Genomic DNA, 72,089 nt, shown 5'->3' on the forward strand with positions numbered 1-72,089 from the left:
CCTTCACATCAGGCCAACAAGAGGGAAGCCCCAGCCAAGCAGGTGGGAAAGACTGAGACACAACCTCCCCACACACTTCTCTCTGCCGTGCAGCAGCCCAAACCGGGAGTGAACTCAAACCCGGAGCTACTCCCTGAGGAGCCAGACACTGCTGAGTCAGTTAAGGAAATTGCCTGAGTAAGTTTGGCAAGGGTTACATTTCGTTGCCCGGCTGCCCCCACCCCCACCCCACCATCCTCACACAAAGGTGCACATCAGCCTGTTGAAGCCACTGAGAAGTTTTGGGTGAGGGAAATTCTTTTTCTTTTTTTTGGACTCAAAGCGTTTGTCAAGTTGATCGCTTAACCTGGGTTGTGGGCACACTAGCGTTCATTTTATAGCTCTCTATAACATTTTGTATATTTTGTATGTTTGATAAGTAACAACAAAGCTTTCAAGGGGTGAAGTTCGTTAGTTTTTGACATATAAAAAGCTGTACATATTTAATGTATAAACTCAATGAGTTTGGAGATAAATATACACCCATGAAATCACCACCACCATCAAGGCCACAGATACATCCACCACAACCCAAAGAGAAATCCATTTGATAAAGTTTAATCCCGTGCTTCCTTGAGTGGAAACCTACCTGAGATCTCTTTTATTTGGCTGTTTAATCATAATTCTGAACATTGGACTACAGTTTGTGAGATGCTGTGGCAAACATTTGATGTGAATAAACAAACTGGGTACTCCTGAAGACAGGGTGCCACCCGGTCGCCCACCCAAACCACTAAGAGTGAACCTGGCTGGAGCTGAGGGCTCCTGGTCCCAGAACAGGGTGACTAATGGATAGGCAGATCATCCTCCCTCCCTGGACGCCCAACTGGCTCAGGTCAGAGATGCCCATCCAGGAGCCCATGCTCATAGTCCAGGCAGGAAAATCATCACTCGCTCCACGGATGCCCAAGAAAGCAGCCACCCGGAGGAGGGCATGGGAGAGCAGCAAGAAGTCCAAGGCACAGGGACACCTCCGGACGGGAGATAACTTAAGGAAAAAACCTCCCGAGAGGAGGAGAGAGCCTCCTGCAGGAGTTGAGCACCCTGGCTGTAGACACACGCACATGTGCGTTTCAGCCCAGCTCCAGGTGGGACCTTGGCTCATCACCAAATTCACCCAGCCACAGTGTCCTCAGCTGGAACACGGAGGTACAAACAGCTGCACGTCCTTGGTTGTTGTGAGGACTCAAGGAGATAAGGTGCAAACAACGCCTGACAAGTAGGAAGCACTCCCAGAAGGGTTCCAGGAGTATGATTACAGGGCATTGACTGTCAAGCTAAGAACTCTGGCATCTTTCCTAGAGGAATATTTCTGCCTTCAACACATATATTGAGGACCAGGCTCTGAAATAGGCGTGGGGACCACAGAGATGAATTAGATCCCATCCCTTCTCGTAGGACACTCCCACTTTGCCAGGGGAGCAGACCCATGAGGATGTAACCACACTTGGAGTGATGTGCTAGTGATGTTGAAAAATAAAGAAGCAGAGGTGGACATAGGGAATCAGTAGGACTTCTCCAAGACGACAGAGAGAAAGCAAGCCACCCAGACGGGCCCCAAATAAAAGCATAAAGATGGCAAAGTTCAGAACAGAGGCCAAAGGCAACAGCCGGGGCATCAAGGGAGAAGAGGACCCTAAGCCTCCACCATCCTCTCCTCATGATCAGAGCTGAGATGTGAGTCAGGATCAGCCCCTGCGAATGCTTGAAAGAGGGCCTGGCTCTGGCTTTCACCTCACCAGCTTCATGAAGCCGCGTAGAGGACGGAGCTTCATCTCTGCAAACTCCTTCTAGCTACTGAACACCCCTTCTGCCATAGCGGGACCCCTCTATGCTCTGAGCTGCCCCAACCCCACTTTGTTATTCTGGGAGGCTCCACCCACCCTGCCCCCCCACCTCCTTAAACCTCACCATGGCTCTTTGCTCCTGGCTCGGCACCGGGTCCAAGACATCCAGGCGACTGGGCCTCAGCTAGTTTGTAGGGGGAGAGAACCTGGGTCTAGACTCCCGGTCAGCTTTAGCGTGAAAAGCACTTGCAGGTTCTCAGTGAAGCAGGGGGGGCTATTTCAATTGAAGCCATCATTCTACGGGCTCCTCTCTTCGGCTGCATGCTGCCAGAGCCACTCCCCAGCACTTTCATTTTCTTATTATTTTAAGTATAGGATGCACATCAGGGAGAAGAGAACTAACTTGTGTGGAGTTCCCTCTGCTTCCCAGACTTGGTGCTCAGCACCAGGATTCCGTAATCCTGTGTGCCCTTCCTGCCAGTCCTGCGAGGGGAGCACTGCACGCCAGACGAAGAGAGGGAAGCTCAAGAGTTTTCAAACGGCCCAAGACCCCAAAGCTAGGAAGGAGCAGAGTTACGGCACTAGGGGAAGGCCATCCTGTCCCAGTACCAGACCCAGATGGACAAAAAGTCCCTTGTCTCCCGCTGGCTGTAGACAATGTCTTCTCTAGACCACCCTTTCCCTGAAAGTACAGACGTCTGAGGGTTCTCGCTTCATGCAAGGACCTTCCAGAGGCCCAAGGACGTCTCTCTTACCCCACACAGCCATCAGAGTCCAAGCCTTTTGTCACCAAGGTCAGCAAATGAGCTCCAGCAATGGAAACTTCAGAAGAATCGAAGCGCCCTGGATTCCTGCTTCCCATCAGCTTTTGTTTGTTTGCTTTTTTTGTGTGTGACAGAAAATTCATGTAACATAAAATTAATCATATTTAAATGAACAATTTGGTGGTTACCTCTATCTAGTTCCAAGACATTTTTGTCACCCCAAAAGGGAAGCCTGTACCTGTTAGGCAGTCACTCCCCATCCTTCCAGCCCCTGGAAACCAGCAGTCTGGGTCCTGTCTCTGTGAGTTTGCCTGTCCTAGACATTTCACTTAAATGAAGTCATACAACATGTGGCCCTTTGTGTTCTTTCAGGGCTCATCCATGTCACATGACGTGTCAGGAGTTCATGTCTTTTTTATGGTTGAATACTACTACGTTGTATGCCCATGCCACATTTTGTTCATCCATTCATCCATTGATGGATGTTTGTTTTTATCCTTTTGAGATTTCCTTATTTTCTTGTAAATTCCTCTGTGCATTTAAGAGAGTGCCTGTAATATTTTATTCATTACTTCTGGATGCTCTGTAGAAGGAGTTTTATCAGATTTTCTAGACATGAATATTAAAAGATTTCAACATGTTTCTGAATTTTGGCACATCTTGCCTTTTTCTGTCCAGAAAAACTTTGACAACTCACAATGCCTGCAGCTTTGTGTGAATATATCAATTTCACTGCCACCATGCTGGCATTGAATATTAATATTTTAATTTATATGTAACTTCATGAGTAAAATGAGTACCTCAGTTTTGTTTTAGTAAGTGCCTTTGTTCATTAGCCACAACAAATGCTCTAGTTTTCAAATATTTTTTGTTAAAAATTCATTGTAAAGGTGAAATTGAACATGAATAGTCTAACTCAACAGTGAAGGTTCATACAGCTCCAATAATTACAGGATGTGAAAACAACTTAAATATCCATTGATGTATGAATGGATAAAGAAAATGTGGTATATCCATATGATGGAATATTACTCAGCCTTGAAAAAGAAGGCAATCATTCCACCTGAGACGACAGGGATGACCCTTGAGGACGTTAAGTGAAATAAGCCAGTCACAGAAGGACAAATAATGCACAATTCCACTCATATGAAGTATCTGAAATAGAAAAACTCATAGAAGCAGAGAGTAGAATGTTTGCCAGGGGTTGGAAGGAGGGGAAAAGGGGAGTTTCTGCTCAACAGGTACAAAGTTGCTGTTGTGCAAGATGAATGAGTTCTAGAAGTCTGCTGTGTGACAGTATGCCTCCAGTGAACAATAGTGCATTGTGCACTTAAAAACTTAAGAGGATAGTTCTCATGTTAAGTGTTCTTACCACAATAATACTTAAAAAATTGAACTAACCAGGCTACCTAAATGCTGGACTCTGCACACACAACCACTCTGTTCCACGCTTAGGGACTCAGGGTCCAGTACTGAGTGAGACAACCACAGCTCCTGGCCTTACACGGCTCTTAATCCACACTTGATGGTCTGGCTCCTGGGCGTCATAGCTTCATCATGAGAAGAGGGCAATGGGCTCCAAGCTCACCCCTGGATGACGAATAGGGGAGGCATGACCTCCCAACAGACGTGGAGGTCATGATGGGAGCCCAGCTACCACCCCCCATAGGCAGGCACGCAGTACTTCCTGGGACAAATGCAGAGACAGGAGACTCCAAGGAACCAGAACTAATATGTACACAGAAGACAAGTGTGGGGACAGAGGACAATGTACATAATAAGCACAGCAAGCCTGTTTAACGAAAGGTGAGAGAAACTGGTGAGAAAGAGAAGAGCAGCCACTGACTTCCAGGAGCTGGCCTGGCCTCTCAGCTAGGTCCTTGTACTCTCTTGTTGAACATCAACATTTCACGGGACATCGTAAAACTCTGCTCTGTGGCTACGATGAGGCAAGACGAAAGCAAGATCCCTCCGTAATCACGTCTGAACACAGGAAAAACATGAATGTTGTCCAAACCAAAAGAAGAAAAGAAAACTGACCAAACATGTCTGTCTCTTAGCTAAAGTGGGTGACTGCGGCTTCCTTACCGATGGAAACTGCTGCCTCAGTCTATTCCTCCTTCCTTCTAAATGAGGTTTATCGAGACGCCCATTTATAGGATTATCCTGGTGTCTGACAGCATCCAACCCAGAGCAAAGCCCCACTCCCTTAGGGCCCCCAAATCACCTTGCACAGGCCCACCTCCTAGAATAAGTCCTACCTAATGCCCTGCTAATGAGACGTGTCATGCTGCCTACTCTCGCTTGCTGTAACGAGCAGTGAGCCCAGCTTATCCAACATCAGGTGTGTCCTCGTGGTCTCTGGCTGTAGGAGATTGTCACTGACATGAATCCAGAGCCAACTTTTAGCAGTGGAATTTGAGTATCACTGAAAACATGCTGGGAGATGCTGTGGTGTAGACAAAATATATGCTCCCCAGCCTTGGGTCTCCCCTTCCTCCCTCCCCCAAGATACCCCATCTGGATTACAGTGGAGCTCTGGCAACTGTGGGGAGGAGCAACTTCACTCCTCAGAGGAGAAAACGGAACAAGAGGGGAGACTGCCCTTCCGGAGTCATCTGTGCCTGAGAGTGGTCATTGTCCACTCTGCTCATGGGATCAGCTCCAGCAGTCCTGGAGACACCACCTCTTAGGACGCCTCTTTTCGGTGTGCAACCCAAGGCTGTGAGTGTCAAGGCGATATTGTCAATGCAAAAAAGAAATAGCTACAGTGATGGACAAAGAAGTGAAAGGCATTATTCAGCTGATGAACAATGAGAAGGGGAACAAACTTTCAGTTAGAAGATGAATAAGGTCTGGGAATCTAATGTCCGGTGTGGTGACTCTAGTTAACAACACCGTATTGTGTATTTGAAAGGTGCTGAGAGTAGATTGTAGAAGTTCTCACCACACACAAAATATTGTAACTATGTCAGGTGATGGGTGTGTCAACTAATCTTATTGTGGTAATCATTTTGCGATATATACATGTGCCAAATCACTATGCTGTACACCTTAAACTTACACAATGTTGTCTGTCAACTATTTCTCAATAGAGCTGGGGGAAAAGAAGACCGAATTTTCCCTGTTATCAAAGGGAAGGGACCTTTTTCCTTCTCCATTGTCTTAAAGCATTGTCTTCAGAAAACTTGAATCTGTATAAACGTTCCCTTTCTCCACATCCTCACAGACCTTTGCTATGTTTTGTGCTTTTGTTTTTTATAACGGCCATCCTAGCAGATGTGAGGAGATAGCTCATTGTGGTTTTGAGTGGCATTTGCCTGATGAGAAGTGATGTTGAGCACTTTCTCATATGCCTGTTGGCCATCTGGATGTCCTCCTTAGAGAAATTTCTATTTACGTCTGTTGCCCGTTTTTAAATCAGGTTATTTGTCTTTTGCTATTGAGTTGTGGGAATTCCTTATATATTTTGGATAACTGGTGCAGCCCTCTGGAAAACAGTATGGCAGCTCCTCAAAAAATTAAAAATAGAACTGCCATATGATCCAGCAATCCCACTTCTAGCAGGTATCCAAAAGAACTGATCCCATGATAGCTAGAGATAGCTGCACTCTGACGTTCATTGCAGCATTATTTACAATAACAAAAGACCTGGAAGCAACCTAAAATGTTCATCGACAGATGAACGGATAAAGAAAGTGTGGTATATACACACAATGGAATACTATTCAGCCTTAAAGAAGAAGGAAATCCTGCCATTTGCTACAACATGGACGAAATTGGAAGGCATTATGCTCAGTGAGATAAGCCAGACACAGAAGAACAAATGCTACAGGACTCCACTCACATCAGGAATCTGAAATAGTCAGACTCAAAGATGCAGAGAGTAGATGATGGTTATCAGCGGCTGCAGAATGGCGGAATCAGGGAGCGCTGGTCAAAGGGGACATGGCTTCACTTGTGCGGGATGACTAAGGCCCAGAGCTCTACTGTAAACATAATGCCTGCAGCTAACAATACTGTTGTGTACACTTAAAATTTTTTAAAGGCTAGATCTTACATTAAACACTTTTATCAGAAAAAAGAAGGAGGGAGGAAACTTTCACAGGTGATGGTTAAGTTTATGGCATTGCATGAACAAGGCAAAGAAAACATGCATTCGTAAATCCTTCCTCTGTCTCTTTGATATATACCATAACTCTTTCAAAAATTTCAATACGTCTCTTGCCAACATTACAATTCAGGAACATTTCTCTTCAGGGCCTGGAAGCTGACTCTCTGAAATGCGAACTCAGGGAGACAGGGCACGATCTCCCCATGACTGTGGAGTTTAGCCTGATGTCTTGCTTCAAAGTGGAACTGTTGTCTGTCATAGAGATACAAGGTTTTATATTTTCCCCAGATAAAGACAACTAACTAAAACAGACGGTCACCCCAATCACCCGCTAAATCTAGGATAGCTTATGAAAGAATGTATAGCAGTCTCTGCTATGAAGTCCTCAGACATAACGATAAGTTAGGGTTTATCTTGAAAATACCTAGGTAATGGATTGTACCTGCTTGACTGTAATAAAGGCTGAGATTTCTTTCTGTTTGCACTCGTGAGCAAGACAGCCACGATGTCAGGAATGGGGCCCTAGACAAATAACCCCTCCCGGGCCTGGCTGCCGCCCCTGCAGAGAGCTTTGTCTGCCGACTGCAGTGACAGAGGCCAAAGCCCTTGGACGGCAGCTGGCTGCAGGGTCGAGTATGTTGGACGCCTTCCATCACGGGAGGAGGATGGAATGGAGACTTCCTTTGGATGGAGGTTGGCCTTTCCTTCTGGCCTAGTGCCAGCACCACCATCTCTAAATGGCGTTTGAAGGGCCTTATGCCCCTGAGATTCACTAACACCCCCCTGTACTCATCACGTGGGCACAACTGGCCTCAGAGAACAGCCGAACAGTGCATGGGAAACTCAGTCATGGCTCCTTTTTCCAGCTGTGCTGCGTGAGCCAGACACTGCATCACGTCCCCACCAAGAACAGCTGAGACAGCTGCAGTCTGGACAGAGGAAGGCTCCCAGAGAGAAGCAGAGAGCCAGCAGCTGGCTTTTACTTGTAGGGCAGGCACTGATGGACATGAGCCTGAACTTCAGTCTCCAAGGTCTCCAGGGTCTGGGCAACAGCAAGCAAACCCAGGGACCACCAGACTTGGGAAGTGTAAGGAAATCCTCTTCCCACAAAGCCAGGAACCCACTCTGGAAATAAGCACACCCACTCCAAGGAAGACACAAGGAAAGGGGCTGTCGAACTCTTGCACCAAGCAGAGGGAGGAAAAATTACCAGGCAGAACATGAAACTGCAAATGTGGGCTTCTAGACAAATGAATACTCTCTTGGTCATCCAAGAGCCAAGTGCTCAGGTTACTCCCAGACTCATTCTGTCCTCCAGGAGCCCGGCTGAAGCAAACAGACTCTCTCTGGAGAGACTCATTCCAATCAGACCTCAAAGAAGTTCCACAGATCACATCTCAATCAAAATGTGTAACTCACGGTAAAAAGAAGGAGAGAAAGAAAAAGACTAAGTCCACAAGGAAATGAGGCACCATGATCAAGAACCAACAGAAAACAGGCAGCGAAACAGACTACTGGACCTCCAGGCACGGAATTGATTTCTTCCTTTGAAGACACAAGATAACAGAACGATTGACCACAGGGGCTGGGGTTCTGCAAGCCTCTGCAGCAGCTAGAGGCCGCATGGAGCACGCTCTTCAGTATTGCCAGCTTCCCAGACTACAGGTGTGATGTCCTGGCAAATAAATGACAAGCAATGGGCGTAGACGTGGCGCACTTGGGGCTGTGTGCTGTCATAGGCTGGGGTCCCCAGAATCGGGACCTCAGGTGAGGATGAATGTGAGCAACTTATAGGATGAGCAAGGGGCAATATTACTTAAGGCCTCATAAAGGGTAGCTTTGACCTGAGCCCCCGGGGAGATCTGGAGATGCTCAGGTCACGCCTCAGGTAGTCTCAATCAGAGTCAGGAGAGCTAGAGTATTTATACTCCTGAGCCCATCAGTTATTGTTACAGTCTGCTGCCAAGGGTAATGCAAACCCCCAGGCCCTCCTGGCCCTCTGGGGCCAAGCAAGGTGGGTTCTAGGAGCTCACAGCGTGCTCCCTACATGGCACCAGCTCTTCCTCCCTCAATTTCTAAGGATCACAAAGAGCTCACCAGACACCTTGGAACCAAGACACTTTCCACCTCCTCTCTCTCCCAGGTGCACCCATTCTGGGGCACCCTGTCCTCCACAAACAAAGCAGGAGTCTCCCCGGCTCAGGGATGGGGGGCAATCGCACTGGACATCTCCCATCAGGGGTCTCTGCACTCCCACTCCCGCCTCTGAACCCCATGCCCTCTCAGTGGGCTGAGGGCAAAGGAGCACACGTCAGTCCCTTTGGAAGCAACCAACTGATGGTGTTCACCTCCTGTTCACATGGAAACTTTCACCACATTGATCTTCAAAGTTCTCATTCTGAGTATTTGCTGCTCCCCCTAAGATCTGCCTCAGCAGCAGAGCGACATCACTCAGGGCACACGGAAGACTCTGCCCCATTGGGCTGTAGTTTGAGCTGTGGGAAGGGTGGACCAGCCCCCAGTCACTGCCTGCCCGGAACCAGGATTTGGAATCACTTCTGGAGGGAGGGACTGTGAGCTAAGGAGCTGGTTGGGGCAGAGGCAGCAATGAAAATGCACCGGTGGCAGCCAGGCGTGCTAGGTGGGTGGGGCGACCTATCTCCATCCAGCACTTGGGCAAGAACGGGGGAGGGGTGGGAGGAATCAGGATCAGGAAATCTGGGGACTGTGCTGACCCCAGAGTGTTGAACCCTGACAGCAAACTGGAGCGGAGCATGTGAACTATCCACTACACCACCGGGCCAGCCTCTCAAATAGATATTTGCACACCCATATTCATAACAGCTTGACTACTCACAATAGTCAAGAGGCAGAAGCCACCCAAACGTCCATCGACTGGTGAATGGACGTGCATGTATACAACAAAAATATATACAATGAAATGCATATACGTTAATATATGTACAATGAAATATCATTCAGCCTTCAAAGGAAGGAAATCTTGTCATATGGTGCAACATGGATGGACCTTGAGGACACTGTGCTAAGTGGAATAAGCTCGACACAGAAAGAGAAATCCTGTATTCTTCCACTTATACGAAGTATGTGAAGTAGTCAAATTCATAGAGACAGAAAGGAGAATGGTGGTTGCCAAGGGCTGGGCGAGGGGGAATGGGGAGTTTCTGTTTAACAGGTGTGGTGTTTCCCTTTTGCAAGATGAAAAGAGCTCTGGAGATCCAAGGCACAACAACGTGATCACACCCAGCACTGCTGGACTGCAGACTCGGCAGAAGCTGAACTATAACAACGTACACAATGTTGTAAGCAACACGACCCGACCCCAATAAAAAAATGGTTAAGATGGTAAATTTCACGTTATGTGCTTTTTACACAAAAACATGAAATTCTGATGGCTGCAACAACAAGGCTAAACCTTGAAAACATTATGCTACATGAAAAAAGCCAGGTGCAAAATGTTGCCTGAGTCCACTAATATGAAATGATGGGCAAATCCATAGAGACCACAAGCAGATTAGTGGCTGCCAGGAGCTGGGGGCAGGGGAGATGGGGAGTGACTGCTTACAAGACAGCGTCTCCTTCTGGAGGGATGAAAATATTTTGCAACTAGACAGAGGTGGTGGGTGCAGGCTGTGAAGGGGCTAAGTGCACCAGCCTGTTTATTGTAAAATGGTTACTTCTATATTATGTGAATTTTACCTCAATTTCCTAGAGAGCAAGGTGGGCTTCCCTCAGCCCTCTTCTGCCTCGGCGCTGTCTCTGCCTTGGTTCACAGCCCAGCCCAGCCGCAGAGGGGCAGAAAGGGAGAGAGTGCCCAGGGGCAGCCCCGAGCTAAGGCAGGGAGAACCCATGGCCACCTGTTCAGCCTTCCTGCTCCTGCCCTGGGCAGCGCTGAGCCTCCACACAGGTGTGCGCGAGAACAGCAGGAGAGGCACTTCAGGACAGCTCTGCTGCTCTGCTCAGGGCTGGGCGCCACGTGTTCCTACAGACTGGGACCTGGGTGCTCCCTGTGCCTCACACACGCACACACGCGTGTGCCCCACACCTTCACACACCAGCATTCCACCTCCCAGCTCTCCCCGCACACGCAGGCGCTGCCGGCGCGTGCACCACAAATGCACACGCAGGCTCGCACGCGCGTGGGCCGCGTTGAGACCCGGGCCCTTGCACAGACGCAGAGACCCCGCCACCGAGGATGGACTCAGCTGCGGAGAGTCCGGGCCACAGGCACTCAAACGTCCACTGTCACGGCGCGACACCGCAGAAACGCCAGGATGGTGGCCAACGCCGGTGTCCCTGACAGGCAACTGTCAGCCCCAGATCTGCTGCGACCACCACGGTGCGCACCAACGCTCGGGGGCTGTGAGCGCGCAGAGGAGCCTGGGGGCGCCGCTCGAGAGTAAGGAGCCTCTGCTCCGGCGCTGCTGGCCCTGGTCTCCTTGGAGCTGGCTTCCGGATCCAGCACTCCGGTTGCCCACAGCCCTTGCCCTCTCGCGTGCTTGCATCCCTTTCTCCGGAAAGGCACTCAGGGGCGCACACGCTCCCCTATGGGCGGCCGTGGGGATAGCCCTGAGGGGGAAGCAGGGAGCTCCCACTCCCCCCGGGAGCGCAGAATGGGGGTGGCGGGTCTGGAGGCTGCCCCCTCGCTTTATCCCTGTCTTCTCTAGAGGAGCCTTCCAAAGGCGTCCCCGGGGAGCCAGGTGCGGGACGCTGGCCGGGCTGCTGCAAGGCCCCGGAGTCTCGCGGGGGCCTGGCGGAGACTTCCGGGCGCCTCGGGCCTCCCTGGGTTCAGCCCACAGAGGTGCGTGCAGCCCTCAAAGAGGACGGTTAGGTTGGAAGATAAAGGTGACAAGACCGCCCCTAGCTGGATGGAGGAAGGAACACAAAAGGGAGGCTGTGGCCACTTCCCTCTGCTCTCAATCCCGGGCTCCTCCCCTCTCTGGAATGGTCCAGTGTGGACATCCCGTCTCAAAAGCCCAAGCTGCATCCACACCCTGGAAACAGACACCCCTGGGCTCTCCCAGAGAGACCGGCATAGGCTCCCAGGGCAGGCCTGCACCTGCTGTGGTGGAAATCCTGGGTCCCAGTCCTGTGAATGGTCTGGAAGAGGGCAGATGGCTGGCCCCTGTGGCCATCAGAGGGCCCAGCCAGAGCTGGACTGTCTCCAGCAGGGTCCTGCTCTGGACCTAGGCTGCCCCTGCTGGGAAGGGAGGATGAGACAGCGCCAGGCAGTTCCAGCCGTGAGCAACCAAGCTCCCTGGCTCTTGAGCCAAAATGGAGCTCGGTGTCTACTCTTCTCCATCCCCCACATTCTCACCTCCAGGACGCCAGCATGATGCAAGCACGTATAATCTGGAAGACAACGTCAGCCTGTGTTTGTTTCCTGGGCCCACGAAACAAATAACCACAAACGGGGGCTTAAAACGACAGAAATCAATTCTCCCACAGCTCTGGAGACCACAAGTCCAACATCGGGGTGCGGGCCGGGTGGCTCCTTCTGGGGGCTCTGGGGCCACACCTGCTCTGTGCTGCTCTCCTGGCTTCTGGCAGCTGCTGGCAGCCCTTGACGGCATCACTCCACTCTCTGCCTGCGTCCTCACGGGGTCTTCTCCTTTGTCGGTGTGTCTTCTCCTCTTCCTTTAAGGATGTCCATCATTGGACACCGGTCATTTGTGGCCCAGCCTAAACCCAGCATGATTTCGTCTTGAGATCCTTACCTAATGACATGTGCAAAGACCCTATTAGCAAATGAGGTCATGTTCTGAGGTTGCAAGTGGACATGGATCTCTGAGGGACACTGTTTGAACCCACTGCAGCATCCTTTGTGATGCGGGGTCGGTGAGCCGAGGAGTCAAAAGAAAGATTTCTTGGACTCTCAAGATCTGGCAGTAGTGCTCTTTTATTTAGGGAATAGCATGGGGACAGGACCCATGGGCAGTCAGAGCTTCTCCTGCTGCCATTTCTGCTGCCCCCACTGGCATGGGGACAGGGCCCATGGGCAGGCAGAGCTGGTGCGTGGGGACAGGACCCATGGGCAGTCAGAGCTCCTGCTGCTGCTGCCCCCGCTGGCATGGGGACAGGGCCCATGGGCAGGCAGAGCTGGTGTGTGGGGACAGGACCCACGGGCGGTCAGAGCTCCTGTTGCTGCCCCGAGTTGAGGGTTAGGGCTAAATTTATAAGGCATGGGTACGTGACTTATTTTTACTGGAAAAAAGAAAAGATGATGTAAAAAGTCATTAAATGATTTCAGTGCAGATGGGGTCTGGTTATTGTGCGGTCATATAACTTTAGATATGAATCTGGCCATATAGATCGGCATGTAGGTGAGGATTCCCTGGGCTTCTCTCCCTGGGGCAGTCCTAATTCATACCATAAAAAAAGTCCACTGGGTCATATAGTTTGGCATGTAGGCCAGGTCACCTTGGGCTTCTCTAGCTGGGGCAGCCTTAATCCACATCACTTTGTGACTCAGCTCTCGCTTTGACATCCACTCCCTGCATGGTGCTGGAAGGATCCTGCTAAATAAGCCTGATTACATCATTTCTGTGCTTAGAACCAGCCACGGCCCATGGTGCCCAGATGCCTCACGGAGGCTACAAGGCTCTGTGCAGTCTGGTCCCGGTTAGCCTCCGCAATTTCCTCTCTCAACTCCCTCCTCCTCTTCCAACACAGCACCCCCACTTTGTATCTCTAGTCTAAAATGACATGGGAGCATTTTCAGTTTCTTGAGTGTGCCAGACTCTCTCTCATCCCAGGTCCCCGTGTGTACCTCACTCCTCACTCCCATTTGTCTCAGTCAACTGGTCTCAGAGCCTCCAGGAAGCCTACCAGGATTGCCCCACCCCTGGCTGGGTCAAGTGCCTTCCTGACTCTTAGCTCCCCCTATCATAAGGTGTTGTCCTTGCCTGATTATCAGCCAGAGTCTCCCATTAGACTGTGACTTCACGAGGCGGGGGACAATGTCTCGCTGGTTCCATGCTGTGTTCCCAGCACTGAGAAGGCTCCTGCACATAGTAAATATTCAACAAATAGACATTGAAGAAAATAATGAAGGAAGTAGGTGCACTGAGACCCTACAGTGCAGGCAGGGAATGGGGGAGGCACCACCTGAGCTGAACTTCGAAGCATGAACAACAATCCCTGGCACACAGTAAGGGAGGAAATCGCAGGCAGAGAAGCCAGCATGAGGGAAGGGGTGGGGAAGTGCCTGGAATGGGGTTAGGAGAGGCTGGAGGTCAGAATGGGGCCAAAATGTGAAAGGGCTGGAAAGCACCTTAGAACCATCTTTCTAGCCCCAGGGGTAGAGGGGGCTGGAGGGAGAGATCAGGAGTGGCTGGGGCAGCCAGCCTGGCCTGGCCTGAGGGTCCAGCCAACACTTTCCTCTAAGCTCTGTCCCACAAGGACAGCAGAAGACCCAAATTTGATGGAATTTCCTCGGCACACCCCAAATCGGGAAAGTACATCAGAGGGACAGATGTTAAGCAAGAAATGGAGCCAGGACTTAGGAGAAAGATCCTTTGTTGCTGCTTCTGTGTGGCCAGAGGTCAGGAAACAAGACTGGAGTCACAGATCAGGGAGGGTTCAATGATCTAATCCACAGAGAGTCGGGAAGGCTGGGGGGCTTCCTGGAGACAGTGGCATTTCAGCCGAGACTTTCTGCTCCAGAGGCGGAGTGAGAGGAAAGGGTGCATTGGGCAGAGGGAACAGCACGTGCAAAGGATGAGGAAAGAACGTAGGAAGATGACTGTCCATCCAAAGAACAAAAGAAGGCCAATATGGCAGGAGGCATGGGCAGCAAGGAGGAGTAAGTGGCTCAAGGTGGCCTACAAGGACAGGCAGGAGTCCGAAGAAAAGGACCTTATTCCATAAGCCCAGAAGCCACTCATTTGCAGGAGGGACACTGTCTATAATACACACACAAGGGCAGGTGGGTCCCTGTGATGCCAACTACACCTGAAAATGAATTCCAGATACCTTAGAGAAGACCTGTGTGCATCTCAGAAGCATTTTGCAGCTCACAGACTTTCCATAGTGAAAGGAGAGTCATGTGCCGGTTTCCTCAGCAAGTGTTTCTTGAGCAGCTACTAGGCGGCAGCTGTGGGAACACAGTGGTGAGCAAGTCAGTGGTCCTACGCACGAGCCGCCAGCCTAGTGGGGGTGGGGGCTGTTGAACAAGCAATTTGGACCACACGGTGCAGTGAGCATTATGATCAGTGAGGTGGAAGCTGTGGCTGCCCTGCAGTATGCAATGCCAGGTGTTTTCTGTGCTTTGAGTTTTGCTGCCCAGGGCGCCTCGGTGAGTGCCGCAGCATTTGGCTGTTTGGAACTCTGGGAAGCTCGTGCCTTGGGGGAAGAGAAGGCCACTTCCAATGCCCACTTACAGCTCTGGCTGCCGGTCAAAGTTGGGCTTAGAGTAATTGGGAAACTCTCCGAGGACCATCCTCCAGAGTGGAGTGAGCCTGAGGCTCTGCCTGCAGCTCCCCCTGAGGTGTCATCAGACTCCACCTGCCTCAGCACTGTGCCTGATCCTTAGGGATGTTTATATTTTTAATTTCCACAGATGAAGTGGAAATAGGAATTGCCTGCCAATGTTAATGAGCCCCCAGGTGTCACAGACTATCCTGTGGCTCGTTCACCAGAAACACAGAATTGGCTCCCAGGGGATGCTATGCCAGCAGAATTGGGCAGGCTGTGCAGTGCAGGCGTTTTTCACCACTCCATGTCCCCCAGGAAGGATGCTCGGCAGCCCTGGATGATGGGCACTGAGGGCATGGGGTGGAGCTGGAAGTGGTTGATTCAGATGAATTACACTAATTGCCTGCTGTCGAGACCCCAGGACATCACTTCAATCGAATCTCTGGGGCTTTTTTGGTTTGTTTTCTTAAACAGAGGCAAGTTGACCACCAGTGTGCATGCTTCGTTTCTCTTCAGATTGTTAAACATAGGTTAGCAGTCAAGGTCTGAATAACTTTTTGTTTCAGGGCAATGCCTCACATCAAACCAACTTGGGTTCAAATCATGACCCAGTCAATTCTTTGCTGCATGACATTGGTGAAGTGAATTGACCTCTCTGTGTCTCCCTCTGCAAGTGCAGAGGCTAATAGGAACAGAACCTGCCTCACTGCTCTGTGTATGAACTTGCTGGTGCTTAGTAAGCTCTCAGTAGGTGCTGGATGGTATTATTTATCACTCAGTGGCATCTTGTAAGTGTTTGCACCAACTGACTCCTTCACTTCCCTTACCCCACACTTGAGAATTCGTCCCTTCATTCACTCAGCAAACGTTTATTGAATGCTCTCTGTGTTCCAGGCTCTTGGAATTCAAGCACAGAGCAAGCACAGTGAGGGTCCCTGCCCTCCTGGCGTTTACCTCACAGTCAGGAGAAAATAAACCATGAGAATATGAGTTAATGAATCAAAGAGTTACACCTTTGTGTTAGTATCTTAAAAGAATTAAAAAGCGTGCTGATTTTAGGATTAGGAACCCAGTATTAGAAATGGAGAGCACATAGAAGGGGTGGAGCAAAATGGCGGGGTGAGCTGACCCTGGATTCTCTCCCCTCCAAAATACAACAAAGGATTGGAAAAACTGAATTTCAGAGATTAAATCTAATGCCAACACATTAGAGACCTACAATACCAAGAAGACGGAGATCATAAACCTTGCTGAAGGCCTCGGAGGCACTGGAACGGGTAGGAGAGAACATCACTCCATTCCCTAGAGTCTGCGATCGCTGCTGCACAGGTCCTGGAAGGAGCGGGGGAGGGGCCGCACGACCGGAGGATCATCCAGGACTCCTGCCGCTGGTTCAGTGGAAACGCACTGACAGGGCAAATCTTCTGTGCGCGGGGACCACATAAACCCAGGGCCTCGGGAGACCAGAGAACAGAACTGATCTGAATCCAGATAGGCGTACGAGAATAGCAGCGCTTCCCTCCTGGCAAAGCTACTGGGCACCGCCATCTTGCCTGAAGGCGGAGAGCTCAGGACATGCGGCTCTCGACCCCGTCTAGTGGTGACAGGCTGTAACTGCAACCGAATTCTACCACTGTGAGAAAAAAACGCTCCTCTACCATCCAGCAATTTATAAAAGCCCATGATCAGAAGGAAAAGAATAAAAAGATAGAATTAAGTCCTGAGGACTTGGAATTAGGTAAACTAAGTGATAATGAGTTCATAGCAGCTATAATCAAAAGACTTAAGGAGGTAGAGAGAAAGATAGAGAAACAAGCCAATGAGTTCTGGAGTTAATTCACAAAAGAGATTGAAATCATAAAGAAGAATCAAACAGAATTGCTAGAGATGAAAAACACAATGGACCAGATAAAACAGAATACGGATTCGCTGAAAGCCCGTGTAGACACCATAGAAGAGCAAATTAACATAATTGAAGATAGACAGGCTGGATGGGTCCAGACAGAGGAAGAAAGTGAACTAAGAATTAAAAAAAAAATGAGGAAAATCTCTGAGAGATAGTGGATTCAATGAGGAGTGAGAACTTAAGGATCTTAGGAATTCCCGAGAACGTGGAAAAAGAAAATGAAGCAGAAAGTGTGCCTAACGAAATTATAGAAGAGAACTTCCCAAATCTAGGGATTGAGGGAGAAATGTGTGTAGAGGAAGCTTTCAGATCTCCTAGATTTGTCAATGTAAAAAGACCTACTGCAAGGCACATAGTAGCACAATTGGCAAGAAGGAAAGATAAAGAAAGAATACTCAGGGAAGTAAGAAAAAAAAAGAGAATAACCTATAAAGGAGCCCCTATCAGACTTTCAGCGGATTTCTCTACAGACATCTTACAAGGTAGGAGAGAATGGAGTGACATATTCAAAGCTTTAAAAGATAAAAATCTTCAGCTAAGAATACTCTATTCAGCAAGAATTTCCTTCAGATATGAGGGAGAAATTAAATCTTTTCCAGACAAACAAAAGTTAAGGGAATTTGTAACATAAAGCCCTCCACTACAAGAGATCCTCAAGAAGGCTGTCACACCTGAGAAAAGAAAAAAGGGAGAAAGGAGTCACAATCCACAGACTAGGGAGACCGATGGATAGAACCAGAATAGGGTAGCAAATCTTCAACTATAGCATTAGGGTAAAGGTAAGGAAACTACCAAAGCAAGGACGATCTCATCACTCTAACTACAAATTCATAACACGAGTTGGAATAAGAAATGAAAATAATTATTTAGGAGGGCAAGAGCAAAGGGTCTAAATCAGTATTGGCCAAGTAAGTAAGAGACCACCAGAGAATAGACTATATTATACACGAGATTCTAAATACAAACTTCAGGGTAGACACTAAAATAAAATACAGAACAGAGTCACAAATCATAAATAAGGAAAAATCTAAGAAACCCAGCATAAGAAATTTCAGAAGTCAATGGGTAAGCTAAAGCACACAGGAAAAGAAACGAAGGAAAACAAGATAATGAGCGACAGATTGACAGCATTAAGTCCACACGCATCAATCATCACTCTCAATGTAAACGGATTGAACTCTGCAATAAAAAGACACAGAGTGGCAAAATGGATTAAAGAACAAGATCCAACAATTTGTTGCCTCCAAGAAACACACCTCAGTCCCAAGGACAAACACAGGCTCAGGGTGAAGGGGTGGAGGACAATACTTCAAGCTGACAGCAAGGAAAAAAAGGCAGGTCTTGCAATTCTTATATGAGACAAAGTGGATTTCAAAATAAGACAGGTAAAGAGAGACACACAGGGACAATATATAATGATCAAGGGGACACTTCATCAAGAAGAAATAACACATAAATATCTATGCACCCAACACAGGAGCACGAATATTCATAAAGCAACTATTAACAGACCTAAAGGAAGATGTTAAAAACAACACAATAATAGTAGGGGACCTCAACACCACACTCACATCAATTGATCATCCAGACAGAAAATCAACAAGGAAATAGTGGAGCTAAACGAAAAACTAAAACGATTGGACTTAATAGACATATATAGATCACTTCACCCTAAAAGAGCTGAATACACATTCTTCTCAAGTGCACAGGGAACATTCTCAAGGATAGGCCATATGTTGGGAAACAAGGCAAGCCTCTACAAATTTAAAAAAATTGAAATAATAACAAGCATCTTCTCGGATAATAACGCTATAAGGCTAGAAGTTAATTACAAGAAAAAAGCTGAGAAAGGGACAAAGATGTGGAGAATAAACAACACACTACTGAACAAGCAATGAATCATTGAAGAAATTAAAGAAGAAATCAAAAAGTACCTGGAAACAAATGAAAATGATAGCATGCCGTACAAACTCATATGGGATACAGCACAAGCCGTATTCAGAGGAAAATTCATCACAATGCAGGCACACCTTAACAAACAAGAAAAATCCCAAAAAAGCAACCTTAAAGCACACCTAACTGAACTAGAGAAAAAAGAACAAATAAAGCCCAAAGTCAGCAGAAGGAGAGAAATAATAAAAATCAGAGCAGAAATAAATACTATTGAAATGAAAAAGGCAGTAGAAAGGATCAATGAAACAAAAAGCTGGTTCTTTGAGAAGGTAAATAAAATTGACAAACCCCTAGCCAGACTTACAAAGAAAAAAAGGGAGAAAACTCAAATAAACAAAATCAGAAATGAAAGAGGAGAAATAACAACAGACTCTGCAGAAATACAACGGATTATACGAGAATACTACTAAAAGCTATATGCCAACAGAATGGATAACCTAGAGGAAATGGATAACTTCTTGGACTCCTACAATCTCCCAAAGCTCACTCAAGAAGAGGCAGACAATTTGAACAGACCAATCACAAGGAAAGAGATTGAAACAGCAATCGAAAACATCCCAAAGAATAAAACCCCAGGACCAGATGGCTTTCCTGGGGAATTCTACCAAACTTTCAGAGAGGATTTAATACCTATCCTTTTCAAGCTATACCAAAAAATTAGGGAAGATGGAAGACTTCCTAACACATTCTATGAGGCCAACATCATGCTGATACCAAAACCTGACAAGGACATCACGAAAAATGAGAACTACTGGCCAATTTCACTGATGAACATAAATGCAAAAATTCTAAACAAAATTTTGGCAAGCAGACTTCAGCAATACATCAAAAGGATCATACATCATGATCAGGTGGGATTCATACCAGGGACACAGGGATGGTTCAACATCTGCAAATCAATCAATGGGATACACCACATCAACAAACTGAGGAATAAAAACCACATGATCATCTCAATAGATGCAGAGAAAGCATTTGACAAGATCCAACTGCCGATTATGATAGAAACTCTTAGCAAAATGGGGATACAAGGAAATGACCTCAACATAATAAAGGCCATATGTGGCAAACCCACAGCCAACATCATACTCAATGGGCGAAAACTGAGTGCCATACCCCCGAAAACAGGAATGAGACAAGGACGCCCTCTATCACCACTCTTATACAACATAGTACTGGAGGTCCTGGCCAGAGCAATCAGGCAAGAAAAAGGAATAAAAGGAATCCAAATAGGGAAGGAAGAAGTGAAACTCTCGCTGTTTGCAGACGACATGATCTTATATATAGAAAATCCCAAAGAATCCATTGGAAAACTCTTAGAAGTAATCAACAACTACAGCAAAGTTGCAGAGTATAAAATCAATTTGCATAAATCAGTAGCATTTCTATATTCGAATAACAAACTAACAGAAAAAGAACTCAAGAACACAATACCATTCACAATCATAACAAAAAGAATAAAATACCTCAGGGTAAATTTAACTAAGGAAGTGAAGGACCTATATAATGAAAATTACAAGGCCTTTCTGAGAGAATTGGACGACAACATAAGGAGGTGGAAAGACATTCCATGCACATGCATTGGAAGAATAAACAGTTAAAATGTCCATTCTACCTAAAGCAATCTACAGATTCAACACCATCCCAATCAGAATCCCAATGACGTTCTTTACAGAATTAGAACAAAGAATCCTAAAATTCGTATGGGGCAACAAAAGACCCCGAATTTCTAAAGCAATCCTGATAAAAAAGAACAAAACGGGAGGCATCACAATCCCTGACTTCAAAATATACTACAAAGCTACAGTAATCAAAACAGCATGGCACTGGTACAAAAACAGGGGCACAGATCAATGGAACAGAATTGAAAGCCCAGAAATAAAACCACACATCTATGGACAGCTTATCTTCGACAAAGGAGCTGAGGGCATACAATGGAGAAAAGAAAGTCTTTTCAACAAATGGTTCTGGGAAAACTGGAAAGCCGTATATAAAAGAATGAAAATTGACCATTCTTTTTCACCATTCACCAAAATAAACTCAAAGCGGATCAAAGACCTAAGGTGAGACCAGAAACCATACGGCTTCTAGAAGAAAACGTAGGCAGTATACTCTTTGACATCAGTATTGAAAGCATGTTTTCGGACACCATGTCTTCTCAGACAAGGGAAACAATAGAAGAATGGGACTTCATCAGACTAAAGAGCTTCTTCAAGGCAAGGGAAAACAGGATTGAAACAAAAAAAAAAACCCACTAACTGGGAAAAAAATATTTGCAAGTCATATATATGACAAAGGCTTAATATCCATAGTATATTAAAAAACTATCACAACTCAACAACAAAAAAGTCAAACAATCCGATCAAAAAATGGGCTGGAGACATGAACAGACATTTCTCCAAAGAAGATATATGGATGGCCAATAGGCACATGAAAAGATGCTCATCATCGCTGATCATCAGGGAAATGCAAATCAAAACTACACTAAGATATCACCTTACACCCATTAGAATGACAAAAATATCTAAAACTAATAGTAACAAATGTTGGAGAGGTTGTGGAGAAAAAGGAACCCACATGCACTGCTTGTGGGAATGCAAACTGGTGCAGCCACTATGGAAAACAGTATGGAGATTCCTCAAAAAATTAAACATAGAAATACCATACGATCCACTACTGGGTATCTATCCAAAGAGCTTGAAGTCAGCAATTCCAAAAGTCCTATGCACCCCAATGTTCACTGCAGCATTGTTTACAATAGCCAAGACTTGGAAGCAACCTAAGTGCCCAGCAACAGATGAATGGATAAAGAAGATGTGGTACATATATACAATGGAATACTACTCAGCTGCAAAACAGAACAAAATCATTCCATTTGCAACAACTTGGATGGACCTTGAGGGAATTATGTTAAGTGAAATAAGCCAGTTAGAGAGGGATAATCTCTGTATGACTCCACTCATACGAGGAATTTAAAAATGTGGACAAAGAGAACAGATTAGTGGCTACCAGGGGAAAGGCGGGGTGGGGGTGGGCACAAAGGGTGAAGTGGTGCACCTACAACACGAAAGACAAACATTAACGTACAACTGAAATTTCACAAGATTGTAACCTATCATTAACTCAATAAAAAGAAAACAAGAAAAACTAAAAAGGAAATGGCAATTATATGACATGACAGAGGTTTTAGCTAATGCTATGGGGCTAATCACTTTGCAATATATGTGTATTAAATCAACACATTGTACACCTCAAACTTACACAATGTCATTTGTCATTTATGTCTCAATAAAGCTGGGGGAAAAAAGAAAAGAACACACACACACAAAACAAGAGATTAGATATGATATCAAAAACATAAAATGTGGGAGGAGGGGAGGAAAAGAGTAGAGCTTTCAGAAAGAGGTCAAACTAAAGACAGCATCAACTGAATGTGGATTGATATATATGTAGATTATCATATATGAACATCATGGTAATCACAAACCAGAAACCTATAATAAATATACAAGTAAGTAAGAGAAAGGAAGCCAAACATACTACTAAGCAAAGGCATCAAACCATAAGAGAAGAGAGAAACATAGAAGAAATACTAAAATGCCCAGAAAAAAGTAACAAGATAGCAATAAATGCATATTTATCAATAGCTACTTTAAATATGAACTGAATAAATGCTCCAATCAAAAGGGTGGCCAATTGGATAAGAAAAAAACAAGACCCGTATATATGCTGCATACAAGAGGCACACTTCAGACCTAAAGACACTCACAAACTGAAAGTTAAGGAATGGAAAAAGATACTCCATGCAAATGTCAAAGAAAAGGAAACTGGGGTTGCAATACTTACATCAGACAAAATAGACTTTAAAACAAACATTGTAACAAGAAACAAAGGAAGGCACTACATAATGATGAAAGGAACAACCCAACAAGAGGATATAACACTTGTAAATATCTATGCACCCAACATAGGAGCACCTAAATATATAAAGCAATTATTAACAGACATAAAGGAGAAATACACAGTAATACAATAATAATAGAGGACTTTAACACTTCACTTACACCAATGGATAGATGATCCAAACAGCAGATCAATAAGAAATTCTTGGCCTTAAACAACACAATAGACCAGATCGACTTAGTAGAGACATATAGAACATTCCATCCAAAAGCTGCAGAATATGCATTCTTTTCAAATGCTCATGGAACATTCTCCAGGATTGATCACATATTAGGCCATAAAACAAGTCTCAATAAATTTAAGAAGATCGAAATAATACCAAGCATCATTTCTGACCACAAAGGTATGAAACTAGAAATCAACTACAACTTTTCTGAAAAAATCAGAACAGCCACAAATATTTGGAGATTAAACAAAATACTACTGAACAACGATTGGGCCAATGAAGAAATCGAAGGAGAAATACCTGGAGACAAATGAAAACCAAAATATGATATGCCAAAATTTATGGGATATGGCAAAAGTGGTTCTAAGAGGAAATTTTATTGCAATTCATGCCTACCTCAACAAACAAGAACAATTCCCAATAAACAATCTAACAGTGCACCTAAAGGAACTGGAAAAAGAAGAACAAACAAAGCCCAAAATCAGCAGAAGGATGGAAATAATAAAAATCAGAACAGAAATAAATGAAACAGAGACTAAGAAAACAAATAGAAAAAGTCAGTGAAATCAAGAGCTGGTTCTTTGAAAAGATAAACAAAATTGACAAACCTTTAGCTAGACTCACCAAGAAAAAAAGAGAGACGGCTCAAATAAATAAAATCAGAAATGAAAGAGGAGAAATTACAACAGATACCTAAGAAATACAAAAGCTTATCAGAGAATACTGCGAAAAGCTATATGCCAACAAACTGGATAATGTAGAAGAAACGGACAAATTCTTACACTCATACAACCTTCCAACTTGAACCAAGAAGAAATAGAGAATTTGAATAGACCAATCACCAATAAGGAGATTGATACAGTCGTCAAAAACCTCTCCAAAAATAAAAGTCCAGGACCAGATGGTGTCCCTGGTGAATTCCACCAAACATTCCAAGAAGACTTAGTACCTCTCCTTCTCCAACTCTTCCAAAAATTGAAGAGGAAGGGGAGCTTCCTAACTCACTCTATGAAGCCAACATTCACCTGATACCAAAACCAGACAAGGACAACACCAAAAAAGAAAATTACAGGCCAACATCACTGGTGAACATTGGTGCAAAAATCCTCAACAAAATTCTAGCAAATCAAATACACTGATACATTAAAAAGATCGTATACCATGATCAAGTGGGATTTATTCCAGGCATTCAGGGATGGTTCAACACCCACAAATCAATTAACGTGATACACCACATTAACAAAATGAAGAATAAAAATCACACAATCATCTCAATAGATGCAGAGAAAACACTTGACAAGATATAGCATCCACTTGTGATAAAAACTCTAAATAAAATAGATAGAAGGAAAATGCCACAACATAATAAAGGCCATATGTGACAAACCCACGCTAATATTATTCTTAATGGAGAAAAACTGAAAGCTATCCCTCTAAGAATAGGAACCAGACAAGGATGCCCCCTGTCACCACTCTTATTTAACACAGTATTGGGAGTCCTTGCCAGAGCAATCAGGCAAGAAAAAGAAATAAAAGAGATCCAAACTGGAAAGGAAGGAGTGAAACTGTCACTATTTACAGATGACATGATTTTATATATAGAAAACACTAAAGAATCCACCAAAAAACATTTAGAAATCATAAGTAAATATGGTAACGTTGCAGGATACTAAATCAACATACAAAATCAGTTGCATTTCTATATACTAGAGAAGGGAACCCTCATACACTGCTGGTAGGAGTGAAAACTGGTGCAGCCACCATGGAAAACAGTATGGAGACTCCTCAAAAAATTAAGAATGGATCTACCATACGATCCAGCTGTTCCACTGCTGGGTATTTATCCAAAGAGGTGAAAACGCTAACGTATGAAGATATCTGCACCCCTATATTCATCGCAGCATTACTCACAATAGGCCAGACTTGGAAGAAACCTAGATGCCCATCAAGGGACGAACAGATAAAGAAGATGTGGTATATATACACAATGGAATACTACTCAGTCGTAAGAAATGATGAAATCTGGCCATTGGTAACAACATGGACGGACTTTGAGGGCATTATGCTAAGCATTATAAGTCAGAGGGAGAAGGTCAAATACCGTATGATCTCACTCATAAGTAGAAGATAGCAACAACAACAAACAAACACAGAGAGACAGAGATAGGATTAGTGTTTGCCTGAGGGGAAGTGAGGAGGGAAGAGGGTGAAAGGGGAGTTTGGGCACACGTGTGTGGGCATGGATTGTAATTAGTCTTTGGTTGGGGAACGTGATGTAATCCACAAAAAATTTGAAATACATTACAATATACACCTAAAATTTATATAATGTTGCAAACCAAAGTTACAGCAATAAAATAAGAAAAAAAGAAAAGAATAGGCCAATATCCCTGATGAATAGAGATGCAAAAATCCTCAACAAAATACTAGCAAACTGAATTCAACAGCAAATTAAAAGGATCATACACCATGTGCCAGTGGTATGATCCCTGGGATGCTAGGAAGTTTCACAGTATGCAAACCAATAAATATGATACACTACTTTAACAGAATAATGGACAAATGGAACCATTTCTGTTTGCTTTCATAGACTGTTCTCCCTCCGTAGCTCTTACACCATCACTCAGGACACTGCATCATCTGTGAACGTTGGTTCTTAGTGGCTCCATCAAGTGTTGCTGTAGGGCTTCGTCAGCGATGACCACACAGGGAAGGCTTACCAGGGTATGCAGGATAATTCAAAGGATACTTTGTTTTTTGTTTGGAAATGTCTGGCCTAGGCCTAGGATAACACTTCTTCCAACCATGTCATCTTTGACCTTTTAAGGATGTAATCACTTCATTCCTAGAAGATGATCTCTTTCAGTGTCGACCTTTCACACATCAGCACCAGCTGGAAGCAGAGGTGAGGGGCACATGAACAGCAGAGGGGAGTGTTCCCACTGTGAAAAGAATATCTGCTCCTCATCTGGCACAGCCTAAGACCAAAATGGGAAACCAGAAAGTCATCACATCAATTGCAGGCAAGAGTATACATCTGCCAGAAGAGCCCATTGGCATTGTAGAATGAGGGTGTCAAAAACACTGGAAGGATAGAGACATGGCTGTCCTTGGAGATGGGGCAGATAAATGGTGTGGCTCCTGGAGCTGACCTGTGGGTGATCATACTAGGGCCCAGCATCAGAGAGTGAACAAGGAAGAAGACTCCTGTCACCATCCCTTCCCCCTTTGAATAGTGTAGACTAAAGATGGCACTTGAAAATGAACACCGAAAAGCAGATGCATGAGTCCACACACAACTCATACCCCTGGGTTGGCGTTACTCCATATGTATGCTAGAGGCTTGACTTCAGCCTGTGTTCGTGTCCAGTGAACCCCCAAATCACCTCATTAGCACCTTGGCTGCCAAATCACAGTCAAACCCTTGAAAGAAATGTCATGTCAACGGGGCACAGATGCAAATCTCAGAGCTACTTGTGGCTTCAAGTCAACCCCGTGTGTGGAGTTGTGGGCCAAGGGTGGCCCAAGGAGGATATCTAAGGACCAGAGCTGGCCTGGACAGATGGCAGGCACCAAAGGGGACTTTGAAACTTTTGAGGTAGGTGCTTCCCATGACTGGGAAGGACAGGACTCATTGAGGGTGTGAGTAACCCCTCTGTAATGCATTTGCAGCCCTAGCTGATCCCAGGCACCAGAGGGGGACTTCCTTCAGGATAAACACCAAAAACTTTGGTCCCAGAGATGCAGGTGCCATGTTTAAGTGTAAGGGCAACATGGTACCCTTCAACAATGCCTATAGCCAACTTTACGCCTGCTGAGGAGGCAACAGGTAAGGTCTTCTCAATCCTGAGAACATTGTGGGAGGTGGTTATTATAATTACTTCCACTGTACAGCTGAAGGAAATGAAAGTCAAATTTCCACTATTGAATACAGCGTTATTAACTATAGTCATCATGCTGTGCCTTAGATCTCTAGACTTGTCATCTTCCGTAACTAGGATTTTGTGCCCTTTGACTAGCATCTCCCCATTTCCACCGCCTCTCTGCCCCTGGGAACCAGCATTCTACTCTGCTTCTACATATTTGATTTTTTAAACATTCCACATATAAGCGAAATCAGTTTTTTCCTTCTGTGCCAGGCTTATTTCACTTAGTATAGTGTCCTCCAGGTTCATCCATGTTGCTGCAAATGACAAGATTTCCTTCTTCTTATGGCTGAACAACATTGCAGTGTGTGTGTGTGTGTGTGTGTTGCATGCTCTGTATCTGTTCATCTGTCAGCAGACACTTGGGTTGTTTCTGTGTGTCAGTTGCTGTGCATGGTGCCGCAGTGGACGTGGGGTGCGGGTATCCCCGTGAGACACTGATTCCATCTCCTTTGGAAATGTACCCAGAAATGGGATCGTATGCTAGTTCTATTTTTAGTTTTTTGAGGAAACTCCATACTGCTTGCCACAGGGCCTGTAAGAATTTACATTCCACCAACAGTTCACAAGGGTTTCCTTTTCTCCACATCCACCTCAACATTTGTTACCTTTTGCCTTTTTGCTAATAGCTGTCCTAACAGTGTGAGATGATATCTCATTGTGGTTTTGATTTGCATTTCTCTGATGATTAGTGATATTGAACACATTTTCATGTACTTGTTGGCCATTTGCATATCTTCTTTTGAGAACTGTCTATTCAGGTCCTTTGCCCATTTTTTAGTTAGGTTATTGGTTTGCTTGATAGTTATTTGCTTGAGTTCCTAACATATTTTGGACATTAACTGCTTATCAGGTATGTGGTTGGAAACTATTTTCTCCCATTCCATAGGGTGTCTCTTCACTGGTCCTTGTTTCCTTTTCTGTACAGAAGGTTTGTTTTTTTTTTTTAACAGAAGTTGGATGAATCCCACTTGTCTGTTTTTTTGGCTGCCTGTACTTTTGATGTTGTATCCAAAATGTCATTGCCCGGATAATGGCAAGAAGCTTTTTCACTATGTTTTCTTCTACTAGTTTTACAGTTGCAGGGCTTACATTGAAGTCTTTAATCACTTTTGAGTTTATTTTTGTGTAGGTGTAAGATAAGGGTCCAATTTCCTTCTTCCACATGTGGCTATTCAGTTTTCCCAACACCAGTTACTGAGAGGCTATTCTTTCCCCATTGTGTGTTCTTGGTGCCTTTGTTGAAGATCCCTTGACTATAAATGCATGGGATTATTTCTGGGCTGTGTATTCTGTTCCACTGGTCTATGTGTCTGTTTTTTTAGGGCACCATTCTGTTTGGGATACTGTAGCTTTGTAGTATAATCTGAAATCAGGCAGTGTCATGGCTCCAGCTTTGTTCCTCTTTCCCAAGATTTCTTTGGCTGTTTTGGGTCTTTCCTGGTTCCAAATGAATTTTAGGATGGTTTTTTCTATTTCTGTGAAAGATGCTTTTGGAATTTTGATTAGCATTGCACTGAATCTGTAGATCACTTTGGGGATTATGGACTTTTAACAATATTAATTTTTCCACTCTATGAGGATCGAATATCTTTCCACTTATTTGTGTCATCTTCAATTTCTTCTGTCAGTGCTTTATAGTTATCAGTGTGTAGATCTCTCCCCTCTTTGGTTAAATTTACTCCTAAGTATTTTATTCTTTTGGATGCAATTGTAAATGGGATTGTTTTCTTAATTTCTCTTTCTTATATTTCATTATGAGTATATAGAAACACAACAGATTTTGGTGTATTGATTTCATATCCTGCAACCTTACTGAATTTATTAGTTCTAACACTTTTTTGAGAGTCTTTAGGGTTTTTTATAGAGAATATCATGTCATCTGCAAATAGTAGATTTGCTTCTTGCTTTCCAATCTGGATGCCTTTTATTTATTAATTTTTCTTGCCTAATTTCTCTGGCCAGGACTTGAGTAAAAGTGGTAAGAGTGGGCGTCTTTGTCCTTCCTGATCCTAGAGGGATAGCTTTCAGCTTTTCTCTGTTGAGTGTGACGTTAGCTGTGGGCTTAGATGTGTGAGATATGCTTCCTCTATACTCGCTTTGTTGAGAGTTTTTACCATGGATGTTGAATTTTTTCAAATGCTTTTTCTCTATCTACTGAGATCATAAGATTTTTATCCTCCCTTGTGTTAATGTGGTGCATCACATTGAGTGATTTGTGGATGTTGAATCATCCTTGCATCCCTGGAACAAATTCCACTTGATCATGGTGTATTGTCTTTTTAATGTATTGTTGAAGTCAGTTTGCTAGTATTTTGTTGAGGATTTATGCATCTATGTTCATCAGGGATATTGGCCTTTAATTTTCTTTTCTTGTGACATCCTTGTCTGGTTTTGGTATCATGATAATCCTGGCCTTGTAAAATGAGGTTGGAAGAGTTCCTTCCTCTTCTATATTTTGAAAGAATTTGAGAAGGACTGTTATTAATTCTTCTTTGAGTATTTGGTAGAATTCCCCAGTGACGCCATCTGGCCCTGGGCTTTTGTATGTTTGGAGTTTTTATTATTATTATTATTACTGATTCAATATCCTTACTAGTAATCAGTCTGTTCAGATTTTCTGTTTCTTCATGATTCAGTCTTGGTAAGTTGTATATTTCTGGGAATTTATCCACTTCTTCTAGGTTGTCCAATTTGTTGGCATATAATTGTTCATAGCAGTCTCTTATGACCTTTTGTATTTCTGTGGTATCAGTTGTAACATCATCTCTTTCATTTTTTTATTTCATTTATTTGAGTTTTCTCTCTTTTTTTCATGGTGAGTATAGCTAAAGGTCTGTCAATTTTGTTTATCTTTTCAAAGAATCAGCTCTTAGTTTCATTGATTTTTTCCATTGTCTTTTTACTCGCTATTTCATTTATTTCTGCTCTAATCTTTACTTCCTTCCTTCTACTAACTTTGGGCTTTGTTCTTCTTTTTCTAGTTTCTTGACTTGTAAAGTTAGGTCGTTTATTTGTTATTTTTCTTGTTTTCGGAGGTAGGCATTTCTTGCTAGGTACTTCCCTCTTAGAACTGCTTTTCATGCATCTCATAAGTTTTGGTATGTTGTATTGCCATTTTCATTTTTCTCAAGGTGTTTTTGAACTCTTTGTTGACCCATTTGTTGTTCAGTATCATATCATTTAGTCTCCACATATTTGTGAGTTTTTCAATTTCCTCCTTGTAATTGATTTCTAGTTTCATACTGTCATGATTGGAAACGATGCTTGATGTGACTTCAGTCTTCTCAAATTGGTTAAGACCTGTTTTGTGGCCTAACATATGATCTGTCCTGGAGAATGTTCTACGTGCTCTTGAGAAGAATGTGTGCTCTGTTGCTTTTGAATGGAATGTTCTGTATCTGTCTAAGTCCATCTCGTCTAAAGTGTCGCTTAAAGCAGATGTTTTCTTATTGATTTTCTGTCTAAGTGATCTATCCATTGATGTAAGTGTTATATTAAAGTCCCCTGCTGTTATTGTACTACTGTCTATTTCTCCCTTTAGGCCATTAGTATATGCTTTATATATTCAGATGCTCCTATATTGGGTGCGTAAATATTTATAAATGTTACAGCCTTTGGTTGGATTGACTCCTTTATCATTATTTAGTGCCCTTTTTGTCTCTTATTATAGTCTTTGTTTTAAAGTCTATTTTGTCCTTTCTTTTGGTTCCCATTTGCGTGGAAAATCTTCTTTTATCCCTTCACTTTCAATCTTTGTGTCTTCTTACATCTGAAGTTAGTCTCTTGTAGGCAGCATATACCTAGGTCTTGTTTTTTTTAATCTATTCAGCCACTCTATGACTTTTGATTGGAGAATTTAGTGCACTTACCTTTAAAGTAATTACAGATAGATATGTACTTATTGCCATTTTGTTAACTGTTCTCTGGCCATTTTGGAGGTCCTATGTTCCTTTCTTCTTCTCTTTGTTTTCTGGTGATTTTGTAATTTCTGTGTTCTTTTCTTCTTGTCTTGCTTTCTTCCTTGGTAGTTTGATGACTTTATTTAGTTTTATGCCTAGATTACTTTCTCATGATCTCTTATGTATCTACTATAGGTTTATCCTTGGTGGGTTACCATGAGGCTTACATATGACCACTTATATTTATAACAGTCTATTTTAAGTTAATGCCTTAATTTTGAATGCATTCTGAAACTTTGCACTTTTACTCCCCCCCCCCATGTTGTATGTTTTTGATGTCACCTTTTACATCTTTTCATCTTGTGTGTTCCTTAACTAATTATTGTGGTTACAATTATATTTACTACTTTTGTCTTTTAAACTCCATGTACATGATTAATCTACTGCCTTTAGTATATATTTACCTTTACACAGTGAGATTTACACTTTCACATGTTTTCTTGTTACTAATTATTGTGCTTTCTTTTCAGCTTAAAGAAATCCTTTTACCTTTCTTCTAAGGCTGGTACAGTGCTGGTGGACTCCTTTAGTTTTTGCTTGTCTGGAAAACTCTTTCTCTCTCCTTCAATTCTGAATTATAAATTTGCTGCATAGAATATTCTTGGTCGGAAATTTCTTCTTTAAGCACTTTGAATATAGTGTGCCACTTCCTTATGGCCTGCAAAGTTTCTGCTAAAAAATCGACTGATCTTTTTATGTCTTATGAAGTTCCCTTTTATATACCAAGTTGTGTTTCTCCTGCTGCTTTTAGGAGTCTCTCTGTCTTTAATTTTTGACATTTTGATATAAGGTCTCTTGGTGTGGTCTCTTTAGGGTCATCTTATTTGGAACTCTCTGGGCTTCCTTGATCTGGATGTTTGTTTCCTTCCCCTGGTTAGGGAAGTTGTCAGCCATTATTTCCTCAAATAAATTTCCTAACCTTTCTCTTCTCCTTCTGGGGCTCCTATGCTTTCTGCATTAGTCTGCTTAATGTTGTCCCATAAATCCCTTAGCTATCCTCACGTTTTTCATTCTTTTTTCTTCTTGCTGCTTGGTTGGGAGAGTTCCAGTGCCCTGTCTTCAAGTTCGCTGATCCTGTCTTCTGCTTCACCTAGTCTGCTATCGAATCCTCCTCGTGTATTTTTAGTGCAATTATTGTATTCTTCAGTTCTGTGACTTCTGCTTGGAACTTTCTTATATTTTCTGTCTTCGTTGATGTTCCCACTGTTTTCATGCATTCTCCTCCCAAATTCAGTGAGCATCTTTATGATTTTTACTTTGAACTCTTTATTATGGAAATTATTTATCTCCATTTCATTAAGGTATTTTTCTGAGATTTTGCTTTTTTCTTGGTTTGGGACATATTCCTTTTTTCCTTCATTTTGCTTAACTCTCTGTGCTGGTTTCTAAGCATTACATGAAACAGCCACCTCTCCCAGTCTTGAAGGTTGGCCTCATGTAGGAGATGTTCAACTCTGCCCCAGCTTCTAGCTCTAGGTTGTCTCTCAGACCTTTGTTATTGTCTAGGAAGCCTATTTGATTTTTAATAGGTCCCAGGAGTTGAGGGTGTGCCAAGACCAGTCACTGTCCCAAAGGGGAGCATCTCAGCCAGTGCCTAGACTCAGGCTGATTGGAAACCAGACCACCAGGCAGCAGCTTCTAAAGAATGCAAATGTGCACATTCCTGTGGGACTACAAGCGTAAGCCCCACTGGCACCCAGAGCCAGTCAGTCTGGAGGCGTCCCCTGGGCAGCAGTCCCACAACCTGAGGGTCTAGATGAGTGTACAAGCTTCTTTCTGGGAGATACTGGTGAGATTTAGCAAGATTGAGGGAGAGTTCAATGATGGCATCCCCAGCCCATGTTCCATGAGGGCACTTACGTGGCCTCTAGATGTTTGCCAGACCTGAAGACTGCCTCGCAGACTGAAGTTCCAGGACGAGCAAGGAGGCCTCTTTCACAGAAAGGCTTTGTGCTTTCACTCTGCTGTCTGTGCAGTGTCCTGGGGGTGGTAGTCTGCCGAGAACTGTCTCTCCTATTGTTACAGTCTTGCGGGACCCAGGAATGCAAGTTCCCTGGCCACCAGAGCCAGGAAATCAAGGGGTATCCCCCGGGCAGCTGAATAAAACCAAGGCTCCAGGCATAAAAACCAGAGCATGAGATGTGTGTAGAAGCCCCCGTCTGGGAGCTATGGATGCTCGGGAGCATGGCAGACATAGAGTGCAAAGACAGCACTTGCTGATGGAAGGGGGAAAGAAGGAAGAAAAAATGAAAAAGAAAAGAAAAAAAGGGAAATGAAAAGTCAAAAAAGATTGCAGCCACCAGCTTTGGTGAGGCAGAGGAGAGCAGGAAGAAGAAGATGGCACACGCTAGCCTCTGACCCGAGAGCATCCTAGAGGCCCCCGCCCCTCAGACCAACGCGTTCACATTAGGAAATGAGTCTCTTTCACATAAAGGATGGGCACTTCTCAAAGGGCTGCTTCTGCACTGGGCCCTGGAGCCTGCGAGTCTGCACACAGGCCCTTCAAGAGCAGATCCTCATTTCACATCAGCCCCATGAGTCTAGTGAGCATGAGCCACATTGGTCTTCAAGCCAGAGGTTTTAGGGGCTCATCTCTCAGGTGCTGGTCTGAAGGGCTTGGGTGCCTGATGTGGGATGAAAATCCTTCGCTCCTCAGAGAGAAGCTCCAGGTTTGAGTTCACTCCCGGTTTGGGCTGCTACACAGCAGAGAGAAGTGTGTGGGGAGGTTGTGTCTCAGTCTTTCCCACCTGCTTGGCTGTGGCTTCCCTGTCATTGGCCTGATGTGAAGGGGTTGCTCTGCCAGGTTTTAGCACTGACTCCACAGGTTTAAGGGCTCAGTCCCACAAGACAGCCCCCTTGAGACACCAGTGGCAGGTATTGGGGGCCCAGGGTACCCACACTGCTGTCTGACTTGGTTTCACAGAATGGGGTTCCCATAACCCTCCCTGTTGAGGTTGGACACTTTGCTAGAATGATTCACAGAAGTCAGGAAAGCGGTTTAGTTACTGTTGCCAGTTTATTGTAGAGGAAACCACTCAGGAATAGCCAGTCAGAAGAGATGCTTAGGGCAAGGTATGTGGGAAGGGGCATGGAACTCCCCTGCCCTCTCCAGGTGCACCACCCTCCCAGCGCCTCAATGTGCTCACAACCCAGAAGCTCTCCGAATCCTGGGGTCTAGGGAGACTTGTGGGGAGCTCACTACCCAGGCATGATTGATCGAATCATGTGGCATTGGTGATGAGCTCGACCTCCAGCCCCTCTCCCCTCCCCAGAGGTCCTGGGTGTGGGGCTGAAAGTTCCAAGTCTGAACCTGCCTGGGTATCTCAGGTGCTGCCCTCATCCTGAAGCTACCCATGGGCTCCCATCCGTCAGTCATCTCGTCAGCATGGAAGACACTCATCACTCCTGTGATTCCAAGGAATTTAGGAGCTGAGTGTCAAGAACCAGGGACAAAGAGCTGAGACCAAACATTTACGTTTTCATATATCACAGGGAGCCATGTGCTCATGTCAGACTGTCTGGCTTGGATGGCAGGACTGCAGGGACAGGCTAGAACCTGACCGAGAACAGAGGCGGGGCTGCTGCTTTGTCCAGAAGACACTGAGCACACCTATTGCCCAAGAGAATCCTCTCTCCAAGACCAGCTCCAAATTGCCCTTATCCTGGGAAGCCTCAGCTGTCCTCACCCAAGGCACAGCCCTGGATTCCAACTCTGGTTCCTCCAGCTCCCACCTTCCCTCTGACTCTAGCCAGACCCCCAAGGAGTTGAGGCATCTGTACACAGCCCTGTCTCCCCAAGACTGGGAGCTCCTCAGCCCTCAACTGGGGCTGGGGCCTCTCTGGGCAGAGAGAGATGGCAGGGGGCCCTTGCTGTGTGTGCAGAGCTGGAGTTTCAGTGCAGGCTGTAGGGCCCCAAAGGCCCACTGAGGTCCCTCCTGGCCTCTCCAGACCCTGTGGACAGATCCTCTAGGTTGGTATCCTGGAGAGGCCCTGGGGAGCAGCCTGCTGGGAAGGCTGCAGCAGGGATAAAGCACACGGCATCAGCCGGAGGAGCCCCGAGGCCTGACCCACACCTGGCTGTGTGTGCTGCTCACAGCATCAAGCAGGAGAGCTTCTTCTGCCCTCCCCTGCTGGTGGCTTCATGGGAGAGGCAGCCCAGGCTGAGGAGGACCAGGACTGCGAGTGTAGGGGGGCAGTATCAGACAGCTGTGGGGAGTGCTGCCTAGGGCTGGACGTGGGGTCAGGGCCAGGAAAAAGCATCTTAAAAGAGAATTTTAGCCTTGGGAGGGATCTTCTTGGGTTACCTATTCTGGATCCCTGCTTCTCACCCAGCCTAGATGCCCTTTGTAGCTCCTAGGTCACCCTTGTCATTTTTGGGTGATTCTGACCCCTACGGATTATTTGTACATGTCTGGAGACACGTTTGGTTGTTTCACTCACGGGGAGGGAGGGGATGCTACTGGCCTTGGTGGACTGGGGCCGGGGAAGCTGCTAAACGTTGTACAATCCTGTAATAGTGTGGTCCATTTTTCCTTTCATTGAATCAATGTGGATACATTATTATTAATTAAAATCCATATTTTTCAGTAGATTTCTTTCTTGTGTTGTTCATTCTATGGGTTTTTTCTTTTTCAAATATTGGCATCTGAGCTAACAACTGTTGCCTATCTTTTTTTTTCTTCTCCTCTCAAAAGCCCCCCAGTACATAGTTGTATATTCTAGTTGCAAGAGCCTCTGGTTATGCAGTGTTGTTCCCCTCCTCAACATGCCCTGATGAGCAGGGCCATGTTTGTGCCCAGGATCCGAACCAGTGAAACCCTGGGCTGCTGAAATGGAGTGCGAGAACAGCCACTCATTCACGGGGCCGGCCCCAGGTCCTATGTGTTTTGACAGAGGAATAATGACATGTATGCGCTGTTACAGCATCATACAGAATAGTTTCATGTGCTATGTCCTTAATGTGCCCAAATGGAATTATGCCAGAGAGTTTTTCCTGTGTTGCTTTATTCACTCAATATTATATTAAAGACTCATTCACCCTGCTCTGTGTATATCTAGTTCCTGCCTGGGGCTCCAGGGTTTGCATCCAACACATCTTACCTGCCCTCTCCCCAGTTGTGGACACGCAGGCTTGTCCCATTCCCCCGCTAAAGCAGCGCAGCAAGGAACATCCTCTTACATGTTCCCTTATAAATAGGTGTAAGAAATGAGATAGGTACTCAGGAGCAAAGTGACAGGGGTACTGAGCATGTCTATTCTTAATTTTCATCATTCTACATCCCACCAGCAGTGTTACAGGTTCTTTCTTCCCGTAGCCCGTCAACACTGGACACTCTCTCTTTTGGGGAATTGGATAAGTATACCTTGAAATTCCATCCCTGTTTCTTTCTTTCTCTCTCTTTCTTGCTCTTTTCTTCCCTTTTTCAAGCATACTTATATATGCCTTGACAACTCCTTTTGTGAAATATTTGCTCATTACCCTTGCTCATTTCTGTATTGAGGTTCCTACTTCTTCCTGATATAATGATTTCACGTTTATGCTAGATGGTGTGCCCTTGTCAGCTTCAGGCAATGCAAATGATTTTTCCCAACTCTCCATCTGCCTGTCAACTTTATCAAAAGTCTCTTTCAGTGAACATAAATCCTTAATGTGGGTGTGGCATATCATTTTAGTATCACCTATCATTTGTGCTTTTAGAGTTTTTCTTAAGAAATCCTTTTCCACTGCTACATCAACAAAATTGTTTTTCTAAACTTTCTCCTGTTAACTTTATAGTTCATATTTCATATTTATGTCTTGACCCACGTGCATTACATCTCTGGATGTGGTCTTCGGCAGAAAAATCTGATTTACTTTGCTTCACAAAACGATCAGTTTTCCCACCATAAACTAGTAAAAATCCATCGTTTCCATTTGGTTTCTGCTGCCACCTTTATCGTAGATTAGATTTTGATAATTCAGGCATATTTCTTTGAGAAATTCAATCAATTTAATCAGCGTCATTGTATGTTCCAGATTCACATTGTTCAAAATGACTCTGACTCCATAATGTGCTTCAATACCTAGGACGGCTTATCTCTGCTGTTTACTGTATTTTTAGAAAATTAGTATAGCTTTGCACTGAGTTTTACTTTTCAGAAGGAAATTTAGCATAATGTTAAATTGATAGTCGATTCATGGGAATTGGAAATGCAATTTCACCAATGATATAATTAGGAGGAGAACTGACATCATAACCATACAAGCTCATCCCCTCCAAGAGTGTAGACGGGATTCCATGTATTCAAATCATCTACATTTTTATTAGTGGTTAAAATTTCTCTCTTTGGAGGTGTTGCATGTTTTGGGTTAATTATTAGATATCTTGTAACAGAGGATTTCAAAGTGCCATACGAGGAACCCTGGGGTCCATGAGGTCCTCAGTTTTCCAACTGCATGTGGGGATGTGTTTGCCATATGCTTCAACTAAAACAGTGTGTGCCACAGACTGATGAAGATGCAGATGCGAGTGCCAGCTTGTCTCCCCTCAAGTCAGACATTAGGTATATTTGCAAAAATGTAAAACCAGGCCACTCTCCTCACTACTTGTGTTTTGAGAAATGTAATTACTTTCCTAACAACATGTTACTTGGATTAACATGAAGTGCTGTATTATCATTCTTTTAAATATACTAATCACTAAATATTTTTAAAGATTCTCAGCTTTAACATCTAATATGATAAAAATTGATAGAGTCCTTGAAGGCCTCTGCCTGTTCAATGTAAAGGAATCCTGAGACCAAAATGCTTGAGAGCTGTTTCTTCATAGTTTGTGTCACTATGGGAAATGTCACCACACTTCTTACTTAAATTCTATATTTGATTGAATATGCCTGGTGACAACATGAGGAACACTCTGAGTTTTGTAAACAGATTCACCTTTGGCTGCGTTGTGTCCTCCTGTTGTTTTCTGTATCCCGTCCTGACGCTTGGATCTTCTCCGGGTAGACGACCACGTTTCTTCCCTTCCCATCCTGACGCCCCTTCTTTTCCTCTCCTTACAGCCCAGCCCATGATGGCCAGTTCCATGCTGAAGAACAGCAGAGACAGTGAGTAGCCGGGGCCTGTGCCTGATCCTAAGACACTGCATCTAGTTTCCCCGTTTAGTACAGGATTTGCTAATTTTGTAGTACGTATTCCTTATCTAGCTAAGAAAGACCCCTTCGATTTCATGCAGTGAAGAGACTTTTCATAAAACCATGAATAGGAGTTGAATTTTACAATCATCCTGGCTGATTGAAATAATTATATGAGTTTTCTTTTTTACTTTATTTATATGATGAGTCACATGACAAGTTTTCTGATGTCCAACCATCCTTCTCGTTCATGGGATCTTGCCACACCACTTGATCACAATATACTGTTTTTCATAAACCGTTGCATTTGACTAGGTTATGTCTTATGATGGATTTTAAAATCCATACGGATAGGGGAAACGCAAATGTCTGCTCTTACAAACATTCTACCTGGCTTTAGAATCGAGATTGCATTAACCTGAGGAAATGAGTGCAGTCAATTATATACATATTTTTCTGTTTTTTGAAGAACGTGTATAAGGTTCAGGTTGTTCCTTATAGTTTAGGAGAGCTCACCTGCAAACTCACTGGGGCCAACGGTATTAGGCAGGGACAGTCCTTGACAAAACTTCTCAACTTCTTTAAAACTTATTTCCACATCCAGGGCCCCTAGTTTTTCCTGCACCAGTTTTGGAATTGTATATTTTCTAAGAATTTATTTATTTCATCTATAGATTCAAATTTGTCACATTATATTTTTAGTCATTTTAAAAATATCCATTATTTTTGTTATTTCCCAGTGTTAATTTTGTGTTTTGTTACTGGCATCTTCTCCTTTTTTCTATCTAACTAATTTTTTCCAATAACCTGATATTCGTTTTATTAGCATGATATTTTCTTGATTTCATTTCCTGATAAATATATTTAAAGGTGTATATTTCCGAAATAAGACTATTTTGGATTAAAAATTTGACATTCAATGCTTAATTTATTTAATTAAGGTATTTCTGAATTTTTTTGATTTACTGTCGAAACATTAGATTATTTAACAGTAAATTTAGCTTCCAAACAGAAGAGATTTGGAAAGCTATTCCTTCTCCATAATTTCTATTGTTAGTGTATTACAATCTAAATAATATTTAACTTTGCCAATGATGGGCAATGTGTTTATGTCCTAATAGCGTCGATTTTTGTAAAAGTCCTCTCTGTGTTTGAAAACAATGTTTAATCACTTTTTTGGAAGAGTCTAAATATACCCAATAGCTAATGTCTCAATATTATTAATTGCATTCTTGCTAATAATCCACAAATCGCATTTCTAAAATCTGTTAAAATATCTAACTATAATTTATCTATCTATTATTGATTTAGCTATTTCTATTTATATCTCTTTCATTGATGTTGTGTTGTTTAATTATTACCTAATATTCCAGGATGTATTGCTTCATAGATTAATGATATTTATGCTGCTCACTAAGATGTTCTTCTAACATTTATAAAATATCATTTCTTTATCACTTGGTGTATGTGTGTAATTGTTGAATTTTAGCATGCATGTAAATACTGAGAATATTTTGCTTCCCACCCAAAATAACAAGAATATGCTTAATGATTTAATAATAATAATTTCTTAATATTTTCACATCTAACCATTCATTCATACCATGATCAAAGTTTTCTCTGTTGCCATAAAAATGCTTTATGTTGTAGATGGTTTATCTACATCAGGACCCAATCTAGCACAGTTTATTGCATCTTCTTGTTACGTCACTAGAATTTCTCTTCATCCTTTTCATCACCTGGTTCAGTGATGAGACCAGACCAGTTTCTGTGGAAGGTTCTGCCTTCTGAATTTGTCTGATTGACTCCCCATGGTACCATGTAGTTTGACCCTCCATCCTCTGTACAACGATCATTCTTTCATGATCAGCTTTGGCCAATGGGCACATTTTCAACCTGGTTCCTGTATCCTCTTAACATTAGCCCATTACTCAAGGAAAGTTCCAATTCACAATGGCGGACACGTCCTAGGCTTTCTTTCGTAATCAGACCATTTCTCCAGGTTTCCTGGTTCCTTTTAGTGACTAGTCATAATGGAGACATTATGATTCTTGTTTCCTTAAATCCATTTTGTCTGTTATCAAGATTGCTGAATCAACTTTCACTTAGTATATTTGCCTGGCATATAGTCATCCATCCTTCTCTTTACAGTCTATTCCGTTCCTTCAGAAGAGCAAAGACAAATACAAAATAAGATGGCAGATATACGTACCAATAAAATAGTATTAAAACAAGCATAAATGAGTTAATCAGTTAAAAGAAAAAGATTCTGAGAGAAAAAAGATTTTTTTAAGCCCAAGACCCAAATATATGTTTTCCAAACAGGCACAACATTCGAGAGAATACAACTCTGACCAATTCTGCTTGTCTTTAATAATTACAATATGGGATCTTTTATTTCTTTTAGTGACTGCTAGTAAAACCCAGTAGTCACACTATGTCTTACGCATGTATTATGCTGATCTCATTCTATCTTTATCCCTGTGTTGATGGTAAGGACTATTATGATTTACTCCTTGCTATGTATGAAGATTGTGAGACCCAGAAAAGTTAAGCCAATTGTTCAACAGTATAAAGTTCTTAAATTGCCATCAAATCTCAGTTCGAGTTTATGTTTTAATCACCTGCTTCATTCTGTTTCTGATCTGAACACATGCAGCATCTTTGACTGGTCAGAACTGGAGCACGGTGACTGAATTCATCCTCCTTGGCTTCTCCACCTTCCCCCAGCATCTCCTGCCCATCTTCTTCTTCCTGTACCTGCTGATGTACCTGTTCACACTGCTGGGGAACCTGCTCATCATGGCCACCATCTGGAGCGAGCGCAGCCTCCACACGCCCATGTACCTCTTCCTGTGTGCCCTCCATCTCTGAGATTCTGTTCACTGTGCCTTCAGCCCTCGCATGCTGGTGGACATGCTCTCCACCCATCACTCCATCACCTTTGTGGCCTGTGCCAGCCAGATGTTCTTCTCCTTCACGTTTGGCTTCACCCACTCCTTCCTGCTCATGATCATGGGCTATGACCGCTACATGGCCATTTGTCACCCTGTGAGCTACAATGTGCTCATGGGCACCCAAGGCTGTGCGAGTCTCGTGTTCTGGTCCTGGGCTGGTGGCTCAGTCATGGGGATGATGGTGACTTTGATAGTTTTTCACCTCAACTTCTGTGGGTCTAATATGATCTACCATTTTGCCTGCCACGTGCTTCCCCTCTTGAAGTTGTCCTGTGGGAGGGAGACATCCTCTGTCACCTTGGGTGTGATCCTGGTGTGTGTCACGGCTCTGTTGGGCTGTTTGTTCCTCATCTTCCTCTCCTATGTCTTCACTGTGGCCGCCATCTTGAGGATCCCCTCTGCTGAGGGCCGGCACAAGACCTTCTCCACATGTGTGTCCCACCTCACTGTGGTGGTCGTGCACTACGGTTTTGCCTCCATCATCTACCTCAAGCCCAAGGGCCCTCATTCTATGGACAGTAACACCCTGATGGCCACCACCTATACAGTCTTCACGCCCTTTCTTAGCCCAATCATTTTCAGCCTCAGGAATAGGGAGCTGAAGAATGCCATAAAAAAATGCGTCTGCAGAAAAGTCTGTCTTGTGAGCTCCTGACAAACAGTTTGGGGGTGAGGAACTATGATAGAAGGGCTAAGATAATGATCTGTCCCCATAAGGCTGTTGTAAGGGCTCAGGTGTATGAAAATACATACACCCCATAGGATGTCGATGAAGCTATCGATTTGTTTCTCCTCAGTTTGCTTGTCCTACTCTTGACTAGGCCTAAGCAATCATGATCCCTTGTTTATAAACCAGAGTGATGAACTCCGCCTCATTATCTGAGCCAAGACTGAGTTATCTCTCTGTAGGTAGGTGAGTGGCATCACGTGGATGTGTCTGGATACTGATGCACTTGGCCCTTCTTGAATGGACAAGCAAGAAAATACTTTATTTTCCCCCACCAAGTAAGAATAAACAATAATAATAATAATAATAAATGCCACCAGTATTGGACCTTTTCTCTGTATCAGGCATTGTATCTAGTGTTTTATTATTGTCTTTTAAATTATTAAAAATGTGCACAAGATAATAAAGTATGTGTCTCTGAGAAAATGGGTTACGGTTTGCAGTTCCTCACTGCCTGTGGGAGGGATGGATTCTACGAGAGTTTTCTTACATTGAGCCAAGTTGAGTAAAGGAATCAGAATCAATACAGAGAGAGACCGAGAGAGAAGGAAAGAGAGAGAGAGAGCAGATCAGTAGGAATAGAGTCCTTTAAATCAATCTGAATTTGAATTAGATGAAAAAGAATATCAGGCAAAATCTGGGAAAGGGAGGAAGAAGGAGAAGCAGGTTGGTAAGAGAGAAATTTTCCCCTGAGGAAGGGATAGAGAAGGGAGATGCGGGAGGTAAGGATTCAGGAACAGAGGGAGAGAGAGAAGGAGAGGAGAGAGAGAAAGGGATGGGGTTCAGTGTTTGGGTAAGACCATAAAGCATGTTAAAAAGGTGTTGCTATCTGACATCTTGTGGAAATTCTTTTATCTTTTTCTCCACATATTTGTTAAAAGCCCATTAATGTCTCATTACTGTGGTTGAGTTGCACCTATTGGGAGGATGTGTTGAAAGGCAGAAGTTCAACCTCAAGATGAGCTGGGGCCTCTCTGAGAGAGAGTCAGTGGGGGATCATTGTTATGTGTGCAGAGTTGGAGGTTGAGTGGAGGCTGCAGGGCCCCAAAGGCTCACTGAGGTCCCTCCTGGCCTCTCCAGACCCTGTGGACAGATCCTCTAGGTTGGCGTCCCGGAGAGGCCCTGGGGAGCAGCGTGCTGGGAAGGCTGCAGCAGGGATAAAGCACATGGCTTCAGCTGGAGGAGCCCCGAGGTCTGCCCCACACCTGGCTGTGTGTGCTGCTCACAGCATCAAGCAGGAGAGCTTCTTCTGCCCTCCCCTGCTGGCCGCTTCATGGGAGAGGCAGCCCAGGCTGCGGCGGACCAGGACGGTGAGGGTAGGAGGGCAGGATCAGACAGTTCTCGGGAGGGGAGTGCTGCCCAGCCTGGACATGGGGTCAGGACCCGGGAGAAGGGTCCTAAGAGAGGCTCTTTCTTTGGGAGGGATCTTCTCAGGTTACTTCTTCTGGGTCCCTGCTTCTCACCCACCCGGGTGCCCTTTGTAGCCTCTAGGTCAGTGATTCTCATGTTGGGTGATTCTGACCCCTATGGAATACTTGTACATGTCTGGAGATACGTTTGATTGTTTGACTCACGAGGAGGGAGGGGATGCTGCTGGCATTGGTTGACTTGGGCCAGGAAAGCTACCAAACGTTGTACAATCCTGTAGTAGCATAGTACACTGTTTCAACTAATGAACCAATATGGATACATTATTATAACTGAATTCCGTACTTTACCTTAGGTTTCACTCTTTGTGTTGTACATTCTATGGGTTTTGACAAAGGAATACTGACATGTATCCACTGTTGCAGTATCATACAGAGTAGTTTCATGTGCTCTACCTTTAATGCGCCCAAATGGAATTATGCCAGAGAGGTTTTCCTCTGTTTTGCTTTATTCTCTCATAATATTTTGAAGAATCATATCCCCTGCCCTGTGTACATCTAACTCCTGCCTGGGGGACCAGAGTTTGCGTACAACCCATCTTACATGTCCTCTCCCTCGTTATGGACAGGCAGGCTTGTCCCATTCCTCTACTAGAGCAATGCTACAAGGAAGATCCTCTTACACACTCCCCTAGAAATAGGTATGAGGAACCGAAACAGATGATCAGGAGCAAAATGACAGGTACACAGAGCATGTGTTCTCTTAATTTTCATCATTGTACGTTCCAGCAGCCGTGCTCCAGCAACCTTTCTCCCCACAGCCCGGTCAACTCGGGGCATGTTTTGATCCAGAGGACTGAACAGCTGCACAGTGAAATTCCATTGTTCTCTCTCTTTTTCCAGTTATTACTCTTTTCAGCATCTTTCCATTTACCTGGGTACCTCTTTCTGTGTTTTGTCTGCTTGTGACCTTCGCTCATTCCTGTACTGAAGTTCCTACTCCTTCTTCTGTTTTTTTCTTTTTAAATATTGGCACCTGAGCTAACAATAGTTGGCAATCTTCTTTCTTTTTCTGCTTTCCCACCCCCTAAACCCCAGCTGTACGTAGTTGTATATTTTAGTTGTGGGTCCTTCTAGTTGTGGCATAGGACAATGCAAATGCTCTTTTCCCAACTTTCCATCTGCCTGTCAACTTTATCCAGGACGTCCTCTGTTGAACAAAATCCTTCATGTTGATGTTTTCTATCTTTTCAAAATCACCTTACCATTTGTGCTTGAAAAATTTGGCTAAGAGTTCCTTCTCCACTGCTAGATCAACAAAATTATTATTCTACACTTTTTCCTGTTAACTTTATAGTCTATATTTCATATTTGTGTCTTGTTCCATCTGGATTCCACATTTGCATGTGGTCTTAGGCAGAAATTTAGATTAACTTTCCTTCATAAAATGAGGATTTTCCCAACATAAACTAGTATAGAATCCATCTTTTCCTTTGACTCCTGTAGCTGCCTTTATCATACATTAGGTTTTGATAACGCAGGCACGTTTTCTGAGACAATCAATCGCTTTAATCAGTGTCTGTGTATGTTCCACGTTTATCTTGTTAAACATGACTATGACTGTATAATGTGTCTCAATCTCTGCAAAGGCTTATGTCTCCCAATTGCTCGTTGTTATTTTCTTTTAACTTTTTATTGAGATTATGATGGTTTACAACCTTGTGCAATTTCAGTTGTACATTACTGTTTGTCAGTCGTGTTGTAGGTGCACCACTTCACCCTTTGTCCCCACCCCCATCCCCCCTTTCCCCAGTAGCCACTACTGTGTTCTCTTTGTCCACATGTTTAACTTCTGCATATGAGTGGAGTCATACAGACATTGTCTTTCTCTATCTGGATTATTTCACTTAACATAATACCCTCAATGTCCATCCATGTTGTTGTGAATGAGACGATTTTATCCTTTTTTTGGCTGACTGGTATTCCATTGTGTGTATATATGTATATATACACCCTATCTTCTTTATCCAGTTATCAGTTGATGGACACTTAGGTTGCTTCCACGTCTTGGCTATTGCAAATAATGCTGCAATGAACACAGCGGTGCGTGGGCCTTTTGGAATTGCTGACTTCAAGCTCTTTGGATAGATACCCAGTAGTGGGATGGCTGGGTCATATGGTATTTCTATTTTTAATTTTTTGAGAAATCTCCACACTGTTGTCCATAGTGGCTGCACCAGGTTACATTCCCACCAGTAGTGTATGAGGGTTCCTTTTTCTCCACAACCTCTCCAACACTTGTTACTTTTTTTTTGGTTATTTTTGCCATTCTAATGAGTGTAAGGTGATATCTTAGTGTAGTTTTGATTTGCAGTTCCCTGATGATCAATGATGATGAGCATTTTTCATGTGCCTATTGGCCATCTGTATATCTTCTTTGGAGAAATGTCTGTTCATGTCACCTGCCCCTTATTTGATTGGGTTGTTTGAGTTTTTGTTGTTGAGCGGTGTGAGTTCTTTATATATTATGGAGATTAACCCTTTGTCGGATATATGATTTGGAAATATTTTTTCCCAGTTGATGGGTTGTTTTTTTGTTTCAATTCTGTTTTCCCTTGCCTTGAAGAAGCTCTTCAGTCGGATGCATTCCCATTTGTTTATTCTTTCTAGTGTTTCCCTTGTCTGAGAAGACATGGTGTCCAAAAAGATCCTTTTGATACTGATGTCAAAGAGTGTACTGCCTAGATTTTCTTCTAGAAGCCTTATGGTTTCAGGTCTTACCTTTAGGTCTTTGATCCATTTTGAGTTTATTTTTGTGAATGGGAAAAAGAATGGTCATTTTCCTTCTTTTACATGTGGCTTTCCAGTTTTCCCAGCACCATTTGTTGAAGAGACTTTCTTTTCTCCATTGTATCCCCTCCACTCCTTTGTCGAACATTAGCTCTCCATAGATGTGTGGTTTTATTCCTGGGCTTTCAATTCTGTTCCAGTGATCTGTTCACCTGTTTTTGTACCAGTACCATGCTGTTCTGATTACCGTAGCTTTGTAGCATGTTTTGAAGTCAGGGATTGTGCTGGCTCCAGCTTTGTTCTTTTTTCTCAGGATTGCTTTAGCAATTCGGGGTCTTTTCTTGCCCCATATGAATTTTAGGATTCTTTGTTCTATTTCTGTAAAGAATGTCATAGGCATTCTGAGAGGGATTGCATTGAATCTGTCGATTGCTTTAGGTAGAATGGACATTTTAACTATGTTTATTCTTCCAATCCGTGTGCATGGAATGTCTTTCCATCTCTTTATGTCATCATCCAATTCTTTTAGGAAAGTCTTGTAGTTTTCGTTGTATAGGTCTTTTACTTCCTTAGTTAAATTCACCCCATGGTATTTTATTCTTTTTGTTATGATTGTGAATGGTATTGTGTTCTTGAGTTCTTTTTCTGTTAGTGCATTATGAGAGTATAGAAATGCTACTGATTTATGTAAGTTGATTTTATACCCTGCAACTTTGCTGTAGTTGTTGATTATTTCTAATGGTTTTCCAATTGATTCCTTGGGGTTTTCTATATATAAGATCATGTCGTCTGCAAACAGCAAGAGTTTCACTTCTTCCTTCCCTATTTGGATTCCTTTTATTACTTTTTCTTGCCTAATTGCTCTGGTCAAAAGCTCAAGTACTTTGTTGAATAAGAGGGGTGATAGAGGGCATCCTTGTCTCGTTTCTGTTTCCGGGGGGATGGCACTCAGTTTTTTCCCATTGAGTATGATGTTGGCTGTGGGTTGTCATGTATGGCCTTTATTATGTTGAGGCAATTTCCTTCTATCCCCATTTTGTTAAGAATTTCTATCATAAATGGCTGTTGGATCCTATCAAATGTTTTCTCTGCATCTATTGAGCTGATCATGTGCTTTTTATTCCTGAATTTTTTGATGTGGTGTATCACATTGATTGATTTGCGGATGTTGAACCATCCCTGTGTCCGTGGTATAAATCCCACTTGATCATGATGTATGATCCTTTAGTTAAATTGCTGAATTCGCGTTGCCAAAATTTTGTTGAGAATTTTTGCATCTATGTTCATCAGCGACATTGGCCTGTAGTTCTCCTTTTTTGTGCTGTCCTTGTCAGGTTTTGGTATCAGAGTGATGTTGGCCTCATAGAATGTGCTAGAAAGTATTCCATCCTCCCTAGTTTTTTGGAATAGCTTGAAAAGGATTGATATTAAATCCTCTCTGAATGTTTGGTGGAATTCCCCCGAAAGCCATCTGGTGCTGGGGTTTTATTCTTTGGGATGCTTTTGATTCCTGTTTCAATCTCTTTCCTCGTTATTGGTCTGTTCAGATTGTCTGTTTCTTCTTGGCTCAACTGTGGGATGTTCTAAGAGTCTAAGAATTTATCCATTTCCTCTAGGTTATCCATTTTGTTGACATATAGTTTTTCATAGTATTCTCTTATAATCTGTTGTATTTCTGTGGTGTCTGTTGTTATCTCTCCTCTTTCATTTCTGATTTTGTCTATTTGAGCTTTCTCTGTTTTTTTCTTTGTAAGTCTAGCTAGGAGGTTGTCAATTTTCTTTCTCTTCTCAAAGAACCAGCTCCTTATTTCATTGATCTTTTCTACTGCCTTTTTTGTTTCAATAGCATTTATTTCTGCACTGATTTTTATTATTTCTCTCCTTCTGCTGACTTTGGGCTTTGTTTTTTTCTTCTTTTTCTAATTCAGTTAGGTGTAATTTGAGATTGCTTATTTGGGACTTTTCTTGTTTTTTAAGGTGAGCCTGTATTGCAATGACTTTCCCTCTTACTTTTAGCTTTTGCTGCATTCCATATGACTTGGTATGGCATGTGATCATTTTCATGTGTCTCCAGATATTTTTGATTTCTTCTTTAATTTCTTCAATGATCCATTGCTGTTCAATGGCATATTATTTAGTCTCCACATCTTTGTCCCTGTCTCAGCTTTTTTCTTGTAATTAATTTCTAGCTTTATGACATTATGATTGGAGAAGATGCTTGCTGTTATTTCAAATTTTTTAAATTTATGGACGCTTGCTTGTTTCCCAACATATAGTTTATCCTTGAGAATGTTCCGTGTCCACATGAGAAGAATGCGTATTCTGCGGTTTGGGGATGTAGTGTTCTATATATGTCTATTAAGTCCAACTGTTTTAGCTTTCTGTTTAATTCCACTGCTTCCTTGTTGATTTTCTGCCTGGATGATCTGTCCAATGATGTGAGTGGGGTGTTGAGGTCCCATACTATTATTGTGTTATTTTTGATGTCTTCTTTTAGGTTTGTTAATAGTCGCTTTATGAACTTTGGTGCTCCGGTGTTGGGTGCATAGAAATTTACAAGCATGATTTCTTCTTGATGCGGTGTCCCTTTGATCATTATATATTACCCCTCTTTGTCTCTCTTCACCTTCCTTATCTTGAAATCTACTTTGTCTGATATAAGCATTGTGACAACCACTTTCTTTTGCTTGCCATTAGCTTGGAGTATCCTCTTCCACCCCTTCACTTTGAGCTGGTATTTGTCATTGGGGCTCAGATGTGTTTACTGGAGGCAGCAAATTGTTGGATCTTGTTCTTTAATCCATCTTGCCACTCTGTGTCTGTTTATTGGAGAGCTCAATCCATTTACATTCTGGGTGATTATTGACGTATGAGGGCTTAATGCCATCATTCTGTCACTCATTTTCCGATTTTCCTGCATTTCCTTTGTTTCTCGTCCTGTGTGTTTTGGTCTACACATTGAGTTCTGCAGTTTGTTATGCTATGTTTCTTAGTTTTTTCCTTATTTATTTTTTATGTCTTTGTTCTACTTTTTAGTTTAGTAGCTACCCTGAAGTTTGTATTCAGAATCTCGTGCATAACATAGTCCGTTTTCTGATGGCGTCTTATTTCCGTAGTCTAAACTGATTCAGTCCCTTTCCTCCTCTCCTCCTGAGTTATTATTCTTGTATCTTATCCAGCTTCTGTTCTGAGTTTGTGGTCAAAGTGACGAGATTGTCTTTGTTTTTGATCTTTTCCTTCCTTTTATCCTAATGCTACAGCTGAATATTTGCTATCCTATTCTGATTCTATCTATTTGTCTCCTTCCCCTGTCTTTTGTGACCCCATTCTCCCTTTTTTCCCTTTTTCAGCTATGAGGGCCTTCTTGAGGATTTGTAGTGGAGGAGTGGGTCTCGTGGCTATGAAGTCCCTCAGCTTTTGTTCGTCTGGGAAAGATTTAATTTCTCCTCATATCTGAAGGGTATTTTTGCTGGATAGAGTGCTCTTGGCTGAAGATTTTTATCTTTCAAACTTTAGAATATGTCATTCCATTCTCTCCTAGTTTGTAAGGTTTCTGCAGAGAAATGTTCCAAAAGTCTGATAAGGGTTGCTTTGTAGGTTATTTTCTTCTGCCTTGCTGCCCTGACTATTCTTTCTCTGTCACTCACTTTTGCCAGTTTTACTACTATATGCCTTGAAGTAGGTCTTTTTACATTGACAAATTGAGAAGATCTGAAATCTTCCTCCACACACATTTCCCTCTCATTCCCTCGATTTGGGAAGCACTCTGCTATTATTTCTGTGAACAAGCTTTCTGCTCCATTCTCCTTCTCCTCACCTTCTTGGATACCTATAATTCTTATGTTGCATTTCTTCATTGAGTCAGATATTTCTTGGAGACTTTTTTCATTTCTTTTTAGTCTCAGTTCTCTCTCCTGCTCTGTGTGGAACAATTCAACATGCCTATGTTTTTTTTTTTTTCTGCTTTATCTCCCCAAATCCGCCCCTGGTACATAGTTGTATATCTCAGTTGTAGGTCCTTCTAGTTGTGGCATATGGGATGCAGCCTCAATGTGGCCGGAGGAGCAGTGCCATGTCCACGCCCAGGATCCAAACCCTGGTCCGCCACAATGAAGCATGCGAACTTAACCACTCGGCCATGGGGTTGGCCCCGTCAACATGTCTACATTCAATTATGCTGATTTTCTCCTCTGTGGTGTCCACACAAGCATTCGAGGAATCTGTATTTTGTTTTACTCTTCCATTAAGCCTTTCATCTCTAGTATTTCTGACTGATGCTTCTTTATAGTTTCAGTCTCTTTAGTGATGTAGTTCCTGAACTCACTGAATCATTTCTCTATATTCTCTTTTACCTCATTGAGTTTTTTGATGATAGCTATTCTGAATTTCATTGTTGTTTAGTCTACTCATTTCTGACTCCTCAGGACAGAATTCTGAATATTTGTTTTCTTTCTGGTCTGGAGTTTTGATGAACGGTGTGATGCTGGAAGGGTGGGTTTTTCCCATTTTGATATTATTCTGTGGCAGTTACAGCCTATCGCCACTGGATGGGGGTTGAGAGCCACATATTCTGAGCCCTATGCCTTCAGCTGAGATGGCACAGCACAGCACGGGTTGGGGGGGTGCATTTTCCTTTGTGCGCAGTCCCTGGTTTCCTGATCAGCTCTGCTATCTGGTCTCCTGGGGTCTTGGCTTGATGAGGTCACCCCACGCAATAGCTTTTGCCAGGTTAGAGGGCTTCCCTCTAGGCTGTGAGGACCTTAGGGAGTTCTGGGAGGTTCTGCAGGCATGTGACCCCTCCCCTGATCCTTCCCTCACAGCTCCTTCTGCAGGACGATTGCAGTCTTTAGGGAAGGGAGTGAAATCTCTCTTAACACATTCCAGCTCCTCTGAGGGGGGCTCCCGCGTCTCCACACCCCCATCATTTGGCTGCTGTCACTCTCTATGGATTCCTGTGCTTTTAGGGCATTTTCTGTTCAAATATGGTTGCTCCTTTTTGTTGTATGTTGGAGGGGAGAGAGTCCCAGGCAAGCTCACTCTGCCATGACACTGATGTCCCCAATTACTCATTTTAGAAGGTTAGTATAGTTTTGCCCTATTTTTGTTTTCCAGAAGGAAATTTCGATAGTGTTAAATTTACACTCAGTTCACAGGAATTGGAAGTGCGTTTGCACCAATGGTATAATTTGGGGAACAACTGACATCATAACCACACTAGCTCATCCCATCCAAGAGTGTAGACAGGTTTTCATGTATTCAGATCACCTACATTTTCACTAGTAGTTAAAATTTCTGTCTTTGGAGGTATTGCAAGCTTTGGGTTAATTCCTATACATTTTATAACAGAGGATGCCAAAGTGTGATATGAGGAACCCTGGGGTCCACAGTCCCTTCCTTTTCCACTTACATCTGAGGATGGGTTTTGTCATATCGTTGACTGGAAGAACATACTGCCACAGACTGAACGAGAAGCAGATACAATGATCAGGCTGTCTCCTCTCAACTCAGACATTGGACATGTTTCAAAAATGTAAAACAAGGCCACTCTCCTCACTAAATGTTTTTTAAAATGTACTTTCTTAAAAGCATATTACTTGTATTAACATGAAATAAGTGTATATTGCTCTTTTAAATGTACTAATAGCTAAATATTTTTGAAGATTCTCAGTTTTAATGTCTAATTGGGTAAAAACTGATAGAGGTCTTTAGGGGCCTCAGTAACTTTTGAGTGTGGAGGATCTGAAGACCAAAATGCCTGAGGGCTGTTTCTTCACAGTTTGTGTTACTGTTGGAAATGTTATCTTACTATTTACTTAAATCCTATGTGTTGAATGATTGTTCCTGGTGTAATACCATGGGAAAGGCTATGAGTCTTGTGAATTGATCTGCCTTCTGCAGCGTTGTGTTCTCCTGTTGTTGTCACGTGTCACATGCTGACCTTTGATCTTTTCCAGGTGGGTGATTACGTTCTTCCCTTCCAGTCCTGAGGCTCCTTCTTTCTTTTTCTCACCGCTCATGACTGTCGGTTCCACACTGAAGAACAGCAGAGACAGTGAGTAGCCTTCTCTTCCTCCTCATCCTAAAACACTGCCTCTGAAGTTTCCCCTTTTAGTAGAATTTTTGCTAAATTTGTGGGATATCTTCCTTATCTAGCTAGGAAAGTCCCCTTCCACACATGTTGCAAAGAGACTTTTTCAAAAACCCTAAATAGAGGTACGTATATCCAATGATTATGTGGTACACCTAAAACTAGTACAGTGTGTATGTCAATTATAGCTCAGAAAAAAATCACAAATGGGACTTGATTTTTAGAAAGTATATTCCTTCCTTGATTGAAATAATTATACGATTTTTCTTTATTCTTATGATCAGTCGCATGATAGCTTTTCTGATGCCCAACCATCCTTGTCATTCACAGGATAAACCAACACCACTTGATCATAATATACTATTTTTCATAAACCACTGGATTTGGCTAGGTTATGTCTTAGTATGGATTTTAAAATCTGCATGAATAGGGCAAGCACGAATTTCTGTTCTTAGAAACATTCTACTTGGTTTTAGAATCAAGTTTGCATTAACCTGATCAAATGAGTGGAGCAGTTTTCACATATTTTTTCTCCTTTTTGAAGAACATGTATAATATTCTCACCAAATCTTCCTTGAAAGTTTAGGAGAGGTCACCTGTAAATCCACTGGGGCCACAATATTGGGGAGGGACAGTCGCTGACTAACCATTTAATTTCTTTTGCTTTTTTTTTTCCAATTTATTGCTATTTTTTTAAATTGCAGTAACATTGGATTATAACATTATATAGCTTTTGGATGTACATCATAATATATTCTGAATTCTGTTAGATTACCTCATGTTCACCACCCAAAAACTAATTATAGTCCATCTCCTCACATGTGAGCCTAGTCACCACTTTTGTTGCCCCCACCCCGCCCCGATGGTAACCACCTATCATTTTCCATTGCTATGTGCCCATCAAGGGACGAGTGGATAAAAAGATGTGGTATTTATACACCATGGAATACTACTCAGCCACATGAAATGAGGAAATCCAGCCATTTGTGACTACATGGATGGACCTTGAGGGTATTATGCTGAGTGAAATAAGTCAGAGGGAGAAAGTCAAGTACTGTATGATCTCATTCATAAGTAGAAGGTAAAAACACTGACATTTAATTTTTTAAAACTAATTTCATTATTCAGGGCTGCTATTTTTTCTTGCATCAGTTTTGAAAGTTTACATTTTTCTAAGAGTGTATTTATTTCATCTACTGTTTCCAACTTAACTTGTATTTTTCTTACTATTGTTATTAATTTTAAAAATATCCATTTTTTGTTGTTAGTTCCCAATGTTAATTTTGAGTTTTGTTGTTGACATCTTGTCCCTTTTTTCTCTATCTTGTTAATCTTTCCAATAACCTGATTTTGCTTTTATTAAGCATGATTGTTTTCTTCATAAAGTTTCTTAATGAATACATTTAAAGCTGTGTATTTCCTTCATAGTACTCTTTCAGGTTAAAATTTGACTTTTGATGCTTCAATCATTTAACTGTAAATATTTTTACATTTGATTTGTGTTTTCCTGTTGAAACAGAAGAATATTTAATAATCACTTTAGCTTCCAAATCTAGCTGGTCATAAAGCTATTCCTTCTCTATCAATTTCTAGTTTACTGCACTATAATCTATATAATATTTATACTTTCTAATTGATAGGGGATGTTTTTATCTGCTAACATGTACTCAGTTTTTGAAAAAGTCCTCTATGTGCTTGAAATCAATGTTTAATCTCCCTTTCTTAAGAGTCTAAATATATCCAATAGCTAAAATCTGAACATTCTAATTGCATTTTAATTAATAATTCCCAACTGACATTTCTGAACTCTATTAAAATGTCTACAATTTTTTATCTATTGTTGATTTAGCTGTTACTATTTATATCTATTTTCCTTTAGTTGTATTGATTATCTACTACTTAATATCCAGGTATACTGTTATAGAGATGATTGATCCTCATGCTGGTTTCTACAATGTTATTCTATACTTAAGCAACTATTCCTCTTTGTCTCTTGGAGTGTGTGTGTGTGTGTGGAATTTTGAAATTCTGCATGAATCTAAACTAAGAATATTATCTTCACAGCCAAAATAACGAGATCACACGTAAAATCAACTAAATTAATAATAATCCCTTAATATTATTCATGCGTAGCCATTTATTCATTCCATAATCAAAGTGTTCTTGGAGCTTTAACAATAGTTTACACCAGTTTACCTAAATCAGGATGTAATCTAGTACCTGCATTGCACCTGGGTGCCATGCCTCTTAAATTGCTCTTCATTCTTCTCATGACTCTGGTACTGATGAGACGAGAACAATTGCTCTGTGGAATGTCCCACCCTCTGGATTATCTGATTGCTGCTTAGGATGTTATTTAAATTGATCCACCATTCTAAGTGCAATGATCATTCATTTACATGATCAGCTTTGGCCAATTGTGCACATTTTCAAACTGGTTCCCACATCCTTTTAACATTAACCCATAACTCAGTGAAAGTTTCATCTCAGGCTGAGACAAGACATCCTAGGCTTGCTTCCATGCCCAGGCCATTTCTCCAGGGAAGCTTGGTTCCTTTTAGTGGCATATGGTAATAGAGACAGTATCATTATTGTTTCCTTAAATCCATTTTGTCTGTTTCAAGATTGCTGACTCAGCTTTCACTTGGTACATATTTGCCTGACATATACTTGTCCATCCTTTCATTTTCAAACTTTATGTTCAGTTCCTTTAGAACAGTAAATGCAAAATATGAAGTAAGACAGCAGAAATGAGTACCATTAAAGTAATATCTAAATAAATGTAGATGATTGAAATAGTCAATGAAAAGACAAAGACTCTCAGAGTAAAAATATTTTTTATCCCCAAGATCCAAATACATGTTTTCTAGAACATGCACATTATTCAAGAGAATATGACCCTGACCATCTACATCTGTTTAATGGTTCCAAACATGGGAGCTCTTCTATATTTCAGTCACTTTTAGTAAAAACCCAGTACCAAACTATGCCTGAAGCACTCAATATACTGATCTCATTTTATCTTGATCACAATACTGAATGGGAAACACTGTTATGATTTACTCTGTCTTACTGATGAAGATTATGAAACCCAGAAAAGTTGAGAAAATTGTTCAATAGAATAGGGCTCTTGAATTGCCATATTATTGTGTTAGAGCCTATGGTTTAACGACTGGGCTTCAGTCTGTTTCTGATCTGAGCAGATGCAGCATCCTGGCCTGGTCAGAACTGGAGCACGGGGACTGAATTCATCCTCATTGGCTTCTCCACCTTCCCCCAGCATCTCCTGCCTGCCTTCTTCCTGCTTTTCCTGCTGATGCACCTGTTCACGCTGCTGGGGAACCTGCTCATCATGGCCACCATCTGGAGCGAGCGCAGCCTCCACACGCCCATGTACCTCTTCCTGTGTGCCCTCTCTATCTCTGAGATCCTGTTCACTGTGGCTGTCAGCCCTCGCATGCTGGTGGACATGCTCTCCACCCATCACTCCATCACCTTTGTGGCCTGTGCCAGCCAGATGTTCTTCTCCTTCACGTTTGGCTTCACACACTCCTTCCTGCTCATGATCATGGGCTATGACCGCTACGTGGCCATCTGTCACCCTGTGCGCTACAATGTGCTCATGGGCACCTGAGGCTGTGTCCGTCTTGTGTCCTGGTCCTGGGTTGATGGCTCAGTCATGGGGATGATGGTGACATAGATTGTGTTTCACCTCACCTTCTGTGGGTCTAATGTGATCTACCATTTTGGGTGCCATGTGCTTTCCCTCTTGAAGTTGTCCTGTGGGAGGGAGACATCCTCTGTCACCTTGGGTGTGATCCTGGTCTGTCTCATGGCTCTGATGGGCTGCTCTTTCCTCATCTTCCTCTCCTATGTCTTCATTGTGGCCACCATCTTGAGAATCCCCTCTGCTGAGGGCCGGCACAAGACCTTCTCCACATGTGTGTCCCACCTCACTGTGGTGGTCGTGCACTACGGTTTTGCCTCCATCATCTACATCAAACCCAAGGGCCCTCATTCTATGGACAGTGACACCCTGATGGCCATGACCTATACATTCTTCACCCCCTTTCTTAGCCCAATCATTTTCAGCCTGGAAACAAGGATCTGAAGATCGCCATGAGGAAGACCTTCATCAGCAAGCTCTTTCCCCAGGACTCCTGAAGTGGCCGGTTTTGTGGCAGGGGATGTGGTGGGTGGAGGCACTTCAGTCTTCCACCTGTCAAAGGCGAAGTGTTACACTTCACTGTGATGATTCCTGTCTGTGAATTCCCCTCCTCCCCCTCAGCAAGTGCTCTGTAAATTCTAGGTTTCTGTTTTCTCTCCTTTCCCCCAGGCTGGTTGACCTCATTCCTCCTGGATTCACGGGGGAGACAACCTCCCCAAGATTGACCTTGTGTGTCAACTTCCTTCTGTCCCCTGTGCTGAGAGTGGGTTGTCCATGGAGGACGGGATGCCCACATCACTGTGTTGGGAACCTGTGTGCATGGTTTCTCTTGAATGTGTGAATGAGGGGTGCTTGATCTACTCAAAACAATGACACAAACAGCACAGTGAGTCGGCACCTGCTGTATACCACGGATTGTGATCTGTGCTTCAGATAGTTCATCTTTCTCATTGTCACTGTCTTGTTGAGGAAAGGAAAGCATTTTTTATGGGGAAAATTAGTTTTCATTTTCAGTTAGTCACATTTTAGAAGGAAGGGGTTGTCCTCCTATAAGTTGCCTTTGTTGGCTGAGCTGAAGATGCTCTAAGGATGCAACTTGCGGGGGGGGGGAGATCTGAATTTCTCCTTGTGAGAAAAGAAATGTGTAGAGAGATGGGGCAAAGACCTAGAGAGGGATGAGGAAGTGGTGGCTGCGTTGAGGGAAATGGGAGGGGCAGGATGAAATGCCCAATGGCTGCCAGTTGACCGGGAACCAGGGGAGGTGATGGGCCGGTGACTGGTGAAGACACTGGAGGAAAGAGCAGGGAGGAAACGGGCATGTTATAAGGTTTATAAGCTTGCCTTAGAGTACTCGATGTAAATCTTCTTCCCCGACTCCCTCAAAATCCCCAATGAAAACCTACTTCTCTTTCATGTGTTGTAGAGTCAGATACTGGGGGGATGTGCATCCATAGGCTGGCTCTGCCTCAAAACGGGGCACGAGAAGAGGCAGGCAGCCCCTTTGGGTTACACCCCGTTTTTAACTGAGGAAAGGGACACAGTGAGGTTCAGGACTTGTCCAGGGTCACAAAGCCAGGGAGGTGCAGGGATGCAGTGTGGGCTTGGCTGAGTGAGTCCTCTGTGGCAGGAGTGAGGCCAGCGTGAGTCTGCAACTTGGGGACCCATCACAGTCACCTGGGGGCTGGCTAAGTCACAGGCTGCTGGGCCCACCCCAGAGGGTCTGAAAGGGGCTGTAGGATCTGCATTTCTAACACGACCCCAGGTGATGCTGCTGGTGGTCTGGGGGTGACACTGTGGGAACCGTGCTCTACAGGATCTGCAGAGAAGATTGGGGAGTGCTGGTCTGCAGACGCTTTAGCTCAAAGATGAAGCCGGACATCTGTGTCAGAGACGGAGTAACTTTCCCTCTCTCTCTCTCTCTTCTCCTCCATCCTCCCTCCCTCCGCCCCTTCCTCCCTTTCTTCCTTCCTTGATAATAGTTATGCTGGTAATAGCTCCAGTTTTTTGAGCATTATCATCAGCTAGGTGTGGGATTTGAGAAACAGCTTTAAGGAGATACAATTCATACACCATGTAACTCGTCCATTCAAAGATACGTGTAATCATCACCACAGTCAGTTCAGGGCATTTTCATCACCTCCAGAGAAACCCTGTACCCTTCAGCTATCACCCGACTTTCCCCACCTCCCTCCAGCCCTAAGTAAGTGCCAATCTACTGTCTCTATCGATTTGCCTGTTCTGGACATTTCACACAATAGAATCATACAATATTTATGCTTTCGTGACTGGCTTCTTTCTCTCAGTGTAACGTTTTCAAGGTTCATCCACATTGTAGCATGCATCAGTGCTTCATTTCCTTTTAAGGCTGAATAATATTGCATTCTACGGATATACTGCATTTTGTCTACCCATTCATCTGATGATAGATACTCGGTTTGTTTCCACGGTTTGGCTGTCGTGAGTGATGCTGCTCTAAATATTCGCGTGCTGGTTTTTGTGTGGACACGTTTTCCTTCGGGGCTGTATACCTAGGAGTGGAACTGACGGCTGGTGTGGTAACTGTGCGTAACCATTTGAGGAAATGACAGATGTTTTCCACAGTGGCTGCATCATTGTACATTCCCACTAGCGTTGGAGGACGGTCTGATTTCTCCACATCCTCGACAGCACTTGTTATTATCTAACATTTTTATTAGAGTCAGCGTTGCATCCCATCTTTCTTTAAAATGTTGATATGTTGTTCATTGGGAATTTTTTGCATTAATTTTGATTTTTAAAAATATTACATTAAACATAATTTGTCTTGATCACTGAATTTTGTGGTGGCCCCTTCAATTTGGTTGTATGGCGGGGGCCTCATTTACCTGACCCTAGTCCTGATCATGCCAGACTCTCCCCACGCTGAGACCCCAAAATAACCTTGCATTTCTTTTCCCTGCAAAAGACCAAAAACTAGGAGCCATCATTAGCTCTCTGGTTGTGGAAAATAGGGACAAGCGCCCAAAGGTCAGTGTGAATGCAACCAGGGTCCAGGGCTGATGCCCTGCACACCACAGGGGTGGAGACCCTACCCCAAGGGGCCCTGTCCTGCCTTCCGTTATTCAGCTTCCACTTTCTGAAGCTCCCCTACCCCCTGCATTCCTAGCTGTCTGCCATTCGTTGCTCATGGTCCCCTAAGAGCACATTCTTGGGTATCTCCAAGGTGGGGACAGAGCCCAGAGAGGTGGTTAAAAGGCCTGGAGCACAGAGAAGGGCTGTCGATGGGCAGATCTGCAGACATCAGGGGAGCTCCTCCTGCGCTAATTGGAGCCAAGCGTTTCCATTCTAGCTGCTGGAGGCAAAAGCCAGCTTGAGAGATACACTTTGCTGCCTTCACTCCTCTTGCTCTGCTCTTCCAAAATGAGGACCCCGACCCCCTTGCTGGGGATGAAAGTCCAGTCCTGTCTCAAGGACGTTTTCCTCCTCCTCCAGCCCAGCCCCCCAGGCTTTGTGTCCAGCAGCCAGAGGGATCTTTCTAAAGGGTATCTGAAGAATCACCCTCTGCTTACACCATTAGGACGCAGCACAAACCTCGTGTGGTTGGGTCTGTGCTTCATTGCCAACTTTATTCTCCTGCCCTCCCCACCTCTGCAGCCCAACTAGCTCCTGTTCCTGCAATAAACCAAGCACACTTGTACCCCAGGAGCTTTGCACATGCCTCTGCCGCTACCTGGAACACCCTGCCCCTGGCTTACTCCCACACATCCTTGGATCCCACTTCAGAAGACACCTCCTCAGGAAAGCCTTCCTTGATTTCCCTATGCTGGGTCACCACCCCTGTTAGAAGCCCTCGTAGCAACTCACTTCTTTTCCCCACGGCTTTGAGCACGATTTATCATATACAGCAATTACTGTGATTATCTGTTTAATATTCACATCCTCCCTCTCAACTGCAAACATCAGGGTAATGTCTAATCAGTTCAATATTGTGTCCCAGTGAAGTCTAAAGACGTGCAGGGCACACTGTCGGTGCTCAATAAATGTTTATTGGTCACTGCTGCAGGGTTTACCATCCTCGGCACTGTTGACATTTGGGGACAGCCCGTCCTCTGTGGTGGGGTCCGCTCTGCACACTGTGGGAGGTTGAGCAGCATCCCTGGCCTTGACCCACCAGACATTGTAGCACGTCCCCCTAATTCAGTCCTTCAGTTGCAACAACCAAAACCATCTCCAGAACCTTCCGCGTTGTCCCCTGGGGGGCACTGGTGAGGCCCCTGGAGTACAGAGGAGGGAGACCTGGCTGATGTGACCTGAGCTGTGCAGTCACCGCTCTTGGTGGCTCTTAGCACTTGGCCCATGTCTTGGTGAGAGCCCTGGTGTTTCTCTGTGTGTCAGCCCAGCAAGCACCATGGAAACGCTTCCAAGGCCGGGAACAGCAGTGGGCCCTCTCTGCACTCCCAAAACTACCACAGGATTTGAGGCGCAGATGGCACAAGTACTTGTTAAGTCGACCTTAAAAAGCTGGCGTTTAATGAATGCTTACTGTGTGCCAGTCACTGTCAATATCCCTGCACAGATGATGTTATTTAACTACCAGAACCATCCTACAAGCGGCCACATTATTATTAAACTCATTTTAATAATGGGAAACTGAGGCTAGGAGACGGGATGTGATTTAACCAAGCACGCTGCTTCATCGCTTAACCACTGCACAGCCCTACCTGCAGGTCAGAGCATCTCTCTGTCTCCCGAGAGAGCAAGTTCTCACCTGGCTCCCTCCCTATCAGCTGTCACCATGGCGATGAGTCACACAGACCATTCATGGATGCTAGGAGCCAGAGAGGAGACTGTTCCTGGGGAGGGGAATTCTGGGAGAAGAGGGGCAGGTCAGGAAGCTCACTGGAGTAGCACCTCTCCCAACGGCACCCACTGCTGGACCACCACCATCTCCACTGAGGCCCCGCACCTTCGACCTTGCTGACAACCCAGACAGACACATCAAATCTGTGACTCCAGTTGGTCATTTCCGACACACGCCTCTCCCTCTGATGCAACCCTTGTCCAGCCAAACTCGAAATTATAATATCACCCTAACTACTGTTTACTGAGGATGTGCACATGCCAGGCACTGTGCTATGCCCTTCTCAAGCGCTGTCTTGCTTCAGTCTCATGACTGCCTTAGAAGGGAGGTTCTTTTGCTTTCTTACAGGGTAGGCTCAGAGAGGGCAAGTGACCTGCCTGAGGACACTCCATAATGTAGGGAAGAGCCAGTTTTCCCACAGTTGATCCAAGAGTGTTAACAAAACTGACATTTTTTTGTCCATCCAATTGGATGAATAAAAATTGTACCTCATGGTTACTTTCAATTATCCTCATTCTTCCAAATTAATTTTTTTAATAAATATTTGAGAGCCTACCATATGCCACGGAGACACACAGCAGTGGACAAAATGGTCTGAGTCCCTGACTTCCTCAAAGCCGCAGTCTAAGGCAGAGACAGACAATATCTGATCAGCAGATTTACATGAGGTGGTGAGAAGCACATGAGAGACAAATAAAGCAGATCAAGAGAGAAGGGACATGGCCAGGGGAGTTTCTATTTTGTTTGCTATGGTTAGAGAAGGGCTCTCTGCTGTTTGAGCAGAAGTGCCTCCAAGGAACTCAGATTGGGTTGCTATTTTCTCAGATAGGAAAGACTGTGGGAGGAAGGAGTGTGTGTGTGTGTGTGTGTGTGTGTGTGTGTGTGTGTGTGTGAGGGAGAGGGAGAGAGAGACTGGGAGGAAGAGGAGGAGAAGGGTGAGGAGGAGGGGGAGAAGGAGGAGGAAAGAGAGCGGAGAGAGAAGGAGGCTATGAGGGCGGGGTGGAGGAAGAGAGGGGAGAGAGGGAGGGGAAAGAGATAGAGAAAGGGAGGAGGGAGGGAGGGGGAGAGAGAGCACGATAACAACAAAGAGAATGTCCAAAAGCTGGTTCTGGGCTCATTAAATTTGAGATGCCTACCAGATCCCTATGCAGAGATGTTGAGTAGCCAGCTTTATGGGGATAAAGATAACAATTTGGGGATCACCTGTGTGCAGAGGTTCATGAGGCCACCATACATCATGGGATCCCCAGGGAGAGAGGGACGCTGATGAAGTCCAAGGGTTGAATGGTTTTACTGGATGCCTTGGGTTCCACTGTACAAATGAACCCACATTTGCTTATGAGGCCTTTATCAACGCATATATGAAATGCTTTCCAATAAAAAATGTCCCTGCTCTGAACATCCTTTTATTGACACAGATGTGGAATATATCTCTAAGTGTCGATCTAATTAAGTGAGAAAAGGGAAGCAGGATTTAAACCCAGGTCACTCTGACCTCAAACATAGCTCCCCGAACCCCGTTTCCCACTGGTTTGCTGCATTGTGAGGATTACACTGGTCCAGCCAAGAAACATTTGTTAATCAGTTGTATCTTCCAAGTACCATGTTGGTGCTGGGTGGGATGGTGAGCAACATGGACACACTTCCTGACCTCAGGAGGCTGATGGCCTGAGGGACCACAAGAAGTTAGCATAAGACATTGGGGGCCCAGCTCATTGTGGGTACACACCACTTTCCAGGTTCTCTTTCCATTTGGATCCCAGAAGGATCCAAGGCCAAACTGTCCTTTAATGAAGAAAATGAAAGGGCCAGCTTATATTGTTGTCTCGATTGGCTTTGCCGCCAGAGAGAGGAGCATCTTGGATCAGTGTGAAAGCGTTCCGCAGGAATTCCTGCAAGACTAAAGCTGAATTTAAAATCATGCAGCAGTCCTCAATCTGTAGACATACTCCACCAGCCTCCCAAGGATGCATGCTCCAGGGCATGGCAGGTTGCAATTGACCACCTGTGGTATGAAAGACTGAGGTTGCCAGGTTGTTTGATTTGAGGATGGGCTAGACTCCCCGGATGGAAGATCCACAAAACCCACTAAAGGAAGACCACGTGTGAAACAGTGGGTGGGGAGGACTTGGGTTCAGTAAACACCTTCATTGGAAGCCTGGCTCTGCTAAGCTGCCTGATCTTGGATGAGTCGTGCAACCGTTTCCCCAGCTTCCCCTCTGTCAAATGGGGTGGACATGACTTTATCTGCCCTTACGCCCTGTTGTGAGGCTGTAATGAGATGATGCCACGAGGTGATGTGAGGCTGTAGTGAGATGATGACATAACGAAAATGCAGTACACCATGTATTCTGCAAGGACGGTGCTCTGGGTTCACAGTCTTGACTGAAATTGTTTCCCACGTCCTCCCACTTCATGTTGACATGCGATGTTTTTACTGCTCAAGTTGTAGAGAAAGACTGAATCAGCTTTAGGACAAACAATGTGTAGTTTACTATTCAACTTCAGCAGGAATACACGTATTTTCTATTTTGTTAACTTTGACATTTATTTATTGCTTGTGCATTTTAATTACATCTGTTGTTGAGTACAACAGTATCACCATAAACTGGTGTCCATTAAGTGTTATTACAAATTCTTCTTCTAAAATAAGGGCATATATTCATATTCAGAAACAAATTTGTCAGGGAAACCTCTTTTTAATTGAAACATGTGACATATAACACTGTGTGAGTTCAAGGTGTACAACGTGCTGCTTGAATTCATTTATATGCTGCAATGTGATTACCGCTGTAACACCAGCTAATGCCTCAACCACGTCTCATAATTGTCTTTTCTTTTTCGTGGTGGGCACAACTAGGATCTAGTCTCTTAACAACTTTGAGATTTATGATACAGTATTGCTGTCTACAATCACCGTCCTGTGCATTCGATGTCCTGGGCTTGTTTGTCTACTGGTTTCAAATTTCTCCCTTTAAACAGCATTTCCCCGGTTCTCCCACCCCCCATGCCTGGCGAGACCATTCTACTTTACTTTTATGAGGTGGGTTGTTTAGACATAGGTGACATCATCAAGTAGCTGTCTTTCCCCTAAATACACACACTTTCAATGAATTATAAACACTATTCAGTGCACTCAACCTCAAGTCCCCCCTTGTGGAGAAAGGGAAGAGCATAGAGGCTGTGTGACCACGGCACACACCTTCATCTTGGGCTCTGCTCTCACTGTTGGGCCTCAACACAGCGTTCCTGCCCGGCCAGTGTGACCTGTAACTCTGTAACACAGCCGGCAACTTCTCGTGGTGGCACTTTTTCCTCGAACTGTAGAGACTTCTCTTTCTCTCCACAACAGCTCAAAATTCACACTTGAAATGTAGGGATTTCCTCAATTTTTTCTGTGAGTCTGCTTATTACTGTTTCTAACTGCTACTGCACAGAGCTGTGCAATGCTGAAAATTAGGGTGTTTTGTTCTCCTCTGCTATAACCTGCCTTGGTCTTCTGTAGCTTTATACTATCCATGTTGTATTTACCTGTTGCTGCTTGGTAGAGGGTTGCATCTGGCGTCTTCCAATTCTCTTTGCAATCTGGATTTATGGTGGTGGGAGTAAGCAGACCACCCTGGTTTCTGGCAGAAGAACAGGTTCCAGGTGTAATGCTACCTGACAAAGTGTCCTGCAGTGGGCAGGAATTATGAAATCTAATTTTCTGTGTGTTACAATCTCACACATTTCTTCACCACAAATGCGCTCCTGACATTGTTTAACCAATGTTGGTACATTTGGATACAGCCGACGAGGCTCCTTTTAAACCTTAAGGCATCAGATAAATAGGTTCCTACGTGTATACAGGGTGCCACTTCTCATGGTAGCATCTGGTAATCCAGTTTAGCTATTTCCAAGGAATTCCTCCGAGATGATCACATTTTCTCTGGGTAGAGTGTGCTGAGGAAGGTCTTCCTCGTGGTGATCTTCAGCTCCTTGTTCCTGAGGCTGAAGATGATGGGGCTGAGGAAGGGCATGAGGACCGTGTAGGTGATGCCCATCAGGGTGTCTCCTTCCAGAGACTGGGGACTCTTGGACCTGAGGTAGATGACAGAGGCAAAGCTGTAGTGCACGACCACCACAGTGAGGTGGGATGCACACGTGGAGAAGGCCTTGTGCCGGCCCTCAGCTGAGGGGATCCTCAAGATGGTGGACATGATGAAGGCATAGGAGAGGAGGATGAGGAGACAGCATCCCAGCAGGACAGTGATGCAGAGCAGGCCCACACCCTTGCCACCCGTGGTACATCAGCTCCACAGGCCAACTTCAACAGTGGTGGCACGTGGCAAGCAAAATGGTGGACCTCATTGGATCCACAGAAGATGAGGTGGAAAATGGCCATTGTCACCACCATCCCCATGACTGAGCCACCAGCCCAGGACCAGGCCACTAGGCAGGCACCGCTACCAGGACTCATGAGCACACTATAGCGCAGAGCGTGGCAGATGGCCACGTAGCGGTCATAGCCCAAGACAGTGAGCAGGAAGGAGTGGGTGAACCCGAAAGTGAAGGAGAAGAACATCTGGCTGGCACAGGCTGTGAAGGTGATGGAGTGGACGGTGGAGAGCAGGTCAGCCAGCATTCGTGGGATGATGGTGAAGTTGTAGAGGATCTCGGAGATGGAGAGAGTGCACAGGAAGAGGTGCATGGGCGTGTGGAGGCTGCGCTCCCTCCAGATGGTGGCCATGATGAGCAGGGTCCCCAGCAGCGTGAACAGGTGCATCAGGAGGAACAGCAGGAAGAACACCAGCTGGAGGTGGGGGAAAGTGGAGAAGCCGATAAGGATGAACTCGCTCACTGCTGAGAGGTTGGCTCTCTGCATGGAGGCTGTTCCTGGGGTGAGGTGTGACAGCGAGAGGTCAGCTACTGGATGGAGAATGGTCATCAGGTGTTCCTGATAAGTGACTGCTAACATTGATTGATTCCCATTCAGTGCCTCGTATGATTTACTCCTCTGTCATCCCAGTGAGGAAGGTGCTGTCTTTATCACCTGCATTTTCAGTATCCTGAGCATACATATTGGGAATATTAGGCTGCAGACAGCATACATAGCTTGCTCAAGGTGGAGCTGTCACAACGGCAGAGCCAAGACTTGAACCCATGGCTGGGCTGTCTCCTAAGACTATACCTTGCACTATCTCTCAAGGATGCCTCTAAAAATGAAAACGTTCCTTCCATGGAGCTTCCAGCCATGGCTGCTCTGCCCTCCTCCTCCCTTCTGAGAAGTCCTCTTCGTTCCACAGCTGCAGACACAGTGAAACGTCCCTGCCCCACGCATACGACTCCTTGGATCAGGGCGCGTCTCTAACTTAATCTGAATCAACCAGATTCTTCCTCTGGAGTCATCCGTGCAGGGCATCAGAGGCAGGAGACTAGAAATAACATTCTGGTTGTTTCCGAGCCCCCATGAGGCACATCTCTGTGTTCTGAGGCAATGCCACACAGCCGCCAGACAGAGGAACGTGGGGGTCACCCCAACTGAGTTCAAATCTCTGCTCTGCCTCCTGCGTAAACTTGACTGAGTTTCTTCCCCTCTCGATACCTCCATTTCCCCTGACCTACCCAGGAGAGGTTGTGAGAAGTAAACGAGTTGTTCTTGGAATGTGACCTGGTCCCCTGTAGGTGCTGCCTAGGATAGTTAAATCAGTGCACTAAGTGAGCAAATGCACGTGGTTTGTGCTCAGTACATCCCTTCAATTTGATGAGATTCTGATGCGTCTTTATGAATAACAGCTATTTTACTTTATTTATTTATTCTTTTTGGTGAGGAAGATCGTCCCTGAGCTAACATCCGTGCCAATCCTCCTCCATTTCTACTGTGGGGTGCTGCCACAGTGTGGCCTCATGAGCTGTGCGTGGGTCCACATTCAGGGTCCAGACCCATGAACTCCGGGCTGCCAAAGCAGAGGGGTGAACTTAATCACTCTGCCAGTGGGCTGGCCCCACCACATAGGTATTACTAAATGAACTGTGTTTATTAGGTAGTATAAAGTTTAAAAGGCAGTAAACCACCAGTCTCCTTCTGTCTCTATGGATTTGCCTGTTCTGGACGTTTCCTCTGAGTGGAATCACACAATATTGTCCTAATGTGTGTGTCTTCTTTCACTCAACGTGATGTTTTCTGAGCTCGTACATGCTGCACCACATATCAGACTTCATCCCTTTTCCTGGTTGAACAATATCCCGCTGCACTGATGCATCACCTTGTCCACCCCTGCTTCAGCTGATGCACGTTTGCACTGTTTCCAGTTGTTTGCTGTTGTGAACAATGCTGCTGTGAACATTCATGTAGCTGTTTAAAGCATGTCAGAGGTTGCCAGGGGCTGGGGGATGGAGAGAATGGGGAGTCACCTCTAAGGGGCATTGGGTCTCCTTTAAGGGTGATGAGAAAGTTCTGGAAATAAGTAGAGGTGGTGGTTGCACAACGTCATGAATAAAATTAATGCCCCTGAAATGTTGTTATAACGTGGCTAATGTAAGTACGTTTTATGTCAGGTATATTTTACCATAATTTCAAAAATATGAAAAAAGTCACAAATTCCCTCTTCAGTGAGCTTAGGTTGTTGATCGAGCCCTGACAGTTGATAATGAGAGACCAAAGGGGACCAGGCACACTGGGGCCTGGAGGCTGCACTCCCCAAATGTCACTGGTGTTCAGAGTGTCTTGGCCTCCCTACCCTGGAGTCACTTGCATCTTTCCTCCACGTTTGAGTCAGCACCTGCCCATAGGTCCCCAGGATGGTGGCCCCCACAGCCCCACTCAGTCCTGCCACTTGGGGATCTTAGCAGACTAGTCAAAGCCAAGGACTTGGAAACCAGAGGCTCCAAGAAGAGGCTGAATGGCTGAAAAGGGGGTCGTGGGGTTGTGCTCACAAGCCTTCCCTTCCTCTCCAATTTCTATTGCAAGGGTTCTCAACCATGGGACTCGTGACATCTGGGTCGGGATCATTCTTTGCTGTGGGAAGCTGTCCTGTGCACTGTAGGATGTTGAGCAGCATCCTTGGCCTCCACCAGCTGCACACCAATAGCCCCAGCTCAGTCGTAACAACCAAGAATGTCTCCAGACATTGCTACTCTCCCAATGGGGGACAGTCACTCGCCCCTAGAGAACCAATGATCTAGAGAATGCAGTTGCATTTCCTGGGGAAGCTCCCTCTGCACAGATCCTGTTTCCCCTCTTTCTCCACCTGGCAATGCCTGGTTATCTTTGAGACTCAGCTGAAAGGTCACCTCGTCTGAGCAGCCCTCCTGGAAACTCTCTTCCGAGAGCATATCTGGACACTCATTCCTGGGTGCTTCCAAAAGAAGGATTCCCGAGTGAGTTTAAACTCCTTCCTCCTAACCTTGTTGTGACCCTCATCATAACCTGTCACGTGGAGACTCATCTGTCCCTGGCAGTGGGTTTTGAGTCTTGATGGGAATAGCTACCTTTGATTGGATGTGAGCTGTGGACCAGGCCTGTGCTCAAGCGTTTCGTACCAAATCTTTACCCCATCACTATGAGGCACATGCCATGACCCCAATTTGCAGATGTGGCAGCTGAATCCCACAGAAGACACATCACTTGCCCAAGAGACCACGGGTCTGGAGTGGGAGAGCCAGGATCTGAACCTAACTCTGATAGGCCCCAAGGCCTGTCTTTTCCTAACCTCTCTGTTACACTCACCATTGCTGGTGGCTGTTAACGAATGTTAGAGGTCACTCCCAGACCATGGAGATGACAGCTTCACCATGCTCTTCCACTTACACGCTGCCTCCTCACACAAACAAGAGTGCAGAAATCCACAGGCACCAAGAAGAATGGGAGGAGAACTATGAGAAGGCGAGAGACCCCCACGTCCTGGGGAGGTGGCCCAGGGCTGCACGTACCACCCTCTGGAAGGGTGGGGATGCAGGACGCAGCTAAGAGGGGCGTCCGTTCAGTCTGGAAGGGGCAAACCAGGGAGACTGGAAACAGATGTGTCCCTGGTTGTCAGGGGCTCAGGATTAGGAGGGATGAACAGGTGGAGCTCAGGGGACTTTTTAAGGTGGAGAAACTATTCTGTGTGATACTGTAATGGCGTATACGTGACATTGTGCATTTGTCAAAACTCATAGGAAGCACAACACCAAGAGTGAATCCTCATGTATAACCGTGGGCCTTGGTTAATAATAATGTGTCAATTCTGGGTCAGCAACTGTAACACAGGGACCACACTAACACAGGACACTAATAACAGGGGAAACTGCGGGCAGAGAGAAAGAGAGCATATCCGGGAATTCTCTGCACTATATGCTCAATTTTCTGTAAACCCAAAACTGCTCTAACAACTCTCAACTCCATTTTTTCGAAGTAAACAGACAGACATAGACCCATCATGGGCATGGGAGCAGGACGGCAGAGAGGGGGACTACCATCTGCTGGCATTGATCCACCAGGATCACCTGGCAGGTTCGTCTGTGAGTAAAGGGACCAGCCCCAGAGAGAGACGGTGCAATCTCGCTATCTGGCCCTTGGAGAAACCACGGTGGGGCTGGCTCCCCACCCAGGGACTCGGGCGACAACTCCACCCATGGACAGGTCCTGCCCACATCGGCCCCTGGGGCTGGGTTTCCCTCCATCAGCATCAGGGACACTAGGGGCACAAATCACACTCTCTGGTGGGGGCAGTCCTGGGCATTGTGGGACGTTGAGCAGAGTCCCTGGCACCCATAGATGCCAGCAGCATCGCCCATTGTAACAATGAGAAGTATCCTCACACACTGTCAAACATCCTCCGGGGCCGCACTGACCCTGGCTGAGACCACGGACGAGGCCTCTCTTGTCTCTCAGACCTCATCTGGCCTTAGCTGGTTGCCCCCATCCCGCTGTCTCTGGTGAAGCGGTTTGGCTCCCCTCTCTGCACCCTCCCTCCATCTCAGCCACCCCTCCCTCCCTTTCTCTGCCTATTTTCATCCTTAACTTCTTACTATCACCAACCTGTGCCTCCTGGTGCCTCCCATGCTTCATACCCCAGAGGTGGCTGGAGCTTCTCATCCTGAGTCCTCTTGTCCCTTTTTCCCTGCCTTCCCCCAATCCTTCTCCCGCTGGTTTCTGGCCAGGACAGAGAGGGAGAGAGCTGAAAAGTCAGACAGCTGTGCTGGGTCACTGTGAGGGGCAGCTCCCCTCTCTCGGCACCTCAGTTTTCTCGCTTGTGCAGTGAACCTTCCTCGTAAGGTAAGGAGAGCTCCAGAAAAGGTAATGCCTGCAGAGCAGTCATCCCACTGCCAGGAAGCTAGGATGGGAGCCCTGCCTGCAGCCCCACCCCAGAGACTCGAATGGCACAAGCAGTGGCATCAACAAGATGACTTCTCCGTGTCCGGAGCAGATGCTTGCTCCCCAGGTCTCTCCTGGTCAGGCGGAAGGCGGAGAAGGGACTCACCTGGGGCTCCCAGCTCTGCACCTGCTTCTGCCTGACCACAGCGGGAAGCCCTGGCTTCGCGTTTCCCTGCAGGTGAAGGCTGTTCAGGAGGGCTGGGATCAAGGCAAGAAGCCTGCCGCCCTGAGCGTGCCAGCTGGGTGGGGATTTGCCTGAGGCCGAGTGCCGTTACTTATGCTGCCTCTGCGCCCTGCCCCCTGCCCCCTGCCTCCTCTCACTGTGACCCTATTGCCTCTGCCTGTGCTACAGAGATGCTTGGGCCCCTGGGGACCCTGCGAGGGAGAGAGCCACCTCAGGGAGAGTGTGTGCTCACTTTCCTCCCTCCCTGCCTGCCGGGGCTGAGTCAATTACCTGAGCTTCTCAGGGGCTCCAGCAGAGTCTAAAGCCCTGCAAATTTGGGATCTGGGGCCCTATGTTTAACTCTCGCGAACCACCAAACCGTTCTCCACACTGCGAGTTTTAACACGGTTCTGACCATCCTGTAGGTGCCTTTCTGGAGCCTGGCTTTTTTACTCACCACGGTGCATGAAATCCATGTTAGTTTATAGAGACCAGGGTTTCTCAACCTGGGCAGTGTTGACATTTGGGGCTGGGTCATTTGTGGTGGGGGCTGTCCTGTACGTTGCAGGCTGTTGAACAGCATCTCTGGCCTCTACCTACGAGATGCCAGCAGCCTCCGCACCCCAGCCCTGACAAAACATCTCCAGATGTCTCCAGATGTCTCCAAATCTCCCCTTGCAGGCAAAATCACCCCTGGGTCAGAACCACTGCTATGGAACCACCTCAGTTCAATATTCAATTTTATGAGTGTCTGCAGTGTGCATTTGACCGAGACACCTCGGTGGCTTCCCATTTGTCACCTCATTGGGAATACTGCAGCACATGTCCTTGTGCGTCCTTTCCTGCCACGGCATTACCGGATTCAAGCGCGAATCAGCAGTGAGAACATCAGGTCGCCTGATACATGATTCTTGAATTTGAGAAGAATTTCCGTTAGACTCCCAGTGGCTGTGCTCACTCGCATCCCAGCCCCTGTGTGGAGCCTCTGTTTCCCACACCCTCGCTAACCCTCGACAGCGAGAAACTTAACTTTGTGGACATGGCTGCCCGGTGGTCCCCAGGTCGCTTTAATTTGCGTTTCCCTAATCACTGGCAGAGCGGAACATCTCCACCGCTCATTAGCTGTGTGGGTTTCCTCTCTTCCACCTGCCTCTTCAAAGCCTTTCCTCCTTTCCATATTGGATCGTCTTTTTCTCGTTGATGTGCAGCCAGTTTTTAGAGATTCCAATGCTAATTTTGTCTACCAATTTGTTCCCTTGCCTTCTGTTTCTTGTGCCTTAATACTGTTCCCGTCAGAAACATTCTCCTTGCTTTCTCCCTATGCTTTTATACTACAGCTTTAGAGGTGAAAGACTAGGGTATGTGGGTCTGCGGCCTGTGTTTACAAATAAAGTTTTATTGGAACACAGTCATGCCCACTTGTTGACATCTTGTCTGTGGCTGTCTTTGTGTCACAACAGCAACTTGAGTAGTTGTGACAGCGATGGTGTGACCAGCAAAGTCAACAATTTGTACCATCTGGCCATTTACAGAAAAAGCTTGCCAAGCTCTCAAACTTTAATCTACCAAAAAATATTGTGCAAACATATCTGGTTGGGTTTCAACTTATTTTTTTAAGACTTCATTCTGTTTAGAGAAGTTTTAGGTTCACAGCAAAATATAAAGGAAGGTACAGGGATTTCCCACTTATCCCCCTGTGCCCACATGCCCAGCCTCTCCCATTATCAGCATCCCCACCAGAGTGAGACATTTGTTAAAATGGGCGAACCTACATTGACATGTCATCATCATCCAAAGTCCACAGTTACACTATGGTTCGCTCTCGTCGTAAATTCTCTGGGTGTTGACAATCGTATGATGAGATGCAGCCATCATTATGGCATCATACAGAGCACTTTCACTGCCCTAGCAATCCTCTGTGTCCTGCCCATTCACCCCTCTCCCCTGACCCCTGACAGCCACTGATGTTTTACTGTCCGCACAGCTCACCTTCTCCAGAAGGTCGGATAGTGGGGACCGTACAG

General features: G+C 44.6%; 1 protein-coding gene and 2 pseudogenes across 1 annotated transcript; 2 read left to right on the forward strand and 1 right to left on the reverse strand.

The window, feature by feature from the left end:
- The first annotated feature begins 10,837 nt into the window (after positions 1-10,837).
- Positions 10,838-41,741, forward strand: LOC106831776 (olfactory receptor 10H3-like; annotated as a pseudogene).
- Positions 41,742-43,086: 1,345 nt separating this feature from the next.
- On the forward strand, positions 43,087-56,222 carry LOC123289408 (olfactory receptor 10H3-like; annotated as a pseudogene).
- Positions 56,223-64,482: 8,260 nt separating this feature from the next.
- LOC123289576 (olfactory receptor 10H1-like) lies at positions 64,483-65,429 on the reverse strand. Its single transcript, XM_044779611.2, is given in 2 exon segments — positions 64,483-64,841; positions 64,844-65,429. Coding segments are annotated over 2 exon segments (945 nt in total).
- Between the last annotated feature and the right edge of the window lie 6,660 nt (positions 65,430-72,089).

The sequence above is a fragment of the Equus asinus genome, chromosome 10 (genome assembly GCF_041296235.1).
Source record: "Equus asinus isolate D_3611 breed Donkey chromosome 10, EquAss-T2T_v2, whole genome shotgun sequence".
Lineage (NCBI taxonomy): Eukaryota > Metazoa > Chordata > Mammalia > Perissodactyla > Equidae > Equus > Equus asinus.